Source organism: Bubalus kerabau, chromosome 5 (assembly GCF_029407905.1).
Source record: "Bubalus kerabau isolate K-KA32 ecotype Philippines breed swamp buffalo chromosome 5, PCC_UOA_SB_1v2, whole genome shotgun sequence".
In the NCBI taxonomy this organism is placed as follows: Eukaryota; Metazoa; Chordata; class Mammalia; order Artiodactyla; family Bovidae; genus Bubalus; species Bubalus kerabau.
In genome coordinates, this window is record NC_073628.1 from 125982182 (window position 1) to 126054270 (window position 72089).

The 72089-nt window shown below is 42.0% G+C and overlaps 2 long non-coding RNA genes across 2 annotated transcripts; one reads left to right on the forward strand and one right to left on the reverse strand.

Annotated features, from left to right (window-relative positions):
* Nucleotides 1–17015: 17015 nt before the first annotated feature.
* Nucleotides 17016–20120, reverse strand: LOC129653395 (uncharacterized). The gene is made up of 3 exons (XR_008715097.1): nt 19962–20120; nt 19505–19689; nt 17016–17411 (listed from the first exon to the last, which is right to left on the reverse strand). It is a non-coding gene; the product is annotated as an uncharacterized LOC129653395 (long non-coding RNA).
* LOC129653396 (uncharacterized) lies at nt 17754–54610 on the forward strand. Its single transcript, XR_008715098.1, has 3 exons — nt 17754–17891; nt 53360–53480; nt 53974–54610. It is a non-coding gene; the product is annotated as an uncharacterized LOC129653396 (long non-coding RNA).
* Nucleotides 54611–72089: the final 17479 nt, after the last annotated feature.

Below are 72089 nucleotides of genomic sequence, written 5' to 3' on the forward strand. Positions count from 1 at the left end.
ATTCTATATAACATTTTATTAGCTGAGTATCTCAAATTCCCACTTGAGTATCTCAAAATTCCATAGAATTTTCCAGGCAAGAATACTGGAGTGGGTAGCCATTTCCTTCTCCAGAGGATCTTCCCAACCCAGGGATGGAACCCCCATCTCTGGTGTCTTCTGCATTAGCAGGCAGATTCTTTACCACTAAGCCACTTAGGAAGCCCATATAAGCAGAGAATCACAGTGAGGAAGACTTTTGTGAGTTGAACAGAAAAGCAGGCCATATTTTGTTTATGTTGGTTATTTCCCTTAAATCATTAACAATTATATCATGAAGTTTAATATTTATAGCAGGGCAAACATCTGTGGAATTGCAAGTACTTTTTGCCTTTTAAATTCAACGAAGCATGCTTCCATTGGTAAAAACAACAACAGCGATAACAACAAAGAAACAAAAGTCCACCACACCCAGAAGAGATGCCTTGGGCCATATGCACTTTTCTCAGGGCACTGCTAAACCTTTTGTAGATCAACTCAGAACTGAATTGTGTAGTCATTGTCCTTCTGCATTCTTAGTTTTCTTGCTTTCCACCTTGAGGGAACATTGGGGAACAAATTAGGAAGGTGGCTGGGGTCTCCACCCCAGGCCGCACACCACCATCAGCAGGTCAGCACCCCAGAAATCCAGGACCAAGCATCACTCTCAGAGGGCATTTCCTGTCGGGGCATCACTGAGTCACCGAGGCATGTGATAATGTTGCATGTCATCATGCAAAAATTAAATTATGTTCAGGTCAAAAGTTTTGTCTTCCCATTTCCATGAAGAGCACCATGACACTTCTGAAAATAGTATTAATGTCCTAAGGATTCTAGACAAATGTCACAGTTTTCTCAGAATGTTGGAAGACTGCAACTGTGGGATAATTACTGGCTTTTAATGTGCCTGTCCTTAGTAGTGAAAATAAAGTACAATGATCATATTTACATACTAAAATGAATATTGGGGAACAGTAGGGCAAAAAAAGAGGATCCTCCCCCCAATAGTTCAAACTCTGTGGAGAGGAGGGATACAGGTAAGTAATTGTGTCATTGGGATAGCCTGGGTTACATAGGTAACAAACAGCTCCAAACATCTTGGTGCCTTAAAAACAATTAATCTGTTTCTTGTTCACACTACATGTCCATCAACTGCAGATGTGCTCTATTATTCTCACTCTGAAACCCAGGCTGACAAAGCTGGACACCATCTGCACAGAGAGCTGCCATCCAACCATGGATGTTCATTTTATAAAAGAGGAATTCTGGCCTTAGGATGATTAACTGATTTAGCTAGGCAAGGAGCAGAGGCATCCTGAAACCAAGGTCTTTAAACTCTTGCACCAGTGTTCCTTCTCTTCTATAGATGCAAGTTACCCTCTGTATTTGATTGACCATGCTCCAGGGAGACCGGGAATAAACAAAGTCCCAGGTTCAACTCCAAAATTTTAGTCATGTTTACAGTATACTAGGGCTTCCCCAGTGGCTAAGGGGTAAAGAATCTGCCTGTAATGCAGGAGCCACAGGCATATGTGGGTTTGATCCCTGGGTTGGGAAGTTCCCCTGGAGAAGGACCTGGCAACCCACTCGAGTATTCTTGCCGGGAGAATCCCATGGACAGAGGAGCCTGGCAGCTACAGTGCATAGGGTCGCAAAGAATGGGACACAACTGAAGTGAGTTAGCATGCACACATGCACAACATGTTAGTCGTCATTCATTCATTCAACTTACTATATGTTGGCATTACCTCATGCACTGGGTATACAGCGGTGATCAAAATACAGTCCCTCTCCTTATGCAGCTTATGGTTTTATGATGGGAAATACTTGGAGTCCCTGATGCTGGGAAAGATTGAGGGCAGGAGAAGAGGGTGTCAGAGGATGAAATGACTGGATGGCATCACTGATGCAATGGCCATGAACTTGGGCAAACACCCAGAGGTGGTGAGGGACGGGGAGACCTGGCGTACGTGAGGTTGCAAAGAGTTGGACACAACTGGCAACTGAACAACAACAAGTACATGGAATTCAGTTTCCCAAACTTGGGAAGAGAGGCTGAGGTTGCAGGGAGCTGCCTGGGCTCTAACTGCTAGAAGCTGCAGGCCTAGAGGCGTAGGAGGATGCAGACATGGCCTGCTGCTTGGGAGTGAGTCAGTGATTGGATCTGCGGTGTCCTTGTCATTGCCATATAGCAGTGACCCTGAAATGCCATCAGAAACTCTGGTCTGAAGTCGAGAAGTGGAGGACTGAGTGGGAGAACTGAGATAGTGGAAGAAAAGGGAGGGATGAGTGAAGAAGAGAGAGAAAGAAAATGGAAACAAAACAAATATGACTTCCACCTGAAATGAGCCTGCACATTCAATTCCAGATACACGGAGAAATTTAATGCTCAGAAAGACAGTCAATGAAGTCGATAATCAGGACAAGATTTTATTCCACATTGAAACTAACTTTATAAATCAGCCTAACAAAGACTTTAGAATAAGTACATCTAAGATATTTAAAGAGAGGGATAAAAAATATTAGGATATTATAAAACGAACTAGATAAAACAATACTAGGTTTATTATTATTTTTAAAGACTCAACTAGAAATCTCAGAAATGAATAATGCAATCATTGAAATTTATGATGCCCTGGATGAGAAAATTTATGGTCTGAGTAAAGTTGAAGAGCACAGTAGTAAGGTGGAGAGGGTGCCAGGAACACACCCAGACTCCAGGCAAAGAAAAGGAAAGTATTCAGAGGTGTGGAGGATTGATTTAGAGACACTCACTGACCATTATCTAGGGGGAATTCTGAAGGAAGAGCAAGGAGAGAACAGTCAAGCAGTATTTAAAGAGATCCTTCTGAGACATTTTCAGACTTGAAGATTTCAAATCAAAATTACATTTGAGTACCAAGCATAGAAATAAGAATAAATTCATACCTAAGCACATGGTAGCAAAATTTCAGAACATTAAGGAAAAAGATAGTCTGAAGTTAACAGAGATAAAAGATGAATTAGCTGCAAAGGAATGAAAATTAGTTTGATGACAGCCTTCTCATGACAACAATAGATACTAGAAGACAAATGAATATGTTCCAAGTGAAGAGAGAAAGTAATTGTCAATCCAGAATTCAATATCCTGAGAAAGACATTTCAGACATGCCAAGACCAAGGGTTTACCAATTACTGACCGTCACTAAAAGACCTACTAAACTAAACTTTAGTAAATATAGCCAGCTATTGATTGCAAAAACCCCACAAAAACCCAAAAACCTTTTTTTAATATTTAAAAAGAGTGAAATTACAACTCTGAAGCAAAAATAACAAGATAGGAAGCAGGATTCACCAGTTTACTAAAAAGTACTGGGATATGAATGGAAATCTAGAAAGATGGTACAGATGAGCCTGTTTGCTGGGCAAGAAAAGAGACACAGACTCAGAGAATGGACATGTGGACACAGAGAGGGAACAGGCGGGTGAGACAAATTGGGAGAATAGGATTGACATATATACACTGCTGCTCCTGCTGCTAAGTCACTGCAGTGGTGTCCGACTCCGTGCGACCCCATAGACGGCAGCCCTGTGCAAAACAGCTAGTGGGAAGCTGCTATACAGCACAGGAGCTCAGCTCATCCCACCTAAAGGGGTGGGATGGAGTGGGGATAGGCTCAAAGGGAGGGGCTGTGTGTATACATACAGCTGATTCATGCTGTTGTACAGCAGAAACTAACACACTATTGTAAAGCAATTATCCTCCAATAAAAAAATAAAGAGGAAAAAAAGTGCTGGGGTCTTTGTTGTAGTCAAAAGAACAATGGATACATAATACCTTAAAAATATATTCAGTAAATAAAGTGATCAACTTAAGAAAACAGGAGCAGCAGAAAAATCTAAACTAGAAATACGAAAATCATAAATATTAGAGGAAAAATTAAATAAATATTATATAGGGAGAATGAATAAAACCCAAAGTTGACTTCTTGAAACAACTTATAGAAATAGACAAAGCTTGAGCAAAACTGAAAAATGGGGGAAAAAAAAATCAAACCCCACAAACAGAAAATTGGAATAAAAAGAGGTTAGAAATAGATTCAATGGCGATAAAGAAAAATGTAAAAGAATGCTATTAAAAACAATGTCAATAAATAAAAGGATGCTATTAAAAACTTAATGTCAATAAATAATGTCAATAAACTTAATGTCAATAAATGTAATGAAATGTGGAAGAAATGGGTAATTTTTTAAAAAGAACAAATAAAATTTGGTAATTTATTCAGATGAAATCAGAATAAAGCCTGAGCTAATAAACAAATTGTTAATCAAAAGGTCTCCATCTTTCAAAGAAACAAGGCCCAAATAGTTTTACCAGATTTTCAAAAATATAAACACTGTTTAGAAACAAACAAAAAAAACCATTTCAGAGAATGAGGGGGAAAAAAGGAAGAGCATTATTTAACTTATTTTTTGAGATACTAAAGTCAGACAAGTAAAGTACAAGTAAAGAAAAATTTATTTAATCTCACTTTTCATGTAGATATAAAATCTTAAGGAAAACATCATGACCAAATAGGACTTAGTCTGAAATTGAAAGTATAATTTGAAATTACAAATCCTACTAAAGGTTAAAAGAGACAAAAAGCCTTTTCCTTTATTTTTTGTATTTTAGTGTCACTTTGATAAATTCAGAAAAGACATTTCATGGAATGCAGAATTCATTTGTGGTTAAAGAAAAATGTTTGCAAACTAGGTATAGAAGTTAACTTTCTTTACCTGACAAAGGCTATATATGAAAATTTTACAAATATTATACCAACTGGTTATATTTTAGAGGCATGTCCACTAAGTCAGGAATAACATAAGGATACCAGTTATAAGCCTGTATTCAGCATAGTACTAAGGGTCTTGACTGGTGTTCTTTGCAATAGCAAAGAAAGGAGGGAGACAGAGACCAAAAGAGAGAGAAAATTGTTCTTGTTTGTAGAAAATGTAATTGTCTATATAAAAAATTCAAGAAGATTCACAGAGAAATTCTTAGAGTTAAAAGGTGTTCAGCGAAGATGCTAGATAAAAAGATCACACAAAATTAATATCTTTCTTAGCAGTAGTCACTAATTAGAAAATATAATAGGAAAAAAGAATTCTATCCACCATAGTAGAAATTATGTGACACTTCGCATTAAATTTATTAAAACAAGTGCAAGACCTCTGTGAAAAAAATTATAAAAGCATTATTGAACAATATAAAGACCTAAATAAATTTAGAGAAATACCATGTTCATTGTTTAGAGTATTCAGTAACATAAAAATGTCAATTTTCTCCATATAGATTTATGGGCTTACAGCAATTTTAATTTTAAAAATCCTCAAAATGTGTGTGTATTTGTGTGTGATTCTTAATAAGATAATTCTGAAATTCTTGTGAAAGGGACAAGAAGAGTCAAGACAACTTTGAAGAAGAAGGTAGATTTGTCTTCTTAGATATTTTGATATTTTAAAAGACCGTGATGGTATTGACTCAGGGGACAAATAAATAGATGAATGGAACAGAACAAAATCCCAGGAATGACCTATACATGTGAGGAAACTCTCTGTATATCACAAAACAATGGGGGGAAACAGTGGGACTGAGAAAACTGGTTACCCATGTGGGAGAAAGGAGAAAACAGACTCCTACTCACCCAGCCATAAAGACTAAAGACCTAAATGTGAAAGCAAGCTTGCAACTTTGAGAAGAAAATATAGGACATATAAACACAATAGAAAGAAATTATAAAACAGGAGAAGGTATTTGCAATGCATACAACCATAAATAGGAGATAGGCTAAGAAGCAGTAATTACACAAGCTGAATTCTTTGATCACAGGGGAATAACACTATTAATAAATAGAAATTAAAACAAAATAACAATTAAAGTATAAGATCATGGCAGTTGGAAGATAACTAAAATAAGAACACACCACATCAATATTTATGAAATGTTATTAAAGTATCCTGAAAGATGAAATCATGATCTTCAAGTTTTTATTATCTTTAAGGAAAGGTAAAATGAAAGCTTTCAGTCCAAGGATTTAATAACAACAACAACAAAAATAAAATCCCTCAAAAGTCAAGAGAAAGAAAAAAATAAAGGCAACAACAAGATTAAATGAGTTAGAACATAGGAAAATTTATAAAATTAATTTGAGGGCTTCTTTAAAAACAATAAGATAGACAAACTTTAGAGAAAGTAAAGAAAGGAAAAACTTGCAAATAATAGAAATATAAATAAGAGATTCAACGTCAGATGAGGATATAGTTTAAACATAAGATAACACTTAGAAAAATTTTAAGTTATGAATTTTAACTTAGATGAAATCATCTTCTGTAAATATACATATTGCAAAAATTGGAAATATTAAGCGTAAATACATTAATCACACTGAAGAAACTAAGGGAAGAAAAGATGGAGAGAATTCCCTCCTGGGAAAAAATGTCTAGGCCTAGAAAACTGTATAGGGAAAATCTTTCAGATCTTTAGGATTAGGTAATTACTATGCTTCAATAATTATTTAAAAACACTGAAAGACTTGGAATGTGTATCTAATTTACTTCACAAAGATAACCTTGATGTCAAAACCTAAAAAATACAGCTCAAAAAAAGAAAATAATGAATCTATCTAAATTATGAACATAGAGAACAAATCCAAACACAGATAACAGAGTATCAAGAAAATAACCCCAAAAGGATTTAACCTAGAGTGAAAAGGTTTTATGTCTTAATATTTGAAAAATCCAACAGTATAATATATCGCATCCGCCAGTTTAAAAAGAAAATCCAAATGAGATTCTCAACAGATGCAGAAAAGTCAACTAGTCCTTATTTTTAAATGACCAGAAATTTAAGAACTCCTTAACAATAACAAAATATTTATTTCAAAACCACCTATGAGAATGAAATACTAAGGTAATAGTATTAAAATCAGGAACAAAGCAGGGATACAGTTCATTGCCAATTTTATTTGATTTTTAACTGGAAGGAAGTTCTCACCAATTAAACAGTAAACATCCTAGCAGAAAACTGCTAAATGTACAAAAGAGACACAAAAGCCAGTAGATTTTCTACATAGAAATACTATCCAGTTAGAAGGTATAATTTTAAAAAATCAAACTACAGTAGTAAAAATGAGCAATGATGACATTGAAAACCTCTATTAAATTCCTTGGAACACTTTTAACGAGAAAGTAAAGGATCTATATAATAAAAACTACAAAATGTTACTGACAAATACAGAAGAGAATTTGGATATTGTTCCATGGCAACAATGTCAGTATTTTTCAAATTAGTTTGTATCTCAATGTACTTTCAATAAAAATTTCATAAGATTCTTTTCAGAATTTGATATTATCACTATAATGTTTACTAAAAGAATAACTAGGTATCAAAAGCAAAGAAAATGTTGAACATGGAAAGGAATGATGAGAAAATGGCTCTGCCATGTATTAAACAATTTTAGAAAGCAGGTGTAAATAAAATGGTGTGGAAATGACAAAAGAACAAATATATAAATGTACAAATCAGTTGCACAGAATAGATATTCTGAAACTATATTAACCACAAGAGCTTAATCTACAATAAACACAGCATTGCAAGTCAGTAGGGAAAAATTATTATTTAATAAACTATGCTGGGTTAACTATTAAGAAAATATAAATTTAGAGATTCAGATGGCTCAGTGGTTAAGAATCCACCTACAAAGCAGGAGACATGGCAGAATCCATGGGTTTGATCCCTGGATCAGGAAGATACCCTGGAGAAGGTAATAGCAACCCACTCCTGTATTCTTGCCTGGGAAATCCCATGGACAGAGGAGCCTGGTGGGCTACAGTCCACGGGGCTTCAAAGAGTAGGGCACGACTTAGCAACTGAGCATATAATAAAAATAACATTAGATGGATAAATAGGTGTAAATATATAAATACAAAACCATTAAAACTAAAAAGACTAGAAATACATTAAAAAAAGTTTAGTAATTTAAGTCATCAAGGGAATGTAAATTATAACTATAATAAGTCACCACTGCACACCCAACAGAAAATGGCTAAAATGAAAAAGACTGACAACATCAAAAGTTGACAAGAATACAGAGCAACTGAAACTCTGATGCATTGTTGGTGGGAGTATAAAATGATACAACTACTTTGGAAAAAAGTCTGGCAGTTTCTTATAAAACTAAGTCTATATATATGTCCTCTGACTCAGCAATGCCACCCCTAGGTATTTCCCCCAAAGAAACGAAAGCATATATTGCATATATTCACACCGTGTGCTGTGTTTAGTCACTCAGTTGTGTCCGACTCTTTGTGACCCCATTGACTGTAATCCGCCAGGCTCCTCTGTCCATGGAATTCTCCAGGCAAGATTCTAGAGCGGGTTGCCATGCCCTCCTCCAGGGGATCTTCCTAACCCAGGAATTGAACCCAGTTCTCCCACATCACAGGCAGATTCTTTACCATCTGAGCTACCAGGGAAGCCCATATTCACACTATGACTCAGCAATTCCACATCTAGGTATTTCCCCAAAGGAAAGGAAAGCATATGCCCATAAAAGTGCATGTACAAGAATATTCATAATGGCCCCAAATTGGAAATAGTTCACATGTCCATGAGTAGAGGATGGACATGCAAACTGTAATATAGACACATAATGAAATATTACTCTTGACAACCAAAAGGAACTCTTGGAACACACCAACACAGATGAATTTTTTAAATATCATGTTGAGTGAAACAAACGTTACACAAAAGAGTTCATGCTGTATGATTCCATGTATATGAAGTTCTAAACCAGGCAAAACTAACTGACAGAAGAAGCAACACTGTGGTTGCCTTTGGTGTAAAGTGAGAGTAAGGATTTATGGGGGAGGGACATTGGGGGAACTTTCTGGGATGATATTCATTTCTTTATATACATATGTTAATAGTTTTATTTGGATAAAATTCACATGCCATACAATTCACCCATTTAAAGTGTACAATCCACGGATTAATATATTATGTGAATATATTAAGGATTAACATATATTCATCAATATGTGCAACCACCAGCTTAAAGAGAAATCGTACCCTTCGGATTTTTAAATCTTTGTAGATTTATGCATTTTCATTTATCAAAACTCAATGAATAATCCACTTGAGATTTGAGAATTTCACTGTAAATATGTATGTAAACTTTATCTTTAAAACTTTTTTATTAGAGGGAAATATGAAATAAATTTCAAAGTTCTATGTGGAAAGGGTCCTTCTTCAGAAAAGAAAATATTGATAGATCTGAGCCACTAGGGAAGCCCTGATTACTTTAAACCCAAAAATCTTTGTGTGTCAAAAACATATAAATATAACCAACATTAAATGCAAATATCAAGCCAGAGATTAATTATCTTTTTAAAAAATATTAGAAAAGGAGGGTTTTGTCTATATATTTGATATATGTGTAAAACATTCTAAATCATTGCAAATATTAAGCTACCAACAGATATGAGGGCAAAGACTCCGAACACAAAGTTCATAAATTGTAAATAAAACTTAACAAACATGGAGGAAATTTCTTGTTTACAAAAATTTTAAATTATATCAGGAGCAATATACACATCAAAGGCCCTAGGACTTGTATGCCTTTTGATTTATTTTCCTTTGAGAAATATATTTATTCTCCTTTGAGAAGAGATATTTAATGTGAACAAGAACAGTTATGCACAAGGATTTAGCTACAAAAATGTTTATTGCAGCATCATTTGTAACACTGACAAATCTGGTGTTAACACAAATGTTTAATACAGAGTGTTAATTAAATAAGTTACAGTACAAGACATTAATATAACTTAGCACTCCTGCACAGCCATGTGAAATGATGTCATAAAATACTTAACGGTGTGGAAATATGTTTACATCTTGAGTTAGAAAAAAAAAGGAAAAAAGGCCAAAACTTCTTTGATCCTATTAGGCTAACCCATTCCCTTGTATCCATGCTGTGGACACACAGGCATTTGGCTCCTATCAACTTTCCTGTTCCCTATTTCCCTTTGGAAGCTGTTCTGGGAAGAACAAATAGGCTAGCCTCAAAATTGGGGGGAAAAGAGACATGTAAAAAAATAAAAAGAGAAAGTGTAAAATACTGTTTTGGTTAATCTTTTTTTTTTTTTAATTGGGAAAAAGTATATAGGCACATGATCAGAAATTGAAACAGTCAAAAAATGCATTATGAAAATAATCCATCCAGACCCAGGAGACTTAATTAGCTTTTCTTATCTTCTTCTAGATATATTTTTTTAGGAAGACATCTACTAAAAGGAACAAACAAAACATAAGAAAGAGAAAAGAAGGAAGGGAGGGAAGGAAAGAAGGGGAAAAGATATAAAGGAAGAATATAGGGGAAAATTAGAATGAGTTTAGCCTATGAGGGGTCTAAACAGCCCAAGTTTATTTTAGAATATATGTTAAACATTTGGACCTCAAATGTTCAGCAACTTGCTACTAACTTTTAACAACACTACTACGTGAACATTTGGAGAAGGAAATGGCAACCCACTCCAGTACTGTTGCCTGGAGCATCCCATGGACAAAGGAGCCTGGTGGGCTACAGTCCATGGGGTCTCAAAGAGTCGGACACGACTGAGTGACTAACACGCACATGAACATTAAATCATTTACAAATATTTATCAAATATATCAAGATCAAAAGTGAAGAGTCTTTTTACTTGAGAAGCCTTAATGTACCGGGACTGTGTCATCCAACCCCGCATTAGGGTTCCCGGCCTGGCAAGCATTAGTGCACCAAACAAAGGAGTAGGAGGTGTGAAATCAAGACTGTCCTGGACACGTGGCTCTGATTGAAACAGCAGTGGGGGTTCAGAACCTTAGAAGCACCCGGCAACCTGGGTTTACCCTGTTGGAGAGCATGCCTAGGGCAGCAAGCACCAAATGACAGCCACTGGGAGCCCACAGGTTTTCTTTCCTGGCATCATCTTCAGATGTTCGGGATAGGACCGTATGTCCTGACCCTCTTTTACAACCATTTTTGGATTGATTAGTCATGAATAAAATGGTTTATATTTATTGCTTGAAGTAAGCCTAAGAATATTATTTCCATGGGTGGGGAGAGGAGAAATCAGTTAATGCAGATAGTCCACAAAAAACACAGCTGGGCCTCTCAGTTGAGGGCAGGTTAGGGTTCTTAGTGTGAGTTCTTTGCTGGGGGCCACCCCCTTTTTTTCCATGATGCAAATATAGAATATTCAAAGGTAGGGTAGTCAAGGGATGAGATTTGATAGAATTGATTTTTACTGCTTCATCAAAGACATTCCGAAGTGAACAGGAGCATTTCTGTGTATGATTAAGCTTGCTAGCTTAAAAATAATTAACAATTTATTTGCAAACAATTTATTTATACGTGAGCTTATAATTAGTTTAAGACGTGTTCTTTTTTACATTAAAAACAAGAACAACTTTTATTGACTGCTCACCATGTGAATGACAATTGGTTAGAAACCCTTAGACATTTTAAAGGATGAGACGAAATGTCTTGGAGAGAAAGCAACATGGGAGCCAGAACAGAAGGAAATAATTTATTGAGGGATGGCGACAAGGGGGAAAAGGAGACAAGGCCAAGAAGCTGAAGCAGGAATGGAAAGAACAAGAGAATGAGCTATCCTTGAAGCCCTAACAGAATCTGGAAATCTGCTCTTGCCTGTATGAACAGGAAAGCGAATATTTTTCTCATTGGGGGCGGGCAGTGGTGGGGAATAGCAGAATTAATTTTTCCTAAAAATTTCTTCTTTTATACCTTCAAGCATGTATGTGAGTGGAACTTGTATTTTCCAAGAGTTTATCCAGTCCAACTACATATCTTTCACCTGCCATCACAATGCCTCAGACTAAGTTGGCTCCACTGTTCTTACTGCCGTGGTGACCTCGGTTCAAGATTCAGCAAGTGAAGTTAACCCTAACAGTTCTCCTGATGCACCTCTAACACAGAAACAAAATGAGCCTTTTCCAAAAGAGCTTCTGAGCGGAGCGTTGTACTTCCATCTGACTTTAGTGGGTAGCCCAGGGGATGTTAGCGGTTACTTTTCCTTAGTAGTGCTGATGCCTCAGTAGACGAGTCTATTTGCTGAGCGCCCCCAGCCTGGGCAGAAGGAACTAAAGGCAGGAAGATCAAGGCAAGAAGACCAAGTAAACAGAAGAGCAGAGCTCTGAAGTTGAAAGCTTATTCATTAATTCTGCAAACACTTCCTGAGCACTTACTATGGGCAAGTTCCAGGTCAGACAAGCGGGGGGGCGGGGGTGGAGGTACAGTAGACAGATGCTGATCCTGCCCTCCCAGAGCTCAAGGTTCCTCCTCTCTGGCAGGCAGAACAAGTGTTGTTAACTTTCCTATTATGAGACCAGGAAACTGAGGCGGAGGACAGACACAGCTCCAGATCACAACAGGAGTTCAGCCTTTCTCTCCGGAGGTCTAACCAGTTGGCTAACAGAACTCAACAGGCTGTCAAACTTTTCTCTTACAAATTACACAAAACTGCTTTAAGAAAGTATTCACTTCACCACGGGCTTCTGCTCTGCATCTTTAATATTCAGGAAATGATTTGTGCCCCTATTCCTTTCTTAGAAGAACTAGCCTATTTTTCACACAACTTTAGAATTGTTATCATTATTAATGCTGATAATAAATCAGCTTTAAGAAATAATTTGCTGAAATCTTTAAATCCATTTTTCCCTAGAGTCGGTCATATGAAAACTAAGACTGTGAAAAAGCTTAAAAAATTTTTTTAATACAAAATGATCAGGCATCCAGGTATTCAGCTAAAAAATGCTCCATCTGGACCCTTCTTCTGGGAACTCTGCATTTACCTGCCTTTCAAGAAATCTGAATCCTTTCCAAGGAAGAGGAACCCAGAAAGAAAGGTTCTTTTTCCTGAGAGCATTTTCCTTATTCCTTTACTCCTTTCAGCTGTTAGCAGCAGCTGGTGCCCTCAGTGTGCTGAAGTGCTGCCTTGTAAACATTCTCTCTAATACCGCGCATTACTCATAGTTTGAAAATCACTTTGACTTCTGAAACATAATTATGTTAATGTCAGATGAGTCAGCAGGGGGACCACACGCTGTTCCTATGGCAGTCACGCCTCCCGCCAGCCTCTCAGTTCCTGAGGCTTGCAGGGCGGGGAGCAGAATTTAAAAAGAGAGAAACCCCCTTTCGGGGAGGAGAGAAGAGAAATGAATGCTTATGGCTCAAAGAACGGCTTCAAAGAGTGGCTGATTTCATTTTAGCTGCAACATGAAAGGGAGAGTCAGAATAAAATCGCTAACCCTAGGTTAATCCGTTTACGTGAAGAATAAACAAGAATTTGGCGAGTTTCCTCTCGACATCTGTGATTTTCCCTCCGGGATGGGTTGAGACAGGTCACTCTGGTGAATACACAGTCGTGATGGTATTTCCAGGGCTCCCCTGGGACCTGTTTTCACACCCATAGGAGGTGATGCTGGGCAGCCCAGGAGGAGCACGGAGGACCATCATCTCGGGACAGCCAGAGGAAATCGGCAGTGGGGGCTCCTTCGCACGGGGACCCCGGACAGTGCCCGGCTCCCCTGGGCCTTTTAGCTCTGGCGCTGTGCCCACTGGGCAAGCGTGACCCCCCTCGGCCTAGAGTTTGCAGCCACTCTCTTGGGCTGTGCTCAGCATCACTTACAAGCTCTGGATTGTTTCCCGTCTCCTAGCTGCTGGGAAATGAAGAGGAACCAAGTAGCACCGGGTTGGAGGTTTTTCTGGGTCTTGGTAACCACACTGCCACCGCCCCCTGCGGTGGACCCCCTGCTGGTCGCAGACCAGCCCGCCAGCAACCTCAGCCTCCCCTCTCAGCCTGCCTTCCCGAACTCAGATCATTTAAATACATGGTTATGGTGCCTCCCTCCCGAGAAGGCTTCCAGGTTCCTTATCTCACCCATGTCTCATGATAATGCCTATTTTATATGTGGGGAAACAGAGGTCAGGGAAGGGGTGTCCTTGTGCAAGGTCACACAGTGAGGGACAGAGTTACACACTCAAGACCATGGGGCCCTTTCTGCTCTGCCAACAGAGAGCCGGGAGTCCATACCTAGAGGACTGGATAATGCCAGTTGGGGTTAAAGGACCCCAAGAGTATATATATTTTTACAGCCAAGTAAGATTCTTAGTTGGCTGTAATCTACAGCAAGGCAGTGACCTGCCCAAGGTCACAGGCTCAGAAAATGACAGGAGAAGCTGCCAGACAGGGTTTCCTGACCCCTGATCCAGGGCTTTTTCCCTCTGGCCTCATTATTTCTTCACTCTGGACTTACCCCAGGTTAGACCTGGGAAGAGTCTGTTTTCCATAGTTAATCTAGGTACCTACATGGCTGATAAAAAAAAAAGCATTCTATTCCCAAAGCACAAGGCCCCACCGGAGGCAGAGATATCAAGGAGGAAAATTCACTGGAAGGAAAGGGTTAACCGCATCCAGTGGCTTCCCAAGATGGTATGACTGATCAATACCCCAGAGTAACTAAGGCAATGATCGGTGGTACCCTCAAACCGTGGCTTCACCCAGGCTCATTTCAAAGGCTTTTCAACATTGCCTTCATTTGACCCCACTGTAGTTATGTAACCAATGAGGGGTAAAATGCCCAATCCAACCTAGGGATTCTTCAGCACCATCACTCTAGGCCTTCTGATCACCTACCCTTGGACCACTCCTTTGGGTGACGTAGAGGTATCACAGGGCTGGTGCATGGAACTCACTTTTCCACTCCTCTCCAGGGTGAGGCTGACCTTGGCCATGCTGGTTATGTCCCCCTAGCTAGAGGTTTCCTGACCAAACACCTTTCTGCTATGGCATTTCCCCTGCTTGGCCCCAAAGACAAAGAAAAGTCAAGACTCACATTTTGAGGTGGGTGCCGAAAATCCTTAGGGAGCTGCGGAACACCCTGTTTAGAGGAGGATTTCTCCTCGGCATGTCTCCCCTTCTGGTGCCATCCAATTTATCCTTGAGGCATGGTTGGTAGAGAAGAGCTGACTCCGCCCCCTGCCCCCCAAAGCAACCAACAGCTGTTACTATATTGAGTGGCAATACGATGTCATATCATAGGTGACTAACTCATCAAGCCTTCTCTGCGAGCCATCAGCTAAATATGACAGACTTCCATCATCCTGACCTTTTCACAGGAGAAAGCTGAGTGAGGGGCTTGAGGCTGCCTCTCAGGGCTCAAGTCCATGCCTGGCACTCTGTGGTCATCATCTGTGACTGAGCATGTGAGCACACACATGTCCAGTCCCATACACAGGTGCACTTCCTGGGAGAAGGTCACTTTCACCCCAGATGACTTTCCTCCACTGGCCTGACTTTGAAATTAGTAGCCATCAGGATTTTTAATAATCAGAGTCATTAAATGAGGAATTGGGGAGGGGTTTGTATATATTTACTTGTATAATCTAAGTACTGTTAGACATTTTACATATGGTTTTTTAATTTTCCAAATGCTCTGAGGAAGACAACACAATCCTGTGGCATTAGAGAAACTGAGGTCAGAGGGATTAAGGACTTTCCCAAAGTTGCAGAGCTGATCGTGGTGGGGCTCAGACACCAGCCCAGTCTCTGTGTCCCCAGGATGGACTGAACTCTACATACAGAAGAGTGTCATCACCTCACCTGAATTTTTTAAAAAGAGACTTTATTTTGTAGAGCAGTTATAGATTTACAGTACAACTGAGCAGAAAGTACAGTTTTTCCCATGTGCCCCGTACCCACCCTTACCTACACTCTCAACTTAGATGTACCAGAATGGTGTATTTGTTACACAGATGAACCTGCACTGACGTATCATAATCCCCAAAGTCCAGTTTACACGACAGCTCACCCTTGAGGATGCACATTCTGTGGGTTTGGACAAATGCATGATGAATGTATACACCACTGAATATCACAGAGTAGGTTCACTGTCCTAAAGACCCTCTGTGCTTCCCCATTCCTCCCTCCCTCCCTTCTAACTCTTTGCAAGCACTCACATTTTTACTGTCTTCATAGCTTTGTCTTTTCCAGAATGTCATATGATTGGAATCACACAGTATGTAGCCTTTACAGGTTGGCTCGTTTGACTTAGTGATATGCATTTACTGTTCCTCTGTGTCTTTTCCTGGCTCTTTTTATTTTTGGTGCTGAACAATATTCCATTGTCTGGAAGTACCACCATTTATCTGTCCATTCATCTGCTGAATCACCTAGCTTTTAAAATCTCATTCTACTACATGTGCGTGCTTAGCTGCTCAGACTCTCTGCAACCCTTTGGACTATAGCCCGCCAGGCTCCTCTGTCCATAGCATTCTCCGGGCAAGAATACTGCAGTGGCTTGCCATTTCCTTTTCCACCGGATCATCCCGACCTAAAAATCAAACTCGAGTCTCCTGTGTCTCCTGCACTGCAGGCGGATTCTTTACCCACTGAACCATTCATTCTATCGTGGTTCACATTAAAAACAGAGATAGCCACAGGAACTGGTCTTTCTCTCCTGGACGGCATACCTACCTCCTCACTACTGGCACCCACATGGCACCTGTCAGGGGGTGCCGCTTTGGTCTCTCTTGCTATGCATCATTTCGCAGCCTGGGAACCAGCTATTCCTCCAGAACAAGCACTAAGGCAATCTGAGGAGAGCTCATACATGCACATGGCCAAACCATCTCACATTCCCTTCTTCCTTCAGCCCAATGTTTACTCTCCAGCCTCCAAAACAATCATTCCTAACATGTCTCACCAGTTACCACACGGGTTTTCTTTTCATTTTTTAATTCCAACCATCCAACCACCCAAAAGTATTTACTGAGCACCTCCTATATGTCGGTCTTAGATGGAAAGTCTCTAGAGGACACTGAACGTGTTTATGTAAATTTGCATGCACTCGCATCTATCACGGCACCCCGCTCCACGAATAAAGACTTTTTGCTGGGGTGTGTTTGTGTGTGTGAGTGTGGAGACAAAAAACAAAGGCAAACACAGTGACTAAAAATAAGCCTGTGAAACCATTTGAATTAGCATCATCCAATTATATTTATTACATTTAACATTATAATTAAAAAATTATTGGTATGATTACAATAAAAGCCTTTATATAGCACCTTCTGTGTTTTGGTGTGTTTTTGTTGTTGTTGTTTAATTTCTAAGTCATGTCCAACTCATTTGTGACCTCAATGGACTATAGCTCACCAGGTTCCTTTGTCCATGAGATTTCCCAGGCAAGAATACTGGTGTGGGTTGCCATTTCCTTCTCCAAAGGGATTCTTTACCACTGAACCACCAGGGAAGCCCTTTAGTGCTTTTACATAGATGGTAAACCTCCTTGTTGCCTGAACACGCTGTACAAGCTGAAATAAAAATAGATTAAAGAAAGTTTCAAATAAATTCCTGGAGGGCAGATCTATAACACGTTATTAAAGTGGAGTTAGGAATAACCAGGGTGCATTCTTAACCAATGAGGATGACAGCACAAAGGGCAAGTGCCATAATCCCGCCCAACCATCTTAGTGGCTCCAATGGAGGCTGGTGCTCAAGCGAGACAGAGCTCAGGGTTAACCCTGCAGCCACTGCTAAGTGGTCATCGAGAACCTGGGTGTACCCAGAGACCCCTGGGCTTCCGCTATGCCAGGAGCCTGCCAACGGCTCCCTACCAACCCACACTTCTGTCAGGCAAGTAGCTGTGTGTGCCCTTCTCCGTTTCGCCCCCACACAAAAGAAGCGCTTTGCTTTGTATCATCCCGTGAGTCACCAGCACGGTGGGAAACAGCCCCAGGATCCCTGCTCCTTTCTTTGCTGGGGCTGTCTGCTGGAGATCACAGTCCTTCCAGGTTAGTGGCCAATTACAATGATGGGTCTTAACAACATTTAATGGGGTTTTGGGGGATAGGAAAATGACAGGAAGTAAAGGCTGGGAGATAAAATAATCAAAACCTGAAATGACACACAACATCTTGATTACCCAAGGTTTAAAAACGGCAGTCCAACTCACTGTTGTTCTCATTCCACTGGGAAATGCGCCTAAGTTGGCTCAGATGGTAAAGAATCTGCCTGCAGTGCGGGAGACACAGGTGTGATCCCTGGGTCGGGAAGGTCCCCGTGCACATTTATGTTCACTGTTTCACCTGAGACTCCTAACAGAGGCGTGAACCGTGAAAGGCACAGTGAGCTGCTAATCAAGTGGCTAGGACTCTCTACATAACAGGCCACGTGGCCCCGGGGAAGGTCACTTCACCTGGACCTCAGTTCCCTGGTTGTAAAACAGGGGCTGGCCTGGTTGGCCTGAAGGTCCCCTACTGCTCTAAGCTTCCATGTCTGCATGTCCAGCCCCAGTACAGAGGGAGAGCCGCTGGCCACAGCTGAGGCTGCCTGTGGTTTTCTCCATCTTCTCCCAAGGCTTCCATGGGAGACACACAGGGTGTTCAGTCAGAAGCTCCAAAAAACATGGAGAACAGGAAGAGCAGTGGGCAGTGACTTCATCAGCCTGATGGAGGGGCCAGGAGCAGGGTCACACAAAGAAGAGAGCTGGGTGGTGGCTGGAGACTGGGTATGAGGGGAGAGGGGTCAGTTCTGAATGTCTCTGGGCGGTGAGTGGGGGGAGGAAGGTAGCCCTGATAGACCTGGCAGGTATGACCTGAGGATGCGCTTGTGACGCTCAGCCAAAGACCAGTAACGGCTGTCAGAGGATACCAGTGACAGCCACTCATGGCCCACCTCCACTTCCAGGACACAGGCAGCAGCGTCTTGCTCAAAACTGTAAGAAGCTGTTGTCTCATTTCATCTTGGCATGACGATGCTGTTTCAATAGAAACTGCTGCTTTACAGAGAGGAGATTATGATGCAGGAGAAACAAGGTTATTTCTTCAGCACTGGGGCAGAACTGGACACTGGCATGCCAGACCAGGACGCATTAAGCGGGATGCCCTCTCTAGTTTCCAGACAGAAAACAGAGCCAAGGGTAGGTGTGGCAGGGCTGGGACTAGGGTGTGGTGAGTGAGGTGCCTAGAGTGCAAACCCGCTCTCCAGGGCCCACAAGTACAGGAAGGACACCCTAGAGGAAGCGCCTCTTCACTCATCTTACCCTCATCCAGGCCAGGCCCTGAGGTCTCGCTCTCCTGTATCCGCAGGCTGGGGTTACTTGTGGGTTACCTGTTCAGAGGCACTGGAATTGCGGTAAAGGGGAAAAACTACTCTCCAGGGCTCGATACACCCAGAATAAAACACAGTATCACAGCCCACCTTCATCACCAAAAACACTGACTTGGAGTCCAACTGAGGTGGGAGTGACTTTCAGGTTGCAGTTCCTTAAGCTGTGTAACCTAGGGAAACATGCTTAATCCTGCGGTGCCCGGATTCCCTTCCTCATCCGTAAAATGGGGACAATAACAACCATCTCAGAGAGAAGAGAGAATTAAAAAGAGCGGAGGAAGTATAAGAAACAAACCTGCCACACGGTAAACCTCGGTGGATTCTGAGTCCCCAGTGAGACTGTGATTGTGCTCAATGGCGAAGCCCGGGCCGGGGTTCTTGCCTCCGGGAACGTCCACAGGCAACATTAGCCTAAAAGGAGGGGTGGATACCACTTCACAAAGTTCACATCCGGAGAGTTTCTTGTTCCAGGTCACACACCTAACAAGAGAATTTGGACAAAGTCAAAAAATACTGATAAAAGGGCCAAGGTGGCCCAAGTTGATGCATTATATACAGACATTCAAACCACAGCCTTTCTCTCTCAGCAGAGGTGTAAGTGAAGGAGTAGGCAGTCAAGGGCCATGGAAAACTTCCTGACTTTTGGGTCAAGAGCTGATTCTGGTTAAGCAAGGAGGGCTTCCAGGAGGAGGTTCTGGGGCTTCTGGGCGCCTCCAATGAAGCTCAGTTGCTTTCCGTTTTTTCATTCCTACCTCAGCAATCACCTTCTCTCAGTACAAGGGGATATAAAACTGGCTCCGACTCTACGCGTAGGTGAGCGGGGTCCTCGCCCCCCATCTTTCACGATCCAAGGCCTGGTCCCTTTAAGGCATTGAAACTCAGTGAACATTCTAGGCTGGCCCCGCGGCCTTCCCGAGGCGCGCTGACGTCACCCTTCGGGGAAGCGGCTGACGTCAGCGCGTCCTCTGCGGGTGGGGGCGGGGCCGTGAGTCACTCGGGCCGTACCCCTGGCCCCCCGTGAGCGGGGTGCACGTGAGCGCGCCCTGCGCTCGCCTAATTTTAGCTCCGGCAGCCCCCGTGGGGTCGGTCGAGGTAAAGGCCGGCAGAGGGGACGCCGGGGGCTGGGGGCGCCGTTCTGCCGGTCCCTTGCTTCCCCGCCGTCGGTTCTTCTGGAGGACGGATCCCGGCCCGAGCTGCTGGAGTGCGGGCGATTGCAAGCTCCATCCTGAGCTTCGCGTAGGAGCTCAATAAACAGAATCAGGGTTTCCTCCTGGATGCGACGCGGGGCTTCCCAGAGAGGGCCAGGGTTCTGGAAAGTTCCCTGGGGGGCTGAAGTCAGAGCGTAGCAGGGCTCGGGCGTCAGCCCTCGGTGACCTCCCCGGGGGATCGCCTGGCCTCCCTGAGTGGACCCCGGGATTGGCTGGTGCGGCCCACAGCTAGGGGCTGTGGGGGTGGTGGGCGGGGAGGGAAGGCGGCCGGGACCCTCGGTGAGCAGCCACGCCCGAGTCAGTGACAGCAGTAGGGTGTGGTGGCCGTCCAGGGGTCGGCTAAGTACAGAGGCCTCAAGTTGAGAAGGCAGCGGAGATGCTCAAAAACCCAGACGCTCCATCCCCAGCCCCGGGAGTTACCCAGGTGATCTTCCAGGAGTCAGATGAAAGCTTCTAAGAAAGCACTGCCCAGCACCTTGTGAAATCGATACTCTCCTGTTCTTCGGGAGGTGGGGGACCGATGCGATGGACATGAGTTTGAGTAGGCTCTAGGAGTTCATGATGGACAGAGAAGCCTGGCGTGCTGCAGTCCATTTGGTCGCAGAGTCGGACATGACTGAGCGTCTGAACTGAACTGGGGGGTAGTTCTGGAAAGAGGCTCTGTGATCATAAAGTGAACAGCAGTTTTGACTTTACCGAGTGGTCGCTATTCCTCGGTGGACCTGCATTCTTGTTGGCGTGGCATCCTCAGATTTCACAGGGATTGTCTCTTGTTCTATCGGGAAGTCGTGTCTGACTCTTTGAGACCCCGTGGAGTGCAGCAGGCCAGGCTTTCCTGCGTCCTTCACCATCTCCCAGAGTTTGTAGGCAGCTTGTAAAACAATATTGAAGGTTCCTTTGACCTTAAAGGTGAAGGGTGTTAGATGTTACAAAATAATATTAAATATAATGATAAACGGAATGTCAAATGGTGGTAGGGTAACTTTTTCTAATTGTTGGACCATTCAAATTTACATTTCAAGTTGTTGAAGGCTGTAACCTTAAAAAAAAAAAAAAAACTTTTCATATCTCCTTTTCTTAGAAAGAAATGGTGGAAAGTTAGTTGTGGAATAAAGGTAGCCTTGAGGATTGTGACATGAATGAATGACAAATCTGTAAATCAAATACATTATTTTCATTTTTCCCCCCCAAGAAATACCGCATTGCCTTTGGTAAATTGGAGATTTTTTTTCAGATATAAATGTGGGAACTGCAAGAGTGTTTATTCCCCATTCAGTATCCATCTTAACAGTTTAGAAAGGACTAGCAGTTTAGAGTCTTCAAAACTGAATACATCCAGAGGTGTGCATAGTGTTTTATATTGTTCTTCTAGCAACAGAAGGCTCTTTGTCCTAAGTTTGGATGGTTGCTACCACATATTCCTCAGTGGTGCCTATTTGGGACTTGAGTTGAGCAGGTGTCAGTGTTGATGAATCATGGTCTCAGACTGAGCTAATTTCCCTTTGTGTAAGGTTATTGTGTGTGTATATAATATATAAGAACCTGAACGTCAAATTTTTCACATTCAGAAGTTAAGGTTTTTAGTCCGGAAACTGAGTTCTTGCTTTAAGAATACTTCACCTTGAAATGGGCCATGTGCATCCTGAAGACAGCCTGTGAGTGTTTCTGTGAGGTCTTCCCTGCCCCCACGTTGTCCCTGCTTTCTTTGAGTCATCTGTTCTTCAGTTGTTCCCTGTGTCCTGATTGTTTGCTTACTGGTTTGTTTCTCCCTCTAGACTAAACTCTTGGGCCCATGAACTAGTGCCTGTCTGTGTATCTCTGGTGTCTAGAATAGGGCTGGGATGTAGTAAGAGCTACTTTGGTGGTGTTTTGTTTCATTGAATAAAGGTGAGTGTTGCAAATCAAATCGCACATGTTGGGAAGGGAGGTTTGGTTTGGTTTTGTTTTTTAATAGCTGAGAGGATGGACCTGTATTGCTGTTGTAGGGCAATCAGTTCCTTTCTTTTCCAGGTCTGCTGTCCCCTAGTACCACCACCACCACCCACAAGCAAGAAGCCCGGGAAAATAAAACCAACAACCAGACTCTACATTATTTTGGGATCTCAATAGTATGCTGTACTTTCAGAGTCAAGATGATAGAACCTTGGCTGTCCCGGCCAGAACTAATCCACACACTGGCATTAGTCAGGTTCTTTTCACAGAGGAGTTTGCCAGTCTTTACACTTAAAAAAATGGGAATTTTAGGACTCTGCTGTGACTGTGGACAGTTAAGACTGGTTGGTGAATGGAATGTTTACATTTGAAATAGAATGGGTTTCTGCACAATGATGCTTAATGCTTACCCTGAGAAAGGATTTAAGAATATAAAATGAAGATAATGTATTTATTCTCTTCCTTAAACTGGTCAAAGGGAGGGGATTTTTACAGTAAAGTTTTACTAGCCAAAACTCTTAGCAAACTGGAATTGATGTCAGACACTGAATTTTACAGAAGGCTGACAGCAAAATAAGTAGCTATCGGAGATTTTGTTTTGAAAATACATACACAGTACATAACAGTGTTACTAATATTTTCTGTAATAACTCAGTACCTCTGCAACATTCGAAATCAGATGGTCCACATTTTTACACCCACTATGTTTAAGTCAACAAAGGGTGATGTATATTTGGAAGATTTTCTAACAAGATTTTAATTAGGTTTTAGAAAGTGGTTCAGCTGAATTCTGCCATACAAAGAGTTACATGAGAGGGATGAAACAGAAAAGTAGCTTTTTGTTGAAAACAGAGAGAAGAAGGGACTCTTTAGTGGTGACTAGGTAAAATTTTTACAATTCCTACTCACTTTCCTACCATCCTTCTCACCTTCTCATCTTCAGGCCCTGTTTTACTTGTATTTTTTTCCTCAAAAGAGAGTCTTCTGTAATAGTAATAAAAATAAAATGGACAACAACTTCCAGTTACTGAGCACTGTGTGTCAGACACTGTGCTCAATGCTTCATGAAGTTATTTCAGCTAATCTTTGTTACAATCCTATGCTATAGGGATGTTTAATTATTTCCATTTTATAGGCTCAGGGAGGTTAAAGGGCTTGCTTAAGGTCATACAGCTATTAAGAAACAGCTGTGATTTGAACCGAGGTTGTGTTAGGGTTCTCTGAAGAAACAGAACCAACAGGATATGTGCGTGTATGTATGTAATATATGTTGTTGGTCAATTGATAAGTCGTGTTCAACTCTGCAACCCTATGGACTGCAGCATGCCAGGCTTCCCTGTCCTCCACTGTCTCCTGGACTTTGCTTATATTTGTGTCCATTAATTTGGATGCTATCTAACCATCTCATCCTCTGCCATTCCCTTCTCCTGCCTTCAATCTTTCCCAGCACCAGGGTCTTTTCAATGAGTCAGCTCTTCGCATTAGGTGGCTGATTGGAGCTTCCGCATCAGTCCTTCCAATGAATATTCAGGGTTGATTTCCTTTAAGATTGACTGATTTGAACTCCTTGCAGTCCAAGGGACTCTCAAGAGTCTTCTCCAAACATACATGTGTAATATATGTGCATGTGCAGAGTCACTTCAGTTATGTTCGACTCTTTGTGACCCTTTGGACTGTAGCCCGCCAGGGTCCTCTGTCCATGGGATTCTTCAGGCAAGAATACTGGAGCGGGTTGCCGTGCCCTCCTCCAGAGGATCTTCCCTACCCAGGGATCAAACCTGTGCCTCTTTCTGTCTCCTGCATTGGCAGATGGGTTCTTTAGCGCCACCTGGGAAGCCCAGGTAATATATATAACATATACATATATTGAGAGATTTAGTATAAGGATATAAGGAATTGGCTCATGGCAAGTCCCCAAATTGGCAGGGTGAGTTGGCAATCTGGAGACCCAAGAAAGCCAAAAGTATCATTCCATTCTGGGTCCAAAAGGCAGGAAAAAGCTGATGTTCCAGTTTGAAGGCCATGAGGCAGGAGAATTCCCTTTTACTCTGAGGCAAGGCAGCCTTTTTGTTTCTTCAGGCCTTCAACTGACTGAGGGCCATCTACATCACGGGGAATCTGCTTTACTCGTCTACCAATTTAAGGGTCAATCTCTCCCAAACCCCCCTCAAGAAACACCCAGGATAATATTTGGTCAAATAGCTGGTTAATAAATTGTCATTCAGATCCATCTGATTTCTGAAGCCCTTGCTTTTAATGTTCTTTCACAATGTCGCCCTCCCACTCTAGGTTTCACAAAGTTGCTTTAACCCTGAGTCTTTCCCCCTTCACCTGGAATACCTGTCACAATCCCTGCCCCTCTTTGCTAGATAAACACACCTAATTAGTGCAAGTGTTTGAATATCAGTCACCAACTCAACCCTTTTCTGAAGAGGACATGCAACTCAACCATTTGCTTCCTTAGAATAACTTCCCAGCCTTCGAATTACGCTCCAAGCTTTCTGATTCTCTCTGTATGTAACCTTTGAACTAATTCCCACCACACTAGCAAGTCTTACCTGACTCCGGGTTCATCCTCTTCCTTGGCGTCTTTGAAGACACCAAGCCCTGGTGGTAGAGCCCAGCGAGCCCTTGAGCTGCTTCCCTCCTCTCAGCCACCTCCTTCGGACCAATCTTTCTTACCGTTTACTCTTGACTAGCATCACTGTTTTCGGAGAAGGCAATGGCACCCCACTCCAGTACTCTTGCCTGGAAAATCCCATGGATGGAGGAGCCTGGTGGGCTGCAGTCCATGGGGTCGCGAAGAGTCAGACACGACTGAGCGACTTCACTTTCACTTTTCACTTTCATGCATTGGAGAAGGAAATGGCAAGCCACTCCAGTGTTCTTGCCTGGAAAATCCCAGGGACGGGGGAGCCTGGTGGGCTGCCGTCTATGGGGTCGCCAGAGTCGGACACGACTGACGCGACTTAGCAGCAGCAGCAGCAGCATCACTGTTACTGTCATTCTGGTTCTCTAACCTCTCTACCCCTCCCCCCAAAACAAGGCATTGTCACTGCAGGGGTTTCACTTGGTCGAGTTCAGTCTTGTGAACCCACAACCCACAGGTTGGTTATTTAAAAGTATTTCCATCATCTGTTATATGTACTTTTAATAAATACTGTTTATAACATTTGTTCGTTATCATACTGAAAAGAATAAAAACATTAATTTTTGCCTGATTGGCACTATTCTGCTGCATCCTAGGACACTTTATGCAGTTTTCATGGATATCATTATGCTAGTTCTCCATCATTTTTTCATGAACAGTCTTAGAACACCTGTGTTTGGGTTTTTTTTTTTTTTTCGTTTTGCATCAGCTTTATTCAAATATAATTCACATACCTTTCAACTTATCCACTTTTTAAGGGTAGGAGTTAATAGTACATTCATAGAGTTGAGCAACAGTCACCAGGATTCATTAATTTTAGTACATTTCTATCACTGTCTCAAAAAATCTTGTACCCATTCCCTCTAAACCTTCCAGCTGTGGGCAGCTGCTTTCTAAAGTGGCTGTACTAGCTTATAATCCCACCAGAAGTATATGAGGTTCTAATTTCTCCATGTCCTTACCAACACTTGCTAGTCAGAGCATTTGTTTTTAGCAAGTTAACTGTCCTTTAATATACAAAGCATGGTCATTCCTAAAAAGTAGTACTTTCTTAGAGATATTTATGCTGTTTTTCATTGTTATTCAAGATAAAAACATTAGAAAACATTTTTAATGGAAGAAATCAGATTTTTATTGATATTCAAGAGTTATGGTCAAGCCTGACAAATTTTTAAAAACTAAAAAATTTAAGATAGATTTTGGAAGATGAGCTTCTTTGAGAGAGGACACTTGTTAACAGATAGTGGTCGTGTATTTTCACTTAAGGGATATTTCATTCTTCCAAAAGTTAATTGACAAAGCACAATACACTTAAAGGGTATTTTTATCAAAGCCACAAATAAAAATATTGATACATCCTTCTGCCATATTAGAAAAAAATCAAGTGTGTGTTTTTTGATTGACAAATGACATCTGCCACAAGTATATTACTTTAATCAAGGTAAGAGAATTCCTACAGTCTACTCTAGGGTTTCCAGAGCTTGGAATTACATTACTCCACTGGAGAAGGAAATGGCAATCCACTCCAGCACTCTTGCCTGGAAAATCCCATAGATGGAGGAGCCTGATAGGCTACAGTCCATGGGGCCGCAAAGAGTCGGACACGACTGAGTGACTTCACTTTCACTTTCCTAATTTAAATTGACTTGGTGTTCTTTGGTGTGTCTGGGAGAATAAAAACAGAGGGTATTAAAGTAGGAATCATGCTGCTGCTGCTACTGCTGCTAAGTCACTTCCGTCGTGTCCAACTCTGTGTGACCCTATAGACGGCAGCCCACCAGGCTCCCCCATCCCCGGGATTCTCCAGGCAAGAACACTGGAGTGGGTTGCCATTTCCTTCTCCAATGCATGAAAGTTAAAAGTGAAAGTGAAGTCGCTTAGTAGTGTCTGACTCTTAGTGACCCCATGGACTGCAGCCTACCAGGCTCCTCCATCCATGGGATTTTCCAGGCAAAAGTACTGGAGTGGGTTGCCATTGCCTTCTCCGAAAGTAGGAATCATAAAACTCTGAGAAGTCTGATGTGCAATTTTGTACTATTTCACAAGCAAATTCCAGTGGCGAGGGAGTGACTTTGGTCTCTAAATTCTGAGGCTGGGTTTTTTGTAAATGGTTTCTTGGATATATTTGTTCCTACTGAAGCCTTACTAAAAAAGAAACGTCACTTATTTACCCGTTCTTGTGAGTTTTTAAAAAATATGTGTTTAGTTAGTTGAGCCAAGTCTTAGTTACGGCGCACAGGCTCTTCAGTCTTCACTGCAGCACGCAGGATCTTCAGGTGCAGCATGTGGGCTTGAGTCCCTGACCAGGGATTGAACCCCGGTCCCCTGCCTTGGGAGCACAGTCTTAGCCACTGGACCATCAGGGAAGTCCCTCCTGTGTTCTTAATAGTGTTTTGCTTTTGTGTTTTTCTTTTTCACCCAGTTTTGTTTGGAAATAGTCATTTCTTTTCTTTGCTTTTCTTGGAAGCTGAGCTACCATTATGTTTTAGAATGGAATTAAATCTATCAGTGAATGAAGCTAGCTGATAATTCTTTGTCCTTAACTATTTTATGAGGGGTTTTCAGCATACTATGTAAGCAGAATTTATGGTAGTATTCTAGAAGTTTAAATCATTGAAATTTTTAACAGACTTAGATTGTTATTTTCTAAGATTTTTTTAATAGCATTGCTTTAACTACATTATGGTTATAATAAATGTTTTGCAATCGAAATCCTTATATTTTTAAAATATAATATTTTAATATCCCATTTTAAAATACTGGTATATTTATTGAATTATATTGGATTATTAGCATTATAAATAAATACCAAAAAGTTACTAGCCCTCCTTCACTTATAAAATTGATTTTGTACCTATATTGTAAATTGTACTTTAAATTTTATTTTATTTTAGCCGGCTAGTTAAGAGTTCAACCTTTTAAGAAAAAAAATCAGGTGTACTGAGGTAATTTACATGCAGTAAAATTTATCCTTTTAGGTATAAAATTATAAGAATTTTGTAAAACACAGTCATTTAATCATTCCCACAATAAAGGCATGACATTTCCACTACTCTAGAAAGCTCACTTGTGCCTCTTTGTAGTCAATCATTTCCCTGAAAATAGAATTTTATATTAAATTAATGAAACAAGACTTTAAAAAAAACATACCTGGTACACTGGTTTGGGGGCCATTATTATTGTAACTGTAATAACTTTAGTGGGAAGGAAGATGTAATTGGAATAAACCAAATTTTGAATATATTACTCTAAAGTGATTGGCTAGAAGTGTTCCAAACAAAACATAAAGCCAAAGATTGATTTTGTTGTGTTTTATTCATCTCCTTGATGTGTGCTTACTTTCTTCACCCTGTGTCCATCTCCCCAAATGTCTCAATATGCCGCAATCCTTAAGACATTTTCTCTTGCTAGCTTGTGTTTCAGTCTATTCAGTGAATATTAGAAGTGGAATATTATTTCTGCTCTCCTGAAATAAACAACTTATTGGCAAGGACCGTGTCATCTTCATTTGTTTATTCCCATCTCTTCTATAGAAAAGAAGCTGGAATATTTGTTAAATGGTGAATGAAATTTTCCTTTAACTTGGATGATTTCAAGCTGAGCAGAGAGTGATCTGAGAATGACTTGGATTTTCTCAAGTAAATATTGAAAGTATTGTTAATACAAGGTTAAAATGTAAAACTCAGCTGAAAACATAGGAGTTGGATCTAAATTTGAATAAAATGCCTTTATTATTTAACTGTAGAACTTCAGGCAAATTCATTTCTCATAATATCAGTTTGTCTGTCTACAAAAATCACAATAAAAAATGAAACAAAATACATGTCTCATTAGAACTCTATGAGGAGGAACTTGAGATTAAAACCCTTAGCACAGTGTCTCACTCATAGCCCAAGTCTTTTTTTTTTTTTTTTTTTAGCCCAAGTCTTTAAAAAAGTTTTTTATGTAAATGAACTATAGTTGATTTACAAAATTGTGTCAGTTTCAGGTATACAATCGGAGAAGGAAATGGCAATCCACTCAAATGTTCTTGCCTTGAGAATCCCAGGGATGGGGGAGCCTGGTGGGCTGCCATCTATGGGGTCGCACAGAGTCGGACACGACTGAAGTAACTTAGCAGCAGCAGCAGCAGAGCAGGTGTACAATGAGGGATTCAGCTCTCTCTCTCTCTATATATATATATATATATGTATAGATATAGCTTTCATATATATATATATATGAAAAACTGAAAGACGCTCAGTCATGTCTGACTATTTGCAACTGCATGGACTGTAGCCTGCCAGGCTCCTCTGTCCATGGAATTCCCCAGGCAAGAACACTGGAGTGGGTAGCTATTCCCTTCTTCAGGGTATCTTTCTGACCCAGGGATCAAACCTGGGTTTCCTGCATTGCCGGTGGATTCTTTACCATCTGAGCCACCAGGAAAGCCAATATATATATACTTTTCAGATTCTTTTTCAAATTCTTTTCCATTATAGGTTATTACAAGATATTGAATACAGTTCCCTCTGCTATACAGTAGGTCTTTGTTGATTATCTATTTTATATGTGGTAGTATCTGTTACTCCCAAACTCCTCTAAATTATCCCTCACCCACCTTTCTCTGTGTAACCATGTTTGTTTTCTATGTGAGTCTATTTCTGTTTTTAAAGAAGTTCATCTGTATCATATTTTAAATTCCACATGTAAGTGATGTCATATGGTATTTGTCTTTGACTTCACTTAGTATGATTATCTCTAGGTTCATCCATGTTGCTGCCAATGGCACTATTTCATTATTTTTACAGCTGAGTAATATTCCATTGTGTGTATGTGTGTATAGTATTAGTCACTCAGTGATGTCTGACTCTTTGTGATCCCATGGACAGTAGCCTGTCAGGCTCCTGTGTCCATGGAATTTTCCAGGCAAGAATACTGGAGTGGGTAGTCATTCCCTTCTTCAGGGAATCTTCCCAACCTAGGAGTTGAACCCAGGTCTCCCACATAGCCGGCAGATTCTTTACCATCTGAGCCACCAGGGAAGCCCCTATGTGTATATGTGAGTGTGTGTATACATATATATATGTATATATGTATATCATGTCTTCTTTATCCATTCATCTGTTGATGGACATTTAGGTTACTTCCATGACTTGGCTATGGACATGGCTGCTATAAACATTGGGAGTGCATGTATCTTTTCAAATTAGAGTTTTTGTCTTTTCTGGATATATGCCCAGGAGTGGGATTGCTGGATCATATAGCAACTCTATTTTTAGTTTTTAAATTAATCTCCATACTGTTTTCCATAGTGACTCTACCAATTTACATTCCCACCACCAGTGCAGCAGGGCCCCTTCCCCACAGCCTCTCCAGGACTTAACTGTCTGCAAACGTTTTGATGAAGGCCATTCTGACTGGTGTGAGGCAACGCCACACATAGTTCTGACTCGCATTTCTCTAATAATTAGCAATGTTGGGCCCACATGTAGAGGAGAGAATTGTCTTTAAGAACGCAGATGCAGGTGGCTGGAGCTGGCCTATGGGCTCGAGGGAATAATTACTCTCCAAATTTGTCTTTTGCAAGCTTTAGGAGTTGGTGATGGACAGGGAAGCCTGGCGTGCTGTGGTCCATGGGGTCACAAAGAGTCGGACACAACTGAGCGACCAAACTGAACTGACTGAATTTTGGTTAATTACAGGCCTTCATTTATTTTTTTTTCCCCAGAGAGAGGAAGCCCAAGGGGAAAACGTGCTCAGCTGCAAGTTGCATAATGTCTTTAAGAAAAGAAAAAAGCAGTTGTTTCCCAAGTGACTGATTGCAGATCTTATGAAAGGATCCTTTGCTCTTAATTTTGCAATAGAGTACTGTTTCATGTGACTGTTTCTTACAGTATACCTGTGGCTCCAAACAATTATTAAATAAAACAATTCTGGAAGGACTAAATAATGCTTTTTGAGGTGAACCAAGGGCATGTGAACGGCTCATCAGGTTATTATTAATTGGTTCCCCATTAAACTTCCTGGGAGGCTAGAAGGAAGTTGGCAGGTTTGTTCGTTAGCTCTTTTATCCTGAACAGTTTAACTCTTGGCCCGCACTGCCTCCTCAGTGCAAAATACATTCTTTTAACTTCACTTGCCCTCCTTCATGGAGAAGGCAATGGCACCCCACTCCAGCACTCTTGCCTGGAATATCTCATGGACGGAGGAGCCTGGTGGGCCGCACGCAGTCCATGGGGTCGCTAAGAGTCGGACAAGACTCAGAGACTTCACTTTCACTTTTCACTTTCATGCACTGGAGAAGGAAATGGCAACCGACTCCAGTGTTCTTGCCTGGAGAATCCCAGGGATGGGGGAGCCTTGTGGGCTGCCATCTATGGGGTCGCACAGAGTTGGACATGACTGAAGCAACTTAGCAGCAGCAGCAGCCCTCCTTCAGAGGCAGTTTAGCAAGTGTCTGGTTACTAGAGCACATTCATTTGGAGTTCATGTCCCACCTCAAATGGTTCTTCAAAGTATGCCTTCTACCTTATTTTCTGAGCAAAATTTTGGTGAATACAATTTTCTCTAATGCATCACATTCCCAATAATGTCTTAGAACCTTTAGACTGGATCTTCTGGCCTTCCCGTCAATCCGACTCTAAAGACAATCTAGATAGAAAATTTTCTGATGGCCCTGTTCCTGCAACAGGTAATATTCAGGTTATTATATCTCTCAAGTAATCTTCCATTTATTTATTTAAGCATTTATTTCCTGTAGCTGGGGCTTATATTAATAATTAAGATTGCATTTAGTTAGAAGCTACAAAGTTTGAACAGCTAACTAGAATTTTCAGTTAACTGTTACATATTATCCCCTAACTGCTTATAAGAATTTACTGTACCACCTGTATTGTTCTTGATTTGGAAGAATTTAACCCTTTATCTTTTCATTTGATATATTTTCCATTAATGATCTTTCTTAATGAAAAATCAAGTGTCATTTTTATAATGCATTGAGTGATTGCTGGTATTTTTTAAAAATTACTTATTTGTTTATTTTATTTTTGGTTGCGCTGAGTCTTCTGTGCTCCGCCAGGGCTTTCTCTAGTTGTGGCGAGCGGGGACTACTCTCTGTTGTGGTGCACAGGCTCCTCACTGCGGTGACTTCTCTTGTTGCGGAGCACAGACTCTAGGCACATAGGCTTTAGCTGTTGCTGCTCACAGGCTCCGTAGTTGAGGCGTGTGGGCACCAGGGCACTCAGGCTTCAGTAGTTGTGGCTCATGGGCTTAGTTGCTCCGTGGCACGTGGCATCTTCCTGGACCAGGGATCGAACAGTGTCCCCTGTGTTGGCAGTCAGATTCTTTACTTCCGAGCCACCAATGTCTTCCAATCACTGGAAGATCCAGTGATTGCCTTTCTTTAACCTACAGTTCACTAGTTGTCAACTAAACATTAGAAAGAAATATATTTTTTATTTATTTTATCTTTGTGCTCAGTCATACCTGACTCTTTGCTACTCCATAGACTGTATCTCGCCAGGCTCCTCTGTCCATGGAATTTTCCAGGCAAGAATATTGGACTGGCTTGCCATTTCTTACTCCAGGGGGATCTTCTCGACCCAGGGATCAAACCCGTGTCTCCTGTATTGGCAGGCGGATTCTTTACCACTGTGCCGCCTGGGAAGGCCCTTAAGTATAGTTAATTTACAATGTTGTGTTACTTTCCGCTGCACAGCAAAATGATTCCGTTATATACACACACATATTCACATATATACATGTATACATAGTTTCCTTTTCATATTCTTTTCCTTTATTATAAGATATTGAATATAGTTCCCTGTGCTATACACTAGGACCTCACTGTTTATTTTTCCATAGTACTTTACATCTGCCCATCCCAGACTCCTAATTTATCCCCTTCTTTCCCCATTGGTAACCATAAATTTATTTTCTATGTCTATGAGTCAATTTTTGTTTTATACATAAGTTCATTTGTATCATATTTTAGATTGCCTGTTGTTGTTGTTTTTCAGTCTCTCAGTCCTTTCTGACTCTTTGCGACCCCATGGACTGCAGCCCACCAGGATTCGCTCTCCTTCACTGTCTCTCAGAGTTTGCTCAAACTTATGTCCATTGAGTCAATGATACCATCCAATCATCTCGTCCTCTGTCGCCCCCTTCTCCATCTGCCCTCAATCTTTCCCAGCATTAGGGTCTTTTCTAATGAGTCAACTCTTCACATCAGATGGCCAAAGAATTGGAGCTTCAACTTCAGCATCAGTCCTTCCAATGAATATTCAGGATTGGTTTCCTTTAGGATTGACTGGTTTGATCTCCTTGCTGTCCAAGGGACTCTCAAAAGTTTCCAGCACGGACACGACTGAGTGACTTTCACTTTTCTTTGAGATAGGAATGAAAACTGACCTGTAGCCACTGCTGAGTTTTCCAAATTTGCTGGCATATTGAGTGTAGCACTTTAACAGCATTGTCTTCTAGGATTTGAAATAGCTCAGCTGGAATTCCCTCACCTCAACTAGCTTTGTTTGTAGTGATGTTTCCTAAGACCCACTTGGCTTCACATTCTAGGATGTCTGATTCTAGGTGAGTGATCACACCGTTGTGGTTATCCAGGTCATTAAGACCTTTTTAATATAGTTCTTCTGTGTATTCTTGCCACCTCTTTTTAATCTCTTCTGCTTCTGTTAGGTCCTTACAGTTTCTGTCCTTTATCGTGCCCATCTTTGCATGAAATGTTCCCTTGGTATCTCTAGTTTTCTTGAAGAGATCTCTAGTCTTTCCCCATTCTATTGTTTTCCTCTATTTCTTTGCATTGTTCACTGAGAAAGGCTTTCTTATCCCTCCTTGCTATTCTTTCAGTTCAGCTCAGTCACTCAGTCGTGTCCAACTCTTTGTGACCCCATGGAATGCAGCATGCCAGGCTTCCCTGTCCATCACCAACTCCTGGAGCTTACTCAAACTCATGTCCATTGTGTCAGTGATGCCATCCAACCATCTCATCCTCTGTCGTCCCCTTCTCCTCCCGCCTTCATTTTTTCCCAGCATTAGGGCCTTTCCAAGGAGTCACTTCTTTGCATCAGGTGGCCAAAGTATTGGAGTTTGAGCTTCAGCATCGGTCCTTCCAGTGAATACTCAGGACTTATTTCCTTTAGGATGGACTGGTTGGATCTCCTTGCAGTCCAAGGGACTCTCAAGAGTCTTCTCCAACACCACAGTTCAAAAGCATCCATTCTTTGGTGCTCAGCTTTCTTTATAGTCCAACTCTCACATCCATACATGACTACTAGAAAAACCATAGCCTTGACTAGATGGACCTTTGTTGGCAAAGTAATGTCTCTGCTTTTTAATATGCTGTCTAGGTTGGTCATAACTTTTCTTCCAAGGAGCAAGTGTCTTTTAATTTCATGGCTGCAGTCACCATTGCAGTGATTTTGGAGCCCCAAAAATAAAGTCTGTCACTGTTTCCTCATCTATTTGCCATGAAGTGATGGGACCAGATGCCATGATCTTAGTTTTCTGAATGTTGAGTTTTAAGCCAAGTTTTTTTTTGTTTTTTTTTTTTCGCTATTCTTTGGAACTCTGCATTCAGATTGGTATATCTTTCCCTTTTCTCCCTTGCCTTTTGCTTCTCTTTTTTTCTCAACTATTTGTAAAGCCTCCTCAGACAACTGCTTTGTCTTCCTGCATTTCTTTTCCTTTGAGATGGTTATGGTCACTGCCTCCTGTACAATGTTACAAACCTCCATCCATAGGTCTTCAAGCACTCTGCCTATATAATGGCTCATTGCAAAACAAGTGCTGAATGCTATTTTTACTTTTTATCTTTTTTTTTTTTTTGTAAAAATGAAAATGCCCTTTGGATTTCTTTAGGTTAGTAAAAAACAAGTACTAATGTAGGTCTTTAATAAAAGCAAAATTGTGTAAAGCAAACTTTCAAAAAGTAGGGGATACCAGTATGTGGAAATTAAACAACACAAATTTTGAACATCCATTTGGCCAAAGAAGAAATCTAAAGAGGAAATTAGAAATACCCTAAGATAGAGACTTCCCTGAGGGGTCCAGTGGTTAAAACACCATGCTCCCAATGCAGGGGGCATAGGTTTGATCCCTGGTTGGAGAGCTAACGTGCTGCAGTCCATGGGGTTTCAGAGAGTTGGACACAACTGAGTGACTGAACTGAACTGAACTGGGGAAGTAAGATCCCACATGCTTCACAGCATGGCCAAAAAAGAGAGAAAGAAATACCCCAAGATAAAAATGAAAATAATATACCAAATCTTATGGGCTGCAGCAAAATCAGTACTAAGAGAGAAATTCATAGCAACAAATACTTACATTAAAAAAGCAGAAAGATCTCAAATAAATGATCTAGCTTTACACTTCAAGGAGCTGCAAAGATAACAGACTAAGCCCAAAGTTAACATAAAGAAAGGATTGACAAAAATTTTAGCAGAAATAAACAAAATAGAAAATAGGAGAAAAGAGAAAAATCATGAAAATGAGGATTGATTTTTTTTTTTAAGATAAAACTGATGAATCCTTAGACTAAAGGAGAAAAAAGTGAAAGTGAAAGTCGCTCAGTCGCGTCCTATTCTTTGTGACCCTGTGGACTATACAATCCATGGAATTCTCCAGGCCAGAATACTGGAGTGGGTAGCCGTTCCCTTCTCCAGGGGGTCTTCCCAACCTAGGGATTGAATCAGGTCTCCCACAATGCAGGCGGATTCTTTATCATCTGAGCCATGAGGAAAGCCCAGAAAGAAGAAAAAGAAGACTCAAATAGATCTGTTTTTTAAAAAGATAAAATAAAAAATGAAAGAAATGTTACAACTCATGCTACAGAAATAAAAGAACTGTAAGAGACTACTCTGGACAATTATATGCCATCAAACTGAATTACCTAGAAGACATGGATAAATTCCTGGAAACGGACAATATACCAAGACTACATCATGAAGAAATAGAAAGTCTGAACAAACTTATGAATGGTATGGAGACTGAATCAATAATCAGAAATCTCCTAAAAAGTTTGATTTCACGGGTGAGTTCTACCAAACATTTAAAGAAATGAGTACCAATCCTTTTCAAACTCTCCCAAAAACTGAAGGTTAAGGAACACTTCCAAACTCATTTTATGAGGTGAGCATTACCCTGATGCCAAAGCCAGATGAAGACACCACAAGAAAAACAAAACTAAATGAAAATTTCCTAATAAATATAGATGCAAAAAATCCTCAATAAAATACTAACAAATCAGATCCAGCAGCACAAAAATACATCGACACATATACAGTGAACTGAACTTTGACAAGAATGCCAAGAATAGACAATAGCAAAGGGATAGTCCCTTCAATAAATGATGCTGGGGAAACTGGATATCTACCTGTGAAAGAATGAAACTGGACCTGTCTCTTACCCCATACACAGAAATCAACTACAAGTTCAGTTCAGTCAGTTCAGTCAGTTCAGTTACTCAGACGTGGCTGACTCTTTGCAACCCCATGAACTGCCGCATGCCAGGCTTCCCTGTCCATCACCAACTCCGGGAGTTTACCCAAACCCACGTCCATTGAGTCAGTGATGCCATCCAACCATCTCATCCTGTCATCCCCTTCTCCTCCTGCCCTCAATCTGTCCCAGCATCAGGGTCTTTTCCAATGAGTCAGCTCTTCACATCAGGTGGCCAAAGTATCAGAGTTTTAGCTTCAACATCAGTCCTTCCAATGAACACCCAGGACTGATCTTCTTTAGGATGGACTGGTCAGATCTCCTTGCAGTCCAAGGGACTCTCAAGAGTCTTCTCCAACACCACAGTTCAAAAGCATCAATTCTTCGGCACTCAGCTTTCTTCACAGTCCAACTCTCACATCCATACATGACTACTAGAAAAACCATAGCCTTGACTAGATGGACCTTTGTTGGCAAAGTAATGTCTCTGCTTTTTAATATGCTCTCTAGGTTGGTCATAACTTTTCTTCCAAGGAGCAAGCTTCTTTTAATTTCATGGCTGCAGTCACCATCTGCAGTGATTTTGGAGCCCCCCAAAATAAAGTCAGCCACTGTTTCCCCATCTATTTACCATGAAATGATGGGACCAGATGCCATGATCTTAGTTTTCTGAATGTTGAGCTTTAAGCCAACTTTTTTTTTTCACTCTCCTCTTTCACTTTCATCAAGAGGCTTGTTAGTTCTTTGTTTTCTGCCATAAGGGTTGTGTCATCTGCATATCTGAGGTTACGGATATTTCTCCTGGCAATCTTAATTCCATCTTGTGCTTCCTCCAGCCCAGCATTTCTCATGATGTACTCTGCATATAAGTTAAATAAGCAGGGTGACAATATACAGCCTTGACGGACTCCTTTCCCAATTTGGAACCAGTCTGTTGTTCCATGTCCAGTTCTAACTGTTGCTTCCTGACCTGCATACAGATTTCTCAAGAGTCAGGTCAAAGTGGTCTGGTATTCCCATCTCTTTCAGGATTTTCCACAGTTTTTTGTGATCCACACAGTCAAATGCTTTGGCATAGTCAATAAAGCAGAAATAGATGTTTTTCTGGAACTCTCTTGCTTTTTCGATGATCCAAAGGATGTTAGCAATTTGATCTCTGGTTCCTCTGCCTTTTCTAAAACCGGCTTAAACATCTGGAAGTTCACGGTTCCTGTATTGCTGAAGCCTGGCTTGAAGAATTTTGAGCATTACTTTACTAGCATGTGAGATGAATGCAATTGTGTAGTAGTTTGAGCACTCTTTGGCATTGCCTTTCTTTGAGATTGGAGTGATAACTGACCTTTTCCAGTCCTGTGGCCACTGCTGAGTTTTCCAAATTTGCTGGCATATTGAGTGCAGCACTCTCACAACATCACCTTTTAGGATTTGAAATAGCTCGGTGGCTGCGCGGCGCTGGAGCTGGGAGCGGCCAAGAGGAGCTACCCTACATCCAAGGTCAGCAGCAGCAGTCGAGAGAAGCTGCCCCACATCAACTCCAAAGGAAATAAATATGTAAACCTAAGACCCTAAACTGTAAAACACCTAGAAGAAAACAGAGGGGGTAAGCTTCATGACATCAGTCTTGGCGATGATTTAAGGGATATGACACCAGAAGCACAGGCAGCAAAAACATACATACATACATACATACATATATATATATATATATACACACACACACACACACACACACACACACACACACAACTACGTCAAACTAAAAAGCTTCTTCACAGCAAAGGAAACGATCAAGAGAGTAAAAAGGCAAACTGCAGCATGGGGGAAAATATCTGCAAACCATACATCTGATAAAGAGGTTAATCTGTAAAATATGTGTGATAGTTAATTGTGTCCACTTGACTGGGCTAAGAGATGCCTAGATAACTGGTATAACGTCATTTTCTGGGTGTGTCTGTGAGAGTGTTTCTGGGAGAAATTAGTATTATAATCAGTAGAGTGAGTAAAGAAAATTCTGGGCAGGCATCATCCAATCCATGGAGGGCCTGATTAGATCAAAAATATGGAAGAGTGACTTCTCTCTCTTCTTGAGCTGGGACATCCATTTGCTCCTGCCTTTCGACTTCAGAGCTCCTGGTTCTCAGACCTTTGGACTCAGAGTGAATTATACACCAACTTTACTGGTTCTCCAACTTGCAGATGGCAGATTGTGAGACTTCTTGGCTTCCATAACCATGTGAGTCAATTCGTATAATAAATCTCCTCTTATATACTTATCTTTATATCTATTGGTGCTGTTTCTTTGGAGAATCCTAATACAACATATAAAGAATTCCTAAAACTCAATGTTAAAAAAACTAACAACCTGGTTAAAAAGTAGGCTAAGGATTTGAATAAACACTCTTTTATAGAAGACATAAAAATAGCTAACAGATAATGAAAAAATGCTCAATATCACTAACCATTAAGGAAATACATATTGAAACTACAATAAGCTATCCCCTCATGCCTTTCTGAATGGTTATTATTTTTTTAGAAAAGTCAAATGTTGGTGAGGATGTGGGATAAATGGAACTTTTGCATACTGTTGGTAGGAATGCCAAATGGTACAGCTGCTATGGAAAACAGCACAGAGGTTCCTCAAAAAATTCACAATAGAACTACCATATGATCCAGCAATCCCACCTCTGGGTCTCCTAAAAAATCGAAATCAGGATCTCAACGAGCTATTAGCACTCCTGTGTTCACTGGAGAACTATTCACAGTAATCAAGATGTGGAAACAACCTAACTTTGCTCATAGACAGATAACTGGATAAAGAAAATGTGACCCATATACATATGTAATGCAATACTGTTCAACCTTAAGAGAAATTTTCTGCAATCTGCGACAGCATGGATGAACCTTAGAGCACCATGCTGAGTAAAACGTCAGTCACAGAAAGACAAATACTACTGTATGACCTTCATTAATATGAGGTATCTAAAATAGTCATACTTACAGAATCAAAGAGTGGAGTGATGATTGTCAGGAGTTGGAATAAGGGAAAGTGAGGAGTTATGTATCAACAGGCATAAAGTGAGTGAAACAAGATTAATAGATTCTAGAGATCCGCTGTCCAATAAAAAGAACTGACTCATTGGAAAAGATCCTGATGCTGGAAAGATTGAAGGCAGGAGGAGAAGGGGACGACAGAGGATGAGACAGTTGGATGGCATCACCGACTCAATGGACGTGAGTTTGAGTGAACTCCGGGAGCTGGTGATGGACAGGGAGGCCTGGCGTACTGCAATTCATGGAGTCACAAAGAGTCGGGCATGACTGAGAGACTGAACTGACTGATGGTACAGTATTGTATCTATAGTCATTAATAATGTATGCTTAGACTTTTGTTAAGAGCACAGGCTTCATGTTGTGTTCTGGCCACAATCAAAACTGTAAACGAATTGTTTTTTTGGCTGTGCAGGTCTTTGTTGCTGCATGAGGGCTTTCTCCAGTGGCGGTGAGAGGAGGCCCCTCTCTAGTTACAGTCTGAAGGCTGCTCACTGTGGTGGCATCTCTTGGCTCCCGGGCTCTAGAGCACAGGCTCAACAGTTGTGGCAAATGGCCTTAGTGCTCTGGAGGCACCTGGGATCCTTCTGACCCAGGGGTTGAACCCACATCTCTTGCACTGGCAGACAAATTCTTTACCACTGAGCCACCAGGGAAGCCTGAAACGACTTTATAAATGTAATTTTCAGTTGTTGGAATCTTGTATTTTCTCCATCCAAAAGTTCTGAAGCTCTCTGCTATATAAGAAGAGCACTTAAATCAATAGAAAAAGTAGTTAACTTGGATGTGGCGAGAAAATCTATAGCCATAGGAGCTTATAGCTAATAACTGTGACTCATTGCTCTCCCCAATTCCATCAAATTCAAAAGCATATATTAAAACTTCAGTTAAACTAGCTAAAGGGTCTCCTGTGTGTCATCTACTTATGAGCAGAACCAATTAATAGTCTTTGTTGAACTGACTGAAGCTTCTCAGTGTTAAATTCATTTTGTGAATACAGTAGAAATAAAATATTCTTAAACACTTTAGAAACTGACAAATAGAAAAGCTGTTCAAGTCCAATGCTTTTTTTAGATCTCTGCTTTCTAAAAATCAACTGACCAGCTAACTGAAATGTTAGCATGTGAAACCAATTCTGCTTGCGCTTCCACTTCTCTTCCAGATCGTGAGCTCCATCAGTGAGAAACTGTGTCATTTCCTATCTGAAACCTTAGACCTTACAAAACAAAGACAGCACCCATTAAATTCTTGAGTGAATTTGAAGGACTAGCAAATAGATACAAAAGTGAATTATTATCACCAGTATTTTGGATTCAATTAAATAAGTTTGTCTACTCCTATCCTCTCTCCTACAATCTCTACTTCACACCCTTGAATAAGCATGGTTTGATTTTGCCTATATGCTTGGTGTGTTTGTGTATACAGTATGAATGTTTCCGTGGGGTATGCACCTCACAAACTCGCCTTCTCTTCTGTCTCTAGTTTAGGATCAGGAAGACGTAAAAGGCAGTCATAACTTTCCTGCACCTTCCATAAATTATGTTTTACATAATTTATATGTCGATTAAATATTTTCCTCAGGATATATGATTCCTTTATATTGAATTTATAATTTCATACAATTAATTAGTAGAGGGAAAAGATAAACATGAAAGTACTTTTAAAAGAGGGCATTGGTGGCACTCCCCTAAAGGTCCAGTGGTTAAGAATATACCTGCCAATGCAGGGGACACAGGTTCGATCCCTGGTCCAGGAAGATTGCACATTCTGCAGGGCAGTTAAGCCCATACGCCACAACTACTGAGCATCCACGCCCAGAGCCTGTGCTCTGCAAGAGAAACCATTGCAGTGAGAATCCCACACACCGCAACCAGAGAGTAGCCCTTGCTCACCGCAGAGAGAAAGTGTGCAGGCAGCAAAGAAGACCCAGCTCAGTCAAAAATAAAGAAATTAAAATGATTTCTTAAAAAAAAGAGGGCAGTGGCATAGGATGGGCAAATATCAGACCACCAACAGTAAACATTCTACGGGAGTTGAGGCAGGAACACAGCCTGAGCATGGACTTGGGAAACCTGGGTTCTAGGCCTACTGCCCCTCTGACTAGCTGGGAGAACTATACTGGTCCCTGGGTCCTTGTTTGTGTCCTCATCTGGAAAATGAGGGGGCTCAGTGACCTTTAAGATTCCTTCTAATTCTGTGGTTCCATGTGTCACGTGGCTTTTAAATAACAGAGTACTTGAATTGCCAAAACTTAAGCCTTAAGCCTTTTTTGTTTTGTTCTATTGTGCCTTCACCACATCGTTGTGATGTAAACATGAGTTTTCAGAATTTCCATTTTTCAAATGGGAGTCTGAGCTGGGTGACTTTGGGTCATATGATAGATTGCCTAACCTCATTTTAGACAGCTTCCTTAGATCATCAGATGTTTAAGAGAAAAACAATCTAGTCTCTTCAAGACAAGAGAGCTTATTCTATACCACTGTTATGTTGGTCTCATCAGCTATCCCCTAGCTTTTCCAGTCACATTAAATTGAGTAACCCCACATTTCACAGTTCCCCCACCAGCCTCTGTTATTTGCAGTGATCTCTAGAACAACTGCCAAGTGAAAATCCCCATGCATGCTTCATAGGATGAGTTCCTATCATAATCCGCCTTTTCACAAGGAACTCCCTAGTTTTGCCCCCTAGAGCACTCTTCCAGATTCTTAAAGTTTACCTACTCCTTCTCCACCCTGAATCCGCCTGCAATGCAGGAGACACTGATTCAATTCCTGGGTCAGGAAGATCCGCTGGAGAAGGAATAGGCTACCCATTCCAGTATTCTTGGGCTTCTCTTGTGGCTCAACTGGTAAAGAATCCACCTGCAATGCAGGAGACCTGGGTTCCATCCCTGGATTGGGAAGATCCCCTGAAGAAGGGAAAGCCTACCCACTCCAGTATTCCAGCCTGGAGAATTCCATGGGATGTATAGATCATGGATATCAAAGAGTCAGACACGACTGAGCGACTTTCACTTTCACCTTCTCCACCCTAAACACTGGATCACTACTCCTTCCATTAGCATTTTAAAAGTTTTGAGGGATGGACCATTCATGGGGTTCTCAAGGCAAGAATACTGAAGTGGTTTGCCATTCTCTTCTCCAGTGGACCATGCTTTGTCAGAACTCTCCACCATGACCTGTCCGTCTTGGGTGGTTCTACACTGCATGGCTCATAGTTTCACTGAGTTAGACAAGGCTGTGGTCCATGTGATCAGATTGGCTAGTTTTCTGTGATTGTGGTTTTCAGTCTGTCTGCCCTCTGATGGAGAAGGATAAGAGGTTTACGGAAGCTTCCTGGTGGGAGAGACTGACTGAGGCAGAAACTGGTTCTTGTTCTGATGGGCAGGGCCATGCTCAGTAAATCTTTTATCCAATTTTCTGTTGATGGGCAGAGCTGTGTTCCCTCCCTGTTGTTTACCTGGGGCCAAACTATGGTGGAGGTAATGAGGATAATGGGGACCTCCTTCAAAAGGTCCCATGATGCACTGCTGCAGTCAGTGCCCCCAGCCCTGCGGCAGACCACTGCCGACCCACGCCTCCCCAGAAACTCCTGGACACTCATGGGCAAGTCTGGGTCACTCTCTTGTGGGGTCACTGCTCCTTTCTCCTGGGTCCTGGTGTGCACATGGTTCTGTTTGTGCCCTCCAAGAGTCTGTTTCCCTAGTCCTGTGTAAGTTCTGGCAGCTCTATTGTGGGGTTAATGGCAACCTCCTCCAAGAGGGGTTATGCCATTCCCAGGTCTGCTGCACCCAGAGCCCCTGCAGCAGGCCATTGCTGACCCATACCTCCTCAGGAGACCCTCAAACACTGTTCTGGCTCAGTCTTTGTGAGGTCTCTAGGTCCTGGTGCACACACAGTTTGTTTGAGCCCTCTGAGTGTCTCTGGCAGGTATGGGATTTGATTCTAAATGTGATTTTGCCACTCTACCATCTTGCTGGGGCTTCTCCTTTGCTTTTGGACATGGGACATTTTTTTTGGTGGGGTCCAACATTCTCCTGTCTATGGTTGTTCAGCAGTGAGCTGTAATTTTGGAGTTCTCACAGGAGAAGATGAGTACACATCCTTCTACTCTGACATCTTGGAGTCAACCAAGTTGCGACAAAATGTGGTCCACTGAAAGAGGGAATGGCAAACCACTTCAGTATTCTTGCCTTGAGAACCCCATGAACAGTAAGCAAAGGCAAAATGATAGGATACTGAAAGAGGAACTCCCCAGGCTGGTAGGTGCCCAATATGCTACTGGAGATCAGTGGAAAAATAACTCCAGAAAGAATGAAGGGATGGAGCCAAAGCAAAAACAACACCCGGTTGTGGATGTGACTGGTGATGGAAATAAAATCTGATGCTATAAAGAGCAATATTGCATAGAAACCTGGAATGTTAGGTCCATGAATCAAGGTAAATTGGAAGTGATCAAACAGGAGATGGCAAGAGTGAACATTGATATTTTAGGAATCAGCGAACTAAAATGGACTGGAATGGGTGAATTTAATTCAGATGACCATTATATCTGCTACTGTGGACAAGAATCCCTTAGAAGAAATGGAGTAGCCATTATAATCAACAAAAGAGTCCAAAGTGCAGTCTTGGATGCAGTCTCAAAAACAACAGAATGATCTCTGTTTGTTTCCAAGGCAAACCATTCAATATCACGGGGATCCAAGCCTATGCCCCAACCAGTAATGCTAAAGAAGCTGAAGTTGAACGGTTCTATGAAGACCTTCAAGACCTTCTAGAACTAACACCCAAAGAAGATGTCCTTTTCATTATAGGGGACTGGAATGAAAAAGTAAGAAGTCAAGAAACATCTGAAGTAACAGGCAAATTTGGCCTTGGAGTACAAAACAAAGCAGGTCAAAGGCTACAGAGTTTTTCCAAGAGAATGCACTGGTGGTCATAGCAAACACCCTCTTCCAACAACACAAGAGAAGACTCTACACATGGACATCACCAGATGGTCAACACCGAAATCAGATTGATTATATTCTCTGCAGCCAAAGAGGGAGAAGCTCTATACAGTCAGCAAAAACAAGACTGGGAGCTGACTGTGGCTCAGATCATGAACTACTTATTGTCAAATTCAGACTTAAAATGAAGAAAGTAGCGAAAACCATTAGACAATTCAGGTATGACCTAAATCAATTCCCTTATGATTATACAGTGGAAGTGACAAATAGACTCAAGGGATTAGATCTGATAGAGTGCCTGAAGAACTATGGGCAGAGATTCATGACACTGTACAGGAGGCAGTGATTGAAACCATCCCCAAGAAGAAGAAATGCAAAAAGGCAAAATGGTTATCTGAGGAAGCCTTACAAATAGCTGAGAAAAGAAGCAAAAGGCAAAGGAGAAAAGGAAAGATATATCCATTTGAATGCAGAGTTCCAAAGAATAGCAAGGAGAGATAAGAAAGTCTTCCTCAGTGATCAGTGCAAAGAAATAGAGGAAAACAATAGAATGGGAAAGACTAGAGATCTCTTCAAGAAAATTAGAGATACCAAGGGAACATTTCATGAAAAGATGGGCACAATAAAGGACAGAAATAATATAGACCTAACAGAAGCAGAAGATATTAAGAAGAGGTGGCAACAATACACAGAAGATCTGTACAAACAAGATCTTCATGACCCAGATAACTGTGATGGTGTGATCACTCACCTAGAGCCAGACATCCTGGAATTCAAAGTCAAGTGGGCCTTAGGAAACATCACTACAAACAAAGCTAGTGGAGGTGATGGAATTCCAGTTGAGCTATTTCAAATCCTGAAAGATGATGCTGTGAAAGTGCTGCACTCAATATGCCAGCAAATTTGGAAAACTCAGCAGTGGCCATGGGGCTGGAAAAGGTCAGTTTTCATTCCAATCCCAAAGAAAGGCAATGCCAATGAATGCTCAAACTACCACACAATTGCACTCATCTCACACACTAGCAAAAATGCTCAAAATTCTCCAAGCCAGGCTTCAGCAATATGTGAACGGTGAACTTCCCAATGTTCAAGCTGGATTTAGAAAAGGCAGAGGAACCAGATATCAAATTGCCAACATCTGCTGGATCACTGAAAAAGCAAGAGAGTTCCAGAAAAACATCTATTTCTGCTTTATTGACTATGCCAAAGCCTTTGACTGTGTGGATCACAACAAACCGTGGAAAATTCTTCAAGAGATGGAATACCAGACCACCTGACCTGCCTCCTGAGAAATCTGTATGCAGGTCAAGAAGCAAAAGTTAGAACTGGACATGGAACAGCAGACTTGTTCCAAATCAGGAAAGGAGTCCATCAGGGTTGTATATTGTATATTGTATATTGTCACCCTGCTTATGTAACTTATATGCAGAGTACATCATGAGAAACGCTGGGCTGGAAGAAGCACAAGCTGGAATCAAGATTGCCAGGAGAAATGTCAATAACCTCAGATATGCAGATGATACCACCCTTATGGCAGAAAGTAAAGAAGAACTAAAGAGCCTCTTGATGAAGGTGAAGGAGGAGAGTGAAAAAGTTGGCTTAAAGCTCAACATTCAGAAAACTAAGATCATGGCATCTGGTCCCATCACTTCATGGCAGATAGATGGGGAAACAGTGGAAACAGTGACAGACTTTATTTTGGGGGGCTCCAAAATCACTGCAGATGGTGACTGCAACCATGAAATTAAAAGATGCTTGCTCCTTGGAAGAAAAGCTATGATCAAGCTAGACAGCATGTTAAAAAGCAGAGACATTAATTTGCTAACAAAGATCCATCTAGTCAAAGCTATGGTTTTTCAGTAGTCATGTATGGATGTGAGAGTTGGACTATAAAGAAAGCTGAGCGCCGAAGAATTGATTCTTTTGAACTGTGTGGTGGAGAAGACTCTTGAGAGTCCCTTGGATAGCAAGGAGATGCAACCATCCTAAAGGAGACCAGTCCTGAATATTCATTGGAAGGACTGATGCTGAGGCTGAAACTCCAATACTTTGGCCACCTGATGCAAAGAACTGACTCATTGGAAAAGCCCTGATTCTGGGAAAGATCGAAGGCAGGAGGAGAAGGGCATGACAGAGGATGAGATGGTGGGATGGCATCACTGACTCAATGGACATGATTTTGAGTAAACTCCGGGAGTTGGTGATGGACAGGGAGGCCTGGCCATGCTGCAGTCCATGGGGTCACAAAGAGTCAGACACAACTGAGAAACTGAACTGAACTGAACTGAACTGAAGCCAATAATCCAAATACAGAGTTGTCTAAGAGATGTAGTATGTTACTACAGGTTTTGTTTTAAATAAAACGGCACTCTCCTCCTTAGTCCCAGCTAACAGAGGCCTCCGCCCTGGATCCTAGGTTTCAGTGAAAGTGAAAGTGAAGTCGCTCAATCATGTCCGACTCTTTGCGACCCCGTGGACAGTAGCTTGCACCAGGCTCCTCCATCCATGGGATTTTCTAGGCAAGAGTACTGGAGTGGGTTGCCATTTCCTTCTCCAGGGAATCTTCCCAACCCAGGGATCGAACCCAGGTGTCCCGCATTGTAGACAGATGCTTTACCGTCTGAACCACCAGGGAAGTCAGAGGGTGTTGCAAACACACACTGTGCTAATGAATCCCCGAGCACCTCTATCTCAATATCTGGTGCTCAGCATAACCTACTGTAGCCTATAACCCTACATATCTGCTCTGGTGACCAACACAATCCCAGGGAAACACCTCATCGCATCTCCTGCTAGAAATTTTGTCAGTTACTGCCCCGAACATCGGAGTGAAGTATTCAGTTGAGTATGAGGAGATTTGAGCACAAGCAGTAAATTCATTAGGTAATAGAAAATAAATTCACTTGTCAAATCCTTCTTCTCAAATATCATGAATACAATAGTTTGGGGGTTTTTTGGCTGCACTGGGTCTTCGTTTCAGTCCTAGGGCTAGTTGCAGTGCCCGGGCTCCAGAGCACACAGACTCAGTTACAGCACATGCGGGCTTAGTTGCTCTGAGGCATGTGGAATCTTACTTCCCTTACCAGGAGTCAAACCTGCAACCCCTGCTTTGGAAAGTGGATTCTTGATCATCAGACCACTAGGGAAGTCCCTACAATAGATTCTTGAAGAAAAAATACTCTTTCTTTCCACTCCAGATCCTGAATCCTTCTTTCCAGAGGTAATGCTTTTGAGTTTTTGCCACAATTCCTCTTTTTCATATAAGCCATATACAACCATTTACATAGTGTTTAATTGTAGTTATTATAAGTAATCTTGAGATGATGTAAAGAACATGAGAGGATATACATAGGATGTATGCAAATACTACACCACATAATATCCATGAATTTTGGTATCTATGGGCAGCCCTGGAACCCGTCAGCGTGGATACTGAGGGATGACTGTATGTCTATATTACTCATCCAGCATTGTTAGCTAATCAACAGAACACCTAGGTATATCCCTAATCAGGAAATTCTGTTGTCTTTCATACTTTGCCCATATGAAAACCATAGCTTTCACCTACTTTTTCAACTTGGATGTTGTATTAGTCAGCTTGGATTGTCGTAAGATACCACAGACTAGGTGGCTTAGACAACGCTTATTTTCTCCTGGTTTTGGAGGCTGAAAGTCTAAGGTCAAGGTGCCACGGGGTTGGTTTCTGAGGAGGCTTCTCTTTTTGGTTTGCATATAGCTGCATATAGCTTGCTGTGTCCTCACATGGCCTTTCTTCCGTGCACATGCAGTAAGATTTCTGATGTCTCTTCCTCTTATAAGCACACCATTCTTAGATTAGGACCGCATTCTCTTGACCTGTTTAATTACCTCCTTAAAGGCCCTATCTCCAAATATAGTCATACTGAGGGTTAGTGCTTCAAAATGTGAATTTAGTAGGGGATACAATTCAGTCCATCAGAGGTGCAATATATGAAGGTGTATTTGTCGAGGCAGAAACATAGAACATGCTTTACTTAACAGTTTTTTAGCTTAATTTAGATACTTAGACATATGGCTTGTGGTTCTCCATTTATACTTTTGACCTTGATCATACAAACATAAGAAACAGGCCTGAAACAAAGAATATGCTACAATTTGTGGCTAAGAGTGGCTTTCATCAAACCCAAGGGGTATTTCCAGAAGAATTTGTCAATGAATAAAGTTGTCTTTCAATGGGATGAGCTATATGATGCAGTAAACTCCCTGTTGGGGCTTCCTGGTAGCTCAGATTTTGGTAAAGAATCCGCCCGCAATGTTGGAGACCTGGGTTCAGTCCTTGGATGGGAAGATTCCAGGAAAAGGGAATGGCAACCCATTCCAGTATTCTTGCCTGGAGAATTTCCATGGACAGAGGAGCCTGGCGAGTTATAGCCCATGGGTGGCAAAGAGTCGAACATGACTGAGCAGCTAACACCTTCATTTTCAAACTCCTTGTCACAAGACCTATTAAAGCAGACTAAATGGCAGAAATGTTGGGAATTGATGCCCACACAGAGTAGAAGGTTAACTAGTTGATTGCCAAGACCCCTCCCAATTTTAAAATCCTGCACAGACTTTTTTTCTAGACATACAGGCTCTCTTCCTTAGCTATATCTTTTCAAAAACATTAGCTTTTCAGTGCTGAAATCAGAGAAGTTTTTCTACAGTTGTTAGTTTCTTCAGAACATTTGGCTTAATGTCAGCCACAGTTTTTGAGTTGCATATGCTTTCAAAGACAAGAAGATTTTTGGCATCAAATATTTCAGGTTAAGTAGTAAAGCCATGGCTTAATAAAAACAAAACAAAATGCATTGCTTTCTGTAAGGGTAACTCAGATATCTAACATCTAAATAAGGTATTTGCTTCCCATAAAGTCACCATCATGAGAGGACATTACAACAGAAAAGACCATTCTCCAGAAAATAGCTCATAAACACATATGTGGGGAACTTGAATGTATTATTTAGCAAGAACTAACAGTGGAAAGGCTGGAATTACTGATGGTCCTTGCTACCCCAGAGAGCTTTTTTTAGTAATGAGAATTTTCCTAATTTGCACAGGAATGGGGAAAACAATTGTGTTGTACTATGAACTGTAAAGTATGAAAAGACCTTAGTGGTAGGTCCCCTAGTCCTTTCAACTTATCTTACTAGTAAGGAAACATGCTCGGAGAGGAGTCACACAGCTAGTTACTAGTGAAACCAAGACTAGATCACTGGTCTCCTACTCCCAGTCCAGTATTTGTTCCATATGCTACAGAGGCATGGCCAGTTCATTAAATAATTTTGAACCTGAAGTGAAAGTGTTAGTTGCTTTGTCATGTCCAACTCTTTGTGACCCCATGGACTGTAGCCCACCACGCTCCTCTGTCCGTGGAATTCTCCAGGCAAGAATACTGGAGTGGGTTACCATTTCCTTCTTCTGTGGATCTTCCCAACCCAGGGATTGAACCTGGGTCTCCTGCATTGCAGCCAGATTCTTTACCACTGAGCCACCAGGAAAGCCCATTTTGAACCCGGACTCCCAATATTAAGGATCAAAAGCATACTGGATAGAAAAATGGCCTTTTTTCTAAGCAAAATAAAATTTACCTAACAAAGTACCTAATGTTGTGATGATCATTTCTGTTTCTGAGTTCTATTATTCTAGGTATTGAATCATATGAATAGTCCAGAATTCTCTGACTAGAGGACCATCAATTTCTCTCTCTCTTTCAACAAGTTGACATTCAAATTCTTCATCCCTCTTCTTTCAGTCACTGTTTATTCTTTCTTTATAAAAAAAAACAAAAGCAAACAAAAAACCTGTAGACATACAGAACCGTTTTCAACAAAATGTTCTAATACATAACAACACTTAAATCAGAAAATTCTGTTTGAAGTTTAATATAGAGGGCTCCAAAGGAAATCCCTTGAAGATAAACATATACATATCCAAAAATATAGGAAAAGTACAAAACTTCCAGTGGAAAAAAAAAAAGAGTTGGAAGCCATAAAAGGTAACTTCATTTGCGAAACTGTGGAGGGAACTGAAACACAAAGGAAAAAGCACCAAAAACTGGAACTTAAATCCTCCTAGAAGGGGAGTGAGGCAGACCAATGCTGAAGGCTCAGAGTGATAAAAGCAGAAAACCCAAAACAGGAAATGAAAGTCAAGTGACCAAAGACAAAGGGAAATTAAGAATTCTTTATATAAGGAACTAGAGGAATAAAAAGGAAAATATTACCTTATTCGGTGTTGGAGGGGGAAAATGCACACTCACTAGCCCATCCGCACAGAGATTCCGAGGGAGTCAGGGCTGCTCCATGGGAACAGGCCGGCTGCCGGCTCCCAAGAGGCCTCTGGCCTGGCATTTGTTGCTCAAGGGGAATTATCTCCAAAAGCCCCAATTTCCTGAATTGTGAGTTGAAGTTAGTAACAGTGGTTCCTAAAAGATTAGTTCAGACAATGTTCATAAAGCACTAAGCGTAATACTGGTTCCTAGTGAATACTGGCTGTGTGGTAGCTCCTATTAGCATCATTCCAAACTTACTTCTCCAAATGGTACTCTTTCTTTATATGATTGTTTATTACAGATAATAGTCTGGTAGTTATATGACCTTCCAGGTCATCATTTGTAATATGTTTTCATCAGCACCCTTGACAATGGACCATTAGCGACAAATTTTACTAACTCAAATTTATAATAACAAAACAGAAGCAGCTTAAGCAGTATTACCAACATGATAACAGTAAACGAGGGGCTTATCTGAAGACAAGACCTACACTTCTGAGTCCTGTTCTCTACCCAGGATGTCCTGCTAAGACAAAAATAGCTACTTCGTTATTTTAGATTCTTATTTATAACTAATATCAAGAAGCATAATCTCAACAATGAATTAGACTGATTTAATTTGTAGAAAGAAATCTACATTTGCTTGTCAGTATTAAATACTTCTTAAAAGGAATGCCTAAAGCACCATTTATATTTGCAAAATGAGGACAGCAAACATTGAAAGTACAGAAGCCTTTAATAAATAATTACTACATATTATAACAAAAACATTACTATAAAAATTTCACAAGTTGACACACTCATTAGAAAAACCTCCTGATCTTCCATACCCTAGAAATGTATATGTTTTATTTATTTCGTCTTATTTTCTGCCCCTCCAATATACTAATATAAATACTAGTGATGCTAATAGCTAATCTTCCTTTTTCCTTACACTTTCCCTCCCTTGCAAGTCTCTGAACTTTCAGTTATAAGACATTACATAGAAGAAGGATGTAAACTGATGATCGCTCTAACTGAGTGAGCATTTGTCTATCCCAAACACTATAGTGGAGACCAGAGAAGCCAGACAACTAAAGGTGGTATACATCCAGAATTGGGGTTCCCAGACTTAGAGTTCTGGGCTCAGTAAATTTTCAAAAAATTGAAGGGATGGGCATCAAGATGCTACCATCTAATTTGCCAAATAAGAACATTTAAAACAACTACTACCATTCTTTACTAAAAAGTGTGAACTTTAAGAAAAACCTAGTAGGCAGGACAAAAACATCAGAGTAAAGGCAACCGACAAGAAATGATAAATGATAACCTTAAAACTTTTCCTCATTTTGTTGGAGACCAGTAAAAATGGACTGGTCTAGTTCTGTGGACTGGTCTCCGAGAGATGCTCCAGAGACTTCCCAAGAATCATTTTGGGGCCAAATAAATGTAAAATAGCTTCCCCGGTGACTCAGCGGTAAAAGAATCCACCTGCAATACAGGAGACGAAGGAGACACGGGTTCGATCCCTGGGTCAGGAAGATCTCCTGGAGGAGGAAACAGCAACCCACTCCGCTATTCTTGCCTGGAGAATCCCATGACAGAGGAGCCTGGTGGGCTACAGTCCATGGGGTCGCAAAGAGTTGAACACGACCGAAGTGACTGAGCACACACACACAAATGTGAAATACAAACCTAATCAGATGACATTTATTGAGAGGTCACTGTGCCCCAGACACTATGCTAAGGAGAGATGACCTTCTGATGATTGAGTAGAGGAGGGTGCCCCTGCTGCTTTCTCATTCTAATCACCATGAAAACCAGAACGGCCAGAAAGATCTCACTGGTGAGCTGCTCTTTCCAAAAACATGATCTCCATATGAAATTTTAAAACTTAAACATAACAAAGACTTGAGCAGCTCTTGGAAGGCCGTGGTAGCAGGATCTAGCCACAACTAGGATTGTAAGTTCTTTCACAAAGGGACAGAAAGTTATCCCATTTTTTGCCACAAGCATCTGTGCTGTGATAAAGCACTGCTTTGACGAGGGTACCCGGCCTGGTCTGAGACCACAACAGCCAGACCGTTATGCAAACCAAAAATAGCCCCATAATCTAAATCAAGATACATGGCGAGTAACCCCCCTGAGTCAGCCAGCCCCATTTGTTACATACTTTATTTTTGGATAACTTCAGTGGGTACTGAAAGTGTTTCACTTGCTGCTTTTTCCTCTCCAAATAAGAGGACGAAGAAAGGAACTAAGTCATGTGGTTTTGTTTAACTTAGCATGAAGGTTGCAACCAGTATAGATGATGTGATTCCTCAGTTTTGCAAAGCCCACGGCTAATTGGTTGGGATGATGTGTCTCTCTGGCCTCAGTAAACTGCCAAAAAAGATCTCAGCTCACAATCTGTTGCATAAAAAATTTTTGCTCCCAGGAATATGTGTTTATCAGTCCAAGATTTTTGTTGCCACTCAGGGTGAGCAAGTACAAGTAAATGAGACTGTCAGTGTGGAACAGAATGTAGTGGAGAGCTTAATTCGCCTTATTTAGGCTTATTTCAGATTTAAGATGTGAATTAGTTGTCTAAGTGTTTATAATTTGTCTTGTAAATCTTCTAAATGTTTCATTTTAGTGAACGTGTTATATTAATCTCTCAGATTGTAAAGCGTCTGCCTGCAAATGGGAGACCCGGGTTCGATCCCTGGGTCAGGAAGATCCCCTGGAGAATGAAATGGCAACCCACTCCAGTGCTCTTTCCTCCATGGATGGAGGAGCATGGTAGGCTACAGTACATGGGGTCGCAAAGAGTCGGACATAGCTGAGCAACTTCACTTTCATCCTTTAAAGTGATTTCCCTGATTCGTCACCATCGTCTGGTCCTCCTACCCCTGCAGATGTATATTCTAGCATTCTCCTTCTGTTCACTGCCCCTCAGCCTTCTCTTTGTTCTTCCAAAACGTCAAGGTCCTTCTCATCTCAAAAACTTTGCATTTGCTATTTCCTCCACCATCAGTACCCTCAGTATCATCCGTACATAGATGGCTCCTTGTTACTTAAGTCTATTCAATATCATTCCTTGGAGCAGCCTTCCCTGACCACCTTGGCTAAATAAACCCATCCCTATGAGTCACTCTCTAGTGCCTCACCTTGTCTTGCTATCTTCACAGAATATCTACAAAGATCTTGCTCACTTATTTGTTAACGTACAATTTACCTTCTCTATAATGAAAGCCCTATGAGAACCGGGAGTCTGTCTTGTTCATTCCTACAGCCCAGCACTGAAACAGCGTCTGGCACATAGCAGCGCTCAACAAATTGAACAAATGGATGAATGAAAGGATAGAAGGATTCCCCAGCGTTTTCATATTTTGTGACCCTTATCCCACAGAGTTCATGACAAGACGGCACAAAGGCTAAAGTACTTTCCTTGATTCTCTTGATAATTGTATCAATAAATATAGGTCAAATGACTCATGATGTAAGTTTTCTGGCATGGCTACCTGTGATTGCCACATCTCTACGTCACTGAAGTTATATTGCTCAGTCGGAGAGAACAATCAGATAAGAACACAAATAAAAATTTAATATAAAAGGAAAGGTTAGATGTAGTGATTTAGAACAGGATAAAGACTTCTTTTTTCCTTCTTCTATGTGGCACGTAGGATCTTAGTTCCCTGACCAGGGACCAAATCCATGCCTCCTGCAGTGGAGGCTTGAAGTCTTAACCACTGGACCACCAGGGAATTCCCAAAACTTCTTAAAGTACAAATATCTAATTTAAATCAAGAGCTAGCCTGATTATTATTTGTAGGGGGAAAAAACCCACTAAAAACAAAAGGCCCATCTTTTTTCATTTCTAAAATATTGATATGGAAATTCCAACCTTTTGGAAAGTAAGAAAAGGAAATAAATGATATAGCTATTTTAAAGTAAAGACAAAACTATCTTTATAGATAATAATTATCTACCAGGAAAACTTAAGCTAGTTTTCTAAAGGGAATAATAATGGAGTTTAGTGAGGTACAGTTAAGAAATTATAATCAGAAATATTATTTAGAAAACCTGAAGAAAAAATAGCTAAAGAATGTTATAGGTGCTAATAGAGTTTTTTTTCCTTTTCCTAGTGTCCAAACATGGTATTAATCTTAGACTGTAGAATATGACTGTAGGTTTTAATATAATATTGTGTTTTCCTATGAAAAAGCATAACATCACTTGTTCTTTCTGCTAACATTTATACTTCTACTCTATTTATAATTCTGTAAATAAGAGTTTAAGAACTCTGTAGAAAACAAAAGAAAAGGAAGAAAATATGGTCCCTGCTATTGAAGACTTTATAATCATGTTGGAAAGAAATAATGTATGCATGTGAAATTATTGGAAAATTCCTTCTGGTAACATTTATTTAGTAAATACTCATTCAGCATCTATAATGAAAAAATCTTTTTGCAAGTTGTATGTGGAATAGTGGGAAGACTTACCATAAATATGATTAGAACTCAATCATTGCCATCTTGCAAGCCATTAGGGGGAATAAGGCATAAATGTTTATATTGATAAAGCAATTAAGCTGAACCTGGAAAGAGAAAGGAAGGCTTTCAGTGAATAGAGATAGAACAGATGGCATTCCAAGTGGAGGGCATGACTTTGGGTAAGAAGAGAATGTTTAGGACACGTTTGTGAATGCTGAGTAGTCCTGCTTGACTGGAAGACATGTATACAAGAAAGGGACTGGGAGGTAAGACCAGAAGGAGAGATTGGAGCCCAGGTTTCAGGATGGGGGCCAGGGGGGTCTTGCATTCGCAATTACAGAGTTTAGATTATAATTTTTGAGCCTTCAAACATTTCAAAATAAGGGAGGATTGGGACTTCCCTGGTGGTCCAGTGGTTAAGAATCCACCATGCAATGCAGGGGACACAGGTCCAGTTCCTGGTCAGGGAACTGAGGTCTCACATGTCATGGAGCAACTACATCTGTGAGGCGCAGCTTCTGAGACCACGTAGTCTGAAGCCCATGTGTTGCAACTACTGAAGCCCATTCACTCTGGAGCCCACGAATCACAACTATAGAGCCTGCATACCACAACTACAGAGTCTGTGCTCCGCAATGAAGATCCTGCATGCTGCAACTAAGACCTGACATATAAATAAATATTTAAAAAATATGAAAGGACCTTATAGCTTAGTTTTAGCAATTTTCATCTGATGACAGCATATGGGTTGAGTCAAAGTATGAAGAGACAGAGGATGGAGGGTCTATTAGGAAGCTTTGGAAAAATAAAAGAACAAATGAAATGTTCACATATGAAGAGGAAGTTAGTCATATGATTTAAGATAGGCAAACCTGCAAGGAGAGCCAACCAGTCCATCCTAAAAGAGATCAGTCCTGGGTGTTCATTGGAAGGACTGATGTTGAAGCTGAAACTCCAATATTTTGGCCACCTGATACAAAGAACTGACTCATTTGGAAAGACCCTGATGCTGGGAAAGATTGAAGGCAGGAGGAGAAGGGCACGACAGAGGATGACATAGTTAGATGGCATCACCAACTCAATTGACATGAGTTTGGGTAAACTCTGGGAGCTGGTGATGGACAGGGAGGCCTGGTGTGCTGCAGTCCATGGGGTCGCAAAGAGTTGGACACGACTGAGTGACTGAACTGCACTGAACTGAAACACATCTTTAAAGTATCTACTCTAAACTAACAGCTAATGTGATAATTACTAGCAGAAAAAAAAAAATACAATACTAAAGGCAAGAAGCCCATCTTTCCTATTTGAAAAATATTGATCTGGAAGTTCTAACCAGACCTGATTTAGTGTGGAGTAGTTTTGAGAGACACTACAAAGGTGACATTGGAGGACTGTGGCACCCAGAACAGTGGCTGGCTTTTAATAAGTATTCAATAAAAATTCAGCAAATGAAAGTTTTGCTGTCCTCCCATGTACGTTCCCACGGGTAAGACCAATCTCCTCTCCCCTTCCCTTCCCTTCCTGTCCCTTTCCTCTCTTTCTCTCTTCCCCCTTTATTTTTTCCATACTACATCCCCAGAGTCTGCCATTCAATGAATGCCCCCCTCATTAAAGATGTCACCTCATTAGAGCTATGTCCTCAGTGAAAGTCACTTCATTGGGTGTGTGATTGAGAGAAAGAGAGGAGTGCAGAATTATTCACGTTTGAACTTTTTCCAGTGTAAGAGGCACGTTTTCTTTCACAAATATTCATAGGGAAGTTAGGAGACGGGGCTGGTTTGGGGGAGATGATTCACTTTTGAACTGAAGCACGGTGGTGCGATCACTTCCCTCGAGCCAGACATCCTGGAAAGTGAAGTCAAGTGGGCCTTAGGAAGTATCACTATGAACAAAGCTAGTGGAGGTGATGGAATTCCAGTTGAGCTATTTCAAATCCTAAAAGATGATGCTGTGAAAGTGCTCAATATGCCAGCAAATTTGGAAAACTCAGCAGTGGCCAGGACTCTGCTGGACTCAGGACTGGAAAAGGTCAGTTTTCATTCCAATCCCAAAGAAAGGCAATGCTAAAGAATGCTCAAACTACCGCACAATTGTACTCATCTTACACGCTAGCAAAGTAATGCTCAAAATTCTCCAAGCCAGGCTTCAACAATACATGAACCATGAACTTCCCAATGTTCAAGCTGGATTTAGAAAAGGCAGAGGAACCAGAGATCAAATTGCCAACATCTGTTGGATCATCGAAAAAGCAGAGTTTCAGAAAAACATCTATTTCTGCTTTATTGACTATGCCAAAGCCTTTGACTGTGTGGATCACAACAAACCGTGGAAAATTCTTCAAGAGATGGAATACCAGACCACCTGACCTGCCTCCTGAGAAATCTGTATGCAGGTCAGGAAGCAACAGTTAGAACTGGACATGGACCAGTTCTGGTTAGAACAGACTGGTTCTAAATTGGGAAAGGAGTCCATCAAGGCTGTATATTGTCACCCTGCTTATTTAGCATATATGCAGAGTACATCATGAGAAAAGCTGAGCTGGATGAAGCACAAGCTGGAATCAAGATTGCCGGGAGAAATATCAATAACCTCAGATACGCAGATAACATGACCCTTACGGCAGAAAGTGAAGAAGAACTAAAGAGCCTCTTGGTGAAAGTGAAAGAGGAGAGTGAAAAAGTTGGCTTAAAGCTCAACATTCAGAAAACTAAGATCATGGCATCTGGTCCCATCACTTCATGGCAAATAGATGGGGAAGCAATGGAAACAGTGAGAAACTTTATTTCTGGGGCTCCAAAATCAGTGCAGATGGTGACTGCAGCCATGAAATTAAAAGATGCTTGCTCCTTGGAAGAAAAGCTATGACCAAACTAGACAGTATGCTAAAAAGCAGAGACATTAATTTGCTGACAAAGGTCCGTCTAGTCAAAGCTATGGTTTTTCCAGTGGTCGTGTATGGTAGTGAGAATAGGTCTATACAGAAAGCTGAGTGCTGAAGAATTGATGTTTTTGAAATGTGTTGTAGAAGACTCTTGAGAGTCCCTTGGACTGCAAGGAGATGTAGCCAGTCCATCCTAAAGGAAATCAGTCCTGAATATTCATTGGAAGGACTGACATTGAAGCCAAAACTCCAATACTTTGGCCATCTGCTGTGAAGAACTGACTCATTTGAAAAGACCCTGATGATGGGAAGAATTGAAGGCAGAAGGAGAAAGGGATGACAGAGGATGAGATGGTTGGATGGCATCACTGACTCAATGGACATGAGTCTGAGTAAACTCTGGGAGTTGGTGATGGACAGGGAAGTCTGGCATGCTGCAGTCCATGGGGTCGCAAGGAGTCGGACATGACTGAGTGACTGAACTGAACTGAACTGAACTGAACCTATAGATTTGAAAGACTAGGAGAATTATCTACATGATGCGACCCAGAAGATGGTTGAAAATATGAAGATAGAACTCTGCAGGTAAGTTGGACTAGGGGTAAAGATCTGGGACTATCTGCATAGAGATGTTAATTGAAACACTAGGATAATTTGAGGCCACCAGAAAGGAAGAATATAAAATGAAGAGAAACTGAATTGAGGAGAAAATTTGGGACATACCTGTGTTTTAAATGAGAAAAAAGAGGAGCTAACTGAGGAGACAGAAGTAAGTTAGAGTTGGGAGGCAAAGTATTCCAGTCACTCCAAAAGGAAGGGAAGAAAATTTTCAAGAAAGTAGTGCATAGCTGGATCAAATTCATTAGGAAGATAAGTGAGGCTAGAATCCAAGGGAAGCTATTACTGGGTTCACCAATGAGTTCCTTCTTATTAAGTAAAAATAAAAGATGCATTTTTAAAATTTTCACCAAGAACTTTATTGAACAGTGTATTCATCATTTTGTTCTACTACCTTCTGCAATTTTTCAGGCAACCTCATAATTTATTCCTAAAACTTTTTATCTTTTTGAGCAAAGGTCTGTTTCAGGTATTTCTTATAGTCTTCCAGGGAATTGAAATGTTTTCCATTAAGAGAATTTTGTAAAGACCCAAGTAAATGGAAATCTGAAGCTGCAATGTCTGGTAAATATGGGGGATGAATCAGAACTTCCCAGCCAAGCTGTGACAATTTTTGACTAGTCATCAAAGAAACATGCAGTCTTGCATTATCCTGATGGAAGATTTTTCTGTTGACTGATTTTTCTGTTTTCCATTGACTATTTCTGGATGCTTTTTGTTGAGTGGTACTTTTAGTTGGTCTAAATGAAAGCAATACTATTGGAATTAATCATTTGGTTTTCTGAAAGGACCTCATAATAGAGGACTCCCTTCCAATCCCACCATTTACACCATCTCAGCTTCTTTGGATGAAGACCGGCCTTTGGTGTGGTTGGTGGTGGTTCATTTCATTTGTCCAATGATCTCTTCCATTCCACATTACTCTACAGTATCCAGTTTTCATCGCCTGTCACAATTTGTTTTAAAAACAGAATGTTTTTGTATGTTTAAGTAGAGAATCACATGCAGAAATACAGTCAAGCAGGTTTTTTTTTCACTTATGTGGAACCCAAATGTCAAAGTGATTAACATAACCAAGGTGGTGCAAATGATTTTCATTGCTTGATTTGGATATTCTGAGTATGTTGGTTATCTCCCATGTGGTATAACATTGGTCGTTCTCTATGCATGTCTTGATTTGATTGCTGTCAACTTCAACAAGTCTACCCAACTGTGGAGTATTGTCCATTTAGAAACCTTCAGCCTGAAACTTCACAAACCACTTTTGACACATTCGATCAGTCATAGCACCTTCTCCATACACTGCACAAAACACGTTTTGCATTTCAGTTGCGTTACCTTTCCTGAAATAATAAAACATAATATGCCAAAAAGTTTGCTTTTTTCTTCCATTGTCAACATTCAAATGGCCACACAAAAATTCACCCCTTTTGAGTTTTTAAAAAATGCACGATATGAAAACTGTCACAATATGTCTAACAAAATTGTTTCAAATGAAGTTAAAGACAATAAAGTGCTACTAGAGCTATCTTACGGAAAAAAAACTGATCAAATTTATTGGCCAACCCAACACATCTGGCAGTTAGAGTGAGCATTTCAGAGTTTGCATATGTGTGGAGGGAGTGTAGGAAGGGAAGTCAGATTTGAATGGACAAGGTATGAGATAAAGGAAATAAAGGTTATTCTCTCAAGAAATTCAGTGGAAAAGGGAGGGAGAACCAAGCTAGACAGCATATTAAGAAGCAGAGACATTACTTTGCCAACAAAGGTCCGTCTAGTCAAAGCTATAGTTTTTCCAGTAGTCATGTATGGATGTGAGAGTTGGACTATAAAGAAAGCTGAGCGCTGAAGAATTGATGCTTTTGAACTGTGGTGTTGGAGAAGACTCTTGAGAGTCCCTTGGATAGCAAGGAGATCCAACCAGTCAATATTAAAGGAAATCAGTCCTGAATATTCCTTGGAAGGACTGATGCTGAAGCTGAAACTCCAGTAGTTTGGCCACCTGACGTGAAGAACTGACTCCTTGAAAAAGACCCTGATGCTGGGAAAGATTGAAGGCAGGAGGAGAAGGGGACGATAGAGGAGGAGATGGTTGGATGGCATCACCGACTTGATGACATGAGTTTGAGCAAGCTCCGGGAGTTGGTGATGGACAGGGAAGCCTGGTGTGCTGCAGTCCATGGGGTCACAAAGAGTCGGACATGACCGAGTGACTAAACTGAACTGAACTGAACTAGGAGGAAGAAAAGAGAAAAGACAGCGGTGTCTGACTAGTTTCTTTGTAGATGTCTCACCATTAAGTGGATAACTTGGCCAAATTTTCCAATTACACACTAGTGCTATAAGACTTGTGATATATTGCATTGCCAACAAATAGTTCCTGCTGACCCTGTGGAGCAGCAGCATGGACTGGGTTCTGTGGAAGAATATGCAAAAGTCTAAATATAAGGACAGCAAGAGACAGCAGGTTGAGAGAAACTACTGTGAAGCAGCAAAGAGCCACACAAAGCCCAGAGCCGGAAGTAATCAGCTTGGTTCCGTGACATCATTGACCCCCTGCTCTGTGCCAGCCACTGGGAGCTGGTAGAGGGATGACTGTGGAGGGTGAGTATGGCCTCTGCTTCATGGTGGAATGTCTACTAGTAGCTTCCAGCCTGGAATATTGTGGGGCTGGAACAGCAGGAGAGATGTCCCCAGCTGGCTGGCTTTTATGAGTCAGAGAGGCAAGAGAAGGCAACCTTCAACCTGTGTGGCACCAGTACAAGGATTGCCTGCCTGTGTGTGTGTGCCAAGTTGGTTCATTCGTGTCCGACTCTTTGCGGTTATGGGCTGTAGCCTTCCAGGCTCCTCTGTCCATGGGATTCTCCAGGCAAGAAGACTGGAGTGGGCTGCCATGCCCTCCTCCAGGGGATCTTCCCCACCCAGGGATTAAACCTGTGTCTCTTATGTCTCACGCATTAGCAGGCAGCTTCCTTACCACTAGCACCACCTGGGAAGCCTCCCTGTGAGCCAGCGTAATTCCCTCAAACTACAGTGGATGTGGAGGGTTTAAGGGCGAATAAGATCACAAAGGTGATCCTGAGAGCTATTCATCAATCATGGAGGTAGCTACCCCTCCTTAAAGCCTGAAGAAAAAAAAATTTTTTTTTTCTGCTTGATTTTTGGTCACTCCACCACTATTTCTCTGAGTTGAAAGCAGAACTATTCTTCTGTGTCATGATCACACCACTGATTAGGAAAAACATTTTCTGCCAAAATCAAAAATAAATAAATGTTCCTGATCTCTGATTTTCACATGAAAGTCCCTCTCAAGACCAGGCAATGATTGGCTACTCACCTTTCTGGAATAGGAAGGAGGAAGAACTCACTGTAGTCATCAGAACCAACCCACTCTTTACCTACAGATTGCAAGGAGGACAGAGCAGCCTCCCCAGATGCCCTGTCATCTTGTCATCTTTGTCATGAGACCAAGACTGTGCTTCTGGAAGAATCCATGTGATTCAGAAAAGCTGGTTGAACTTCACCCCCTTAATACCACTTGATATCTGGCCTTTCTCTTAAAAGCCATTTCATTTTTCATGCTGCTGCTAAGTCGCTTCAGTCGTGTCTGACTTTGTGAGACCCCAGATGGCAGCCCACCAGGCTCGCCCATCCCTGGGATTCTCCAGGCAAGAACACTGGAGTGGGTTGCCATTTCCTTCTCCAATGCATGAAAGTGAAAAGTGAAAGTGAAGTCACTCAATCGTGTCTGACTCCTAGCGACCCCGCGGACTGCAGCCGACCGGGCTCCTCCGTCCCTGGGATTTGCCAGGCAAGAGTACTGGAGTTGGGTGCCATTGCCTTCTCCTTAATTAAGCAAAGTAACCTCTAAGATCCCTTCTAAGTTTAAAAGACATTGCAGGGTGGGAGTTAGCCGGTGAACTCTCTTGGGGGTAGGGGACACTATTAGCTCGCTTATTTCACTAAGGAACGTCTCAAATGCAGGGACATGGGGCTTCCAAAATTCAGGAGAACATGGTCGTAAGGAAGTGACTGTATAATGTTCGACCACAGGCCCCTGTTTCCTCAGGATAAATGGGAAACAGAGATGTCCACTCAAGACTGAAGACTGCAGGTCTAGGCAGTAATTGAGTGGACTCACGGGAGTTCTTCCATCTCTGGTATTCCAGAATGACATCCTTGAGCTTAATGCAATATTTTACACATCTTCTTTGGTTAAAAGTTTACCAATAAACCCAAATTTTCTGGAAAGTTCTGAAGGCTTGGAAACTGTGGAATTAGTATGAGATACTCAGTGAAGAGTGGCAAAGAATCCTGTCATCCGATGAGTCTTTAATATCATGGCTGTACTAACTGCTGTTGTCAAGAAAATCACAGCCATCCCCACAAAGGTACTGGGTTAATGAGTTTGGAAGAATTCACGGTATGACATTTCTATTCAATATGGATCAGATAACTAACTTTTAGAATTTCTCCGGGGTCACCTGGGACTTTTAGTGTATAAACTCAAGGAGGTGAATTTAGGAAAAGACCTACTGCCCAGGAGCAAAAACAACACAATCTTCTTAGGCATCTGAGCTTAATCATCTCAACTCTGGAGAAGGGACCAGCTAGGTAAGCGTGTGTTTCTGGTCTTCAAGTTTTACCTAAAAATTTGTATCAGAAGCAAATGGTGCTGTTGTGCTATGGTGATGAGCACCCCAGGGACAGACACAGAGAGAGATTTCTTTTGGCATTGCTGTTTCTGGCAGCTCTGGGCTCATGGCTCAGGTATTCAGGTTGTTGTCAACGAGATTAACCAAAACCATACACTTTGTGAAAAGCAGTCTCTGTTTCTGAGTAGCATCTAGATTCCCTTAGCAGAGGCTGAAGCCAGGAAGAATTCTCGCTTTCATTTACAGTGAGGCATTTCCTGATTCCTTTACTCTTTTTTCTTTCTTCTTTTATGTCCTTTGGCCACCTGATGCGAAGAGCCGAATCCCTGGAAAAAAAACCCTGATGCTGGGACAGACTGGGGGCAGGGAGAGAAGGAGGTGATAGCGGATGAGATGGTTGGATGGCAGCATCGACTCAATGCACATGAGTTTGAGCAAACTCCGGGCGATGGTGCAGGACAGGGAAGCCAGCTGCACTGCAGTCCACGGGGTCACAAAGAGTCGGACACGACTTCGAGACTGAACAACAACAAAGCCATAGTGTAGAGACTCAGAGCTCTCCCTCACCATATGTTACAGGTTTCTCACGGGCTCTGTCTTCATGCTTTACAGAGAAAGCAGTCACCACTTCAGACATTACCCCTCCCATTCCAGACTACCTGCTGACCTTTGTGTTGTTTATTTTCTCCTCCAAGTTGGTGCGTGAAGCTTATTTTAATTCAGTTTCACCTGGATACAAATATCAATGTTACTAAAGCCCTGTTTCTGGACTTGAGGATGTGGGTCTTTCCCTCCATCCAGATCTAGAACATGAGGGCCAGTGGAGACTCAGCAAGGGACACTTTGCTCTGACTGAGCTTTCCCTAGCAACTCTCGGGTTTGCTCTGGCCACCTGATCAAGTCTGGAGTTCCAGGGTTTCACCTTGCCACCTATTTCAGCGTGAGCTTGATAAATCCGCATGAATTCTGAGAGATGACCATGTGTCTCAGGTATTCAGTTACTACTAGGGTAAGAGGGGGGAATAATGTTCTTCTTCTCTCAGGGTTGTTATGAGAATCTCAAGCTAAGATATTGGAAAGTGCCTGACACAGTGCTTCTTAAGAGTTTGGCTTTTGTCAGCTTTGCTTTGAGCTGCTGAAAGCACTCTTTCTCCTGAAAAGTGCCCGAGGATACAAGTTAGAGTGACACATTCTCTTAGTATCATGAGGAACACGATTAATGGGAAATGACTTCAGTTTACTGCATCTTCTAGTAATGCTGTGATGCCATCGCAAAACAAAAAGCACATGACTACTTGTAAGCCCGTGGTACCTGAAAAAGAAATTGGATTTGACTCAGAAAATCAGGCCGTACAGCTAATCGCTCTGATCCAATAATGCTGCCCTGCAGAATGGCATCATCAGCCCTGGGGCACGGGGATGGGGGAGGAGGACGAGCAGGGAGAGTGAGCCCTCAGGGAGGCAGCTGCCCAGACACTCAAGCCAATGAAAAATTCATGAGGAGATGTTTTATAGCCAATGTCTGATCCCACTGCTGGGTCACAAGCTGGTTGGAGCCAATCAATAGTGTCAATCCTCCCGAAAGGAACTAGCAATTGTACGTTTATGAGAACTGGGAGGTTTCCCAAGCCAAGACCAGTTTCTGGTTACTTGGTGTGTGTCACCCTTAAAAATATAGAACTTATTTTGAAAATGGAACCCTAGACCTTTAAGAAATCATACAGAGAGGAGGCGGAGAGGTACTTCTCAAATTTGCTTGGGGGAAATGCTTGAATTTTCTTATAAATCAAACTAAGGACTGGTTTTTAAGTTGAAGCTACTTTTTTGGGTTACCATTCTTTGTATACAGTTTCTTTATACTTAGATCTAGAATTCTGAAAATAATACTTTCCCATATGTGTTAAACTCCTTCAAATACAAATGGAAATGTATGAAAATGAAATCATAAAAAGAAAAATAAGTGGAGTCAACTTTATCCTTACACATCAATAAGTTCAAGGTTGTTTTTATTTTAAAACAATTTTAAGGATCATAGAAACTTAACTTCAGTTTGAGGGTTTGCTTTTTACACAGGCAATGGTGTAAAGGCAGAAGTGTAAGTGTGTAGAGACCGCAAGAAGAGTCTTATAGGTTATATGCTCACAAGTCTGCTGAGGATTTCAGAGGAACCACACCACAGTCTGGTTAGATGAGAAACGCTCTAAGAAAAGCAGGGCTTCCAGGTGTGGCTAGATTAGAGCCAGATGCCATGATCTTTTCTGAATGTTGAGCTTTAAGCCAACTTTTTCACTCTCCTCTTTCACTTTCATCAAGAGGCTTTTTAGTTCCTCTTCACTTTCTGCCATAAGGGTGGTGTCATCTGCGTATCTGAGGTGATTGATATTTCTCCCGGCAATCTTGATTCCAGCTTGTGCTTCTTCCAGCCCAGCATTTCTCATGATGTACTCTGCATATAAGTTAAATAAGCAGGGTGACAATATACAGCCTTGACGGACTCCTTTTCCTATTTGAAACCAGTCTGTTGCTATCACTTCATGGGAAATAGATGGGGAAACAGTGGAAACAGTGTCAGACTTTATTTTTTGGGGCTCCACAATCACTGTAGATGGTGACTGCAGCCATGAAATTAAAAACCGCTTACTCCTTGGAAGGAAAGTTATGACCAACCTAGATAGCATATTGAAAAGCAGAGACATTACTTTGCCAACAAAGGTCCATCTAGTCAAGGCTATGGTTTTTCCAGTGGTCATGTATGGATGTGAGAGTTGGACTGTGAAGAAGGCTGAGTGCCGAAGAATTGATGCTTTTGAACTGTGGTGTTGGAGAAAACTCTTGAGAGTCCCTTGGACTGCAAGGAGATCCAACCAGTCCATCCTAAAGGAGATCAGTCCTGGGTGTTCTTTGGAAGGACTGATACTAAAGCTGAAACTCCAGTACTTTGGCCACCTCATGCGAAGAGTTGACTCATTGGAAAAGACTCTGATGCTGGAGGGGATTGGTGGCAGGAGGAAAAGGGGACGACAGACGATGAGATGGTGGGATGGCATCACCGACTCGATGGACGTGAGTCTGAGTGAACTCCGGGAGTTGGTGATGGACAGGGAGGCCTGGCGTGCTGCGATTCATGGGGTCGCAAAGAGTCGGACACGACTGAGTGACTGAACTGAAGTGAACTGAACTGACGTCTTCAAAGCAGATCCCATTGAATACCATCTCGCCCACACTCACTCACAAGTGCATGAGACATCAAGCGCTCACAAAGGAAAAGTCTTGGAAAATCAACCTGTGAAGCAGGAAGGCAGGAGAGGAAGAGGATCAAAATGGGATAAGGAGTTTCCTCTGCTCCCGGTGATGGCATCAGGAAAGAAGCTGTGCCCTTGCATCCGTGTAAAGAAAAAATATTTATTTCAATGGCTGTGAAAGTAGCACCACATCATTAGCAATGATGCTAAAGCACACAAAGTAAAAAATAAGAAAATAAAAACCATCCATAATCCTGCCATCCTAAAGTGTCTATTTAACAAGATGGAGTATTTTCCTCTGTGGTGTTATATCTCTCTAGATATAGACATAAAGATATAAGATCAGATCAGTCCCTCAGTCCTGTCCGACTCTTTGCGACCCCATGAATCGCAGCACGCCAGGCCTCCCTGTCCATCACTAACTCCCGGAGTTCACTGAGACTCATGTCCATCGAGTCGGTGATGCCATCCCACCATCTCATCCTCTGTCGTCCCCTTCTCCTCCTGCCCCCAATCCCTCCCAGCATCAGAGTCTTTTCCAATGAGTCAACTCTTTGCATGAGGTGGCCAAAGTACTGGAGTTTCAGCTTGTTGGAATTTTACTGTAAAGCGTTTCATATCCTGAGTTTTCAGTGTATGTTTATTTTGTAATCATTTTCACATGTCAGAATTTTCAAATGTGGTATTTTATTGTTCTGTTGTTTAGTTGCTCAGTCATATCTGACTCTTTGTGACTCCATGGACTGTAGCCCGCCAGTCTCCCCTGTCCATGGGATTCTCCAGGCAAGAACACTGGAGTGGGTTGTCATTTCCTTCTCTAATTGTTCTGTTAGAAAGTATGTGCCATTCTTCTATTTTTTAATTTGATTTTTTTCTAAATTGGAGTGTAATTGCTTTACAATGTTGTATTAGTTTCTGCTGTTGAACAATGTGAATTAGCTATATGTATACAAAGGAATGATGCTAAAGCTGAAACTCCAGTATTTGGCCACCTCATGCGAAGAGTTGACTCATTGGAAAAGACTCTGATGCTGGGAGGGATTGGGGGCAGGAGGAAAAGGGGACAACAGAGGATGAGATGGCTGGATGGCATCACTGACTCGATGGACGTGAGTTTGAGTGAACTCTGGGAGCTGGTAATGGACAGGGAGGCCTGGCGTGCTGTGATTCATGGGGTCGCAAAGAGTTGGACACGACTGAGTGACTGAACTGAACTGAACTGATACATATACCCGCTCCCTGTTGAGCTTCCGTTCCACCCACCCCACCCCACCCCTCAGTCATTCTCTATTGACAGATGGGTCATGTACTCTCAAGTCTTAGGAGTTAGTTCCTGCAGGTGTATACAGCCTGCCCATCCATGTGCCCTGAGCCCTTACTTTACTGTTTAGTTCCAATACCACCTATGATGAAGCCAGCCCCTTTCCCCACTTATCCTTAATCCCTCCCAGGGAGGCAGAGTGGCAGAGTGGGAAGAGTTTAGGCTTTGGGGACTGCCAACCTGGGCTCCATACGTGGGCTATGACCCAGTATTGCTTACCAGTTGTGTGACCTTGGGAAGCTTGTTAACCGAGTTTCAGTCTCCTCACCTATAAAATGAGAATAACTTTATAGAGTGTTAAGATAATGATCGAATAAAAGAGTGTATGTGTCAGTTTCCTCCCCTCTGCCCTTTTTCGGTTATCAAGCTTCTCCCAGAAGCAGCTATAGAGCAGTGTTAAGAGCTTGAGCAAGTAGTCTCGGCTCTCTGTGCCTCCACTTCCTCATACATGTTTTGGGAGTAGCGGTACGATCGCTGCAGTTGTCTGTTTTTGGGGAGGATTCAGTCAGGTGATGCACAGGAGGCCCTTGCTGCCTGCACGAGTACCAGCACAATACATGCTGGCTCTTCTTCTATTACAATCTTGTAGGACCTGCCGACAACGTCACTTCATTGTTTTCACCAGAGCATGAGCTAACCTGTGGCATCAGAGCAGATGCAAGTTGGCCCTGTTAGCTGCCTCTTGGAGTCACTGTCTGGTGAGCCTCCCAACAACCCAGCACCAGGCCTGGGCCCCGCCTCAGTGCAGCCACACCCTGCAGCGGGCTCTGGCCCCAGACACCCCTAGCAATCTCTGCCTGACCAGTACCAGAACCGGGGAGCCTTTGGAGTGACTGGCCTGAGAGGGAGAGAATACCTTAGCCACAGCTTGGCATGCAGGTATCAGTCAGAGGGAAGAAAGTTGGGCTGTGAGAGAACTTCCTCAGAATTGAGTCAATTTTCAGAAAAAAGGCCCTGAGGGGGGAGAGAGCCTCAAGGAAAGGCCAACACGACCTTGTCCACATCTTGGGCCTTTCTTGGGGAGGCCTCTCCTTTTTACAGGAAGTGGTAACATTCTTGCCCTGGTACCACCATGCAGGATTACAATGAGAGGAGAGAATTCACCCAGAAACCGGGGTGTGGTAGCCATCTTGGAGGGTGTCTGCCCTGCCCCCACCCGCCTGTTGCACTCCAGCAGAGGGTCTCAAAGCATGGTCCCTGGATCAGCATCACCTGGGAACACAGGAGGAATGCAAGCTCTCGGTCCCACCCCAGATCTACTCAGTCAGAATCTGCAGGATGGGCTTCCCAGCCATCAGCGTTCTCATGTGTGGTTTGTCCCTCAGAATTCAGACCAGTGAAAAGATCAAGTATGGGCACCAATATTTATATATTATTACAAAGATGTTCATCTCAGTATTATTTATATAGGACAAAACAGAAGAGTGGAACAACCCAAATAGCCAGGAGTATAGGTTGAGCAAATTATGGTATATCCATATAATGGAATATTATACAGCCACAGAAAATGACATTTTTATAAAACACTTGGTGTCAAGGGGGAAATGGTACCAAATAATGTTAAGTGATAAAAGATGAATATAAACAGTATGTACCCATATGTGTACAGATTTAAAACTGAATAAACCCATATGTGTGCATAGAAAAAAAATCTAGAAGGAAACACAAAATGTTAGCAGTGGTTATCATCTCTGGGTAACAGTACTGGAGAGTGTTTTTATTTTTTATTTTTCTTTTTACTATTCGGTATTTTCAAATATTCCACAATGAACATGTATTACTTTTACAAAAAGGAAAAAAAAACCATAATGACAGTGTGTGGACTTGGTTGGGCATTTTACTTCTCCAAGTCTCCGTTTCTTGAACCTCCAATGGCACCTGCATAGGCTCCCTTCCTCCGAGCCCAGTGGAGAGAGTGCGATCGTTGGCAGCTTCTCCCCAACAAAATATATTCTCCTGTGATCTCCACTTTCACCATATTGTTTATCACGAATCAAAAGGATCTAAGGGCTGTCTCATTTCTTTCCCATCCTCTGACAGCCTGACTTTGGGCACAGCAGTGACCAAGATGCCATAACTGGAACAGGCTCAGAGGTGACCAGGCCAGTCTCAAACTGCAAACAGATCTGGCAGAAGAGGACAAGAAGCAGGCCATGAGGGGCCATTAATGTGCAGGAGAAATGGAGAGGGGTTCAGCTGTGCACTAGGGCTGGTCTGAGTTGGCCGCAGGTAGCTCTGCCATGGTGCCCTGAGGACAGAGCGGGCTCTGGCGGCCAGTGATCCTTGGAGGTCTGGCTGTGGGCTGTGGGCAGATTCAGGAAACCAGAAAATAATACCGCAACCCAGCGCAATGCCTGACAGATATGGGATACCCAGTAAACATCTGTTGAGTGGAGGAATAAATGAAACTTCATCATGGTCTCTGGAGAGCAAGACCTTTCATCAGAGGATGCCTTCAGGGCCTGGGGTGGTCTTCAGGGCACAGAAGAGCTTGCAGGGAAAGGGGCTCGGGGAGAGAGCTCAGCTGCGTGCAGAGAAATGGGGTCAGTGGGGAAGGCAGGAGCCTTGGAGTCCAACCCAGGTTTGAATCCCACCTCCATCACTAAGTGACCAGGTGATCCAGGGGAGTTTGCCTAACCTTCCTGGCCTCACTTCGTCTCTGGCTCCCTGGGGAGGACTCCTGCACCTTGAAGGGCTGTTTTCAGATGTTTCCATGAGATGATGGAAAGCCTGTGAAGGACCGTTACAGGTCTGCTCCTGTGGCTGGTGGCAGCCGGATCACAGATTAAAGCCGGAGCTGGGACCGAGGCTAGCGCCGGGCGGTGGGGCATGCTGCCACTTGCCCAGGAACCAAGGCAGGCTCCGGCACCAGCATCAGCTCTGGTTGGCAGCGGAGGCCGCAACCTCTGCATCGCCTGGCTCAGAGGCTGGTCAGTGCAGTCTGGAGAAGGATCCAGTGATGGGCTGGGGGAGACAGAAGCTGGCCCAGAGGGGTAGCAAGCTGGAGTAAGGTGAGGGTGTGGCCACCCAACAGGATCCTCAAGGCAGAGGGTATAAATTTGAGTTTCTCCCTCTCAAGGGTGCGTTTGGGATCTCATTTACTTGAGGTGACCTGTCTCCGTGAGGAGTTGGTGCAGCTCTTTGCTGGGTGCGCTCAAAGGCTCCTCAGACCTCCCCTGTCGCACACACTGTTTTCAGAATGGCTTCCTAATGGCGTCACAATGACCTGAGGCAACTCATCTTCAGAGATGAGAGGCCCTTACTACACAGGTATGCCTGCTTCTCATACCTTCTGGCTCTTCTTCCTGGAGTTTTCTCGTGGCCAAGCCCTGCCCTCGCATCTCTGGGTTTACCTTTACTTGGAAAGGACACTGTACTCATTGTTACGTAGATAACCCACCACCCTGTCATTCCCACCAGCGTCTTGGGCAAGATTTGCTGGCAAAGCACTCTCCGCCCTCTCCTAACTGCCTCTGACATAATCACCTCTGTGTCGGGTCAGCCCGGGGCCACCCCATGAGCTTACCTGGCATGGGGATTGCGTCTCACCCTCCATCTGCCCTCTGCAGACCCTAGCACAGGTGCTTGATAGCTGCTGGGTGAAAATAAGGAGGGAGGGAGCGTAGCAGACACTGTGGATTGGCCGCCCACATGCCTTTCATGATCTTCTCCCCTTGTGTTCTTCTACTGAGGAGTTGGAAATAAAATACATACTCAATTTTCCCAGCTACTCTGACAGCTAGGGGTGGCCAAGTGAAACAGTTCAATGAGGTGTAAGGGTAAGTCTTCAAGGAAGACTTTCCCGGCTAAGAGGCACACCTCTCTAAGAGAAAGCCTTTGATCCTTTTGCCCTTCCATTTTCTTCCTACCTGGAATGAAGACATGATGCCTGGAGGCTCAATAGCCATCTTGCAACCATGACGCAGCAAGCAACAGTCAGAATGGCCAAGTGACAAAGAATAACGTACTGTGTGGTTCTTGATGGGTTTGTTATGGGAAACACGTTGACTGACACCACCCACCCTGGCCAGGTACCATGTAACCATTTGCGTGAGTTATTTTACAACAGGAGGTCCTGAGAAGGAACATGGAACTAACAAGCCACCACCAACTGGGAGAGTTCAGGAAACATCAAAAGGAGATGCCAGATGTCCTTCCACCTCCCAGAATCCTCCTCTCTGGCATCCATCTTGGCTGA